Here is a 72,089-nt window from a genome sequence, read left to right as displayed (position 1 = left end):
GTGCTAGGAAAGGAAGGGCATAGGATATACAGCTTACTTCAGTAGAAAGGGTGGTTATAAATAGACACGTAGTTTCCCAGGAAAACTTGTTTATCCTCATGCTTTTATCTGCTTTTCATTTTTAAAGGAGAACAAGTGATATCTTTTTTTATTCTCTGTGTTTTCGGAAAACTTGCTGGACTGTCTCATTAAATGGGCTCTCTCTTGGTACTGTTAGATATTGTAATTGCTTTGGAAAGTCACACTGTGTAACCGCAATTGCATTTTCACAGAAAATTTCCCGTCTTTTATTTTTCCACTGTTAGTGCCCATGTGGGAACGACTGGCAGAGGTCCACTGCTGTGGTCTTCCCAACATGTTATCTATCACCGGAGTTGCTCACACGGTGGTAAAAATGCTGCTGGTGATTCTACTATAATTGTCCTTTTAGCACGCACAAATCTGTTTGCCTGCTACTTATAAGGATGTATTTCCAAGGCTAAATAAAAAACCTTTTTTATGGAATAGTGAGAGCTAGAAATGCTGATACATCCCATAGGAGAAATAAATTTGAGGTTAGTTTCCCATTTCAATTCATTTTCTCATTACAGGTTTTAAGTTCTTTTCTCTTTTGATTCAATGCCCAGATTAAACCCAGGAACAAATGTGTAGAATTAAATGAAATTGTATTATGGATGGGTTCACCAACAGTTCATCAAACGACCACAAAAAATTTAGAAACAAACTGTTCATGAATATTGTTTGATGGTCTGTGCTGTTTTCTAGGGAAAGGCTTCAAATGACAAAGATTTCTTTTTGCTTGCTTGTTAAAATGCCAAAATAGCTGTTAGTGATTTGAAAAACTGGAAAGATGCAGAAAGACAGACCCATAACCATATGCACTGACAGCAGCTCATCTGTAGGCAAATAGCATGTGTGTTTGCTGGCACTTAAGAGGCACTGAGGTCAATTCAGCACTATTGATGCAAGAAAAACACTGGTTTTCCAAAAGGTTGCAAAAGAACTCAAGTCAAGACTTACACTCAGTTTGTGCTGTAATGTCATAAGAGAGGCACAAAACTGTTTCTCAACAATCTAACAAAATGTGTCATGCAAATTCACCTTAAAGGATGCTCATTAGCCAAGTTAAAAGCTTAGACTGTAGATTGGTTTAGGTTTGCATTAGGGATACAACTAGCCCAAAGTTATTAAATATGCAGACTGATTTAAAGATAACTGTGTTGATCATTGTAATAATTTAGGCAAAAGTTTGATTCTTAGAGATATGTCAGGCTATAAGTGAGTATATTTGTACTTGGTGAATGCACCCATTCAAAGCATTTGCTTTGACAAATCTAATACATTGTTTAAAGAACGGCCCATTACGTATGAGTATTTTTTGATACTTGTTCTCTTCCTGCATACACATAAATTGAAGGTAACTTGTAGGTAGAGAAAACCAAAGACTGGCAAAATGTCACAATAGAGATGAGCCTTCATGACCAATCTGTGATTTATGTTATTTTACCATTTTAAAAGCTCTCAAGAGAATAGGGTATCAAAGCTGGTTTATGTGTGTAATATACGTTAAATGCTTCCGCCAGTGTGTTTTCCTCTGCAGAGCAATGACAGCAATACCAGACTGCATAAAGACACTTCTGTAAATTATGACCAGATACATGCCAGAAATTATGACCAGATACACACCATTGATTTTGGTCACTGTATAAGGGTCAGTTTTCCAGCTATCTTCCTTTTTGGCAGGCTGCACATCCATGTGACCATAGAAATGTACAGTGGGGTTTTGTGGATCCTTCCCCAGTTATTAACTCTTATTTAAAATACTTCTACATAGTTGGCTTGGATTTGATCAGGTCCACAAATCTGACTTTGAATCCAGCCCTAACCTACCCACAGAAATTAAGATTTTCTTTTCTTTCCAGTTGTTAGGTTCTGCAGGGACTTTATGGAACTCTCCTAACATTTTAATGTCATAAATGCTCTTGTTACTAAACTCCTGCTTTCCAGCATTGGAGAAGACAGAGCTGTGTGCTGTAATGACAAAAGCACATGTGACACTGAAACAGTGAAAATAGTCAAAAGCCACACAAACTAATTTGGGGTTTGGTTTTGCCACAGAGAGATGGCAGGAGGCCTGTAACTTGACATACAGAAATGAAATAAAATGAAGGTTTGCTGGCAGGAGGCAGCAGCTATTTCAGACTGTTTATAAAACAAGTTAAGGTGCTAAACTAATCCTGTAATGTTCTGCTGTGCGGAACCGGCCTCCACATGGGCCAAGAAGGGCTGGTTGTCTCACAGGGGAGAGAAATAAGAAGTGAAGGAATGTGTGTACTCCCTTGTGTTCACCAATGATGTTAGTCTGCATTTGCTTCTTGCTCAGCAATCAAAGGAAAAACCCCTTTTGCGAAACAGTATTTTGGCCCTAGGCAGAAAAGAAAAAGAAAAAAGTATCTCTGGTCTCCGGTCCAACAACAGGTAATCAGTTCCCCACTGTTATTGCCAAAATATACAGCAACAGTCTGTGTGAATCATAACTGCATGCCCAAGTGCACGCTAGCATTTTAATTTTAAATATAATCACTACAACTATTACATAACCTGAAACATTAAAATGTTGCTGTTCTCCAGGGTCCTTGTGCTAAGTCTCTTACAATCCTCCCCAGAAGCCTCAGAGGCAAAAGGGAATCACCATTAGTGATCTTGTTAAAATAGAAATCTAACAGCAGGAAAGAGCCCCCAACTACAGTAAGATAAGTAAACTAGAGACAAAGATTTCTCAGACATTAAATCTTGCTTTTTGCTTTCCAACAATCATTAAGAAAATGGCTTGAAGTGTTTGTCAGAAGCTCCCAAACCTAAAGTTGATGCTCAAGATAGTCCTTTCTGTTTGGCAATATTTTCCTTATAAAAGCTACCTCCTCCATATAGACGCTTTGGGGATGAACTGATGCATTAGCTATCATGCTTCATTACTCAGAAGAATGTGAAAACAAGCCGTGGTGAAAACACAGACTTTTACTTTTGCAAGCTGCTTTCCTCCAGTTAAAAGTGTCAAATTGTCCCTGCTGTGCAGAGAACATCTATTTGCATTTGGATTGTCTGTGTGGTCTCGCACGTCTGCTGGCAAGCAGTCTGAGGAGGGACTGAATTTGACAGGTATTCTGTGCCTATGGGAATATTGAGAAATTGTTATCCAGCCACCAAAAATATCATTGTCATAACACACACATGCAAATACAGAGCACTGAATCTAATAGGTAGGCCACGTGTACAGATACAATGTTTTAAATACAATGATGGGACAGGCAGCTGATGTGACCCCGGGTTTACTAAATTAACAGTGGCTCCCAGCACTGCAAGTCTATCTGCTGCCAACACCACCATTTGTATTGCTTCTTTCTTCAGATTTGGTTGAACAGAATCACTTTCCACAGCCACCCATCCCTTAAGACCCTGCAGAGGAAGGACAGAAGTGCAGTTAAACTACACAGGATGCTGCGGTGCTTAACTCTTGAACACGACAAGTGTCACATTAGAAGATGGTTTCACTTCTATCCCATCAAAGCAATACCATGGATGCTATAAGGCTTCAGAACTGAGAGAAATTGCTTAGATGGGTCCCCAGGGTTGAGAGTCCTACTTTCTAAATGGGGAGGGTGCCCACACTCAGACATTCACACTGTCAACCACAGATCTAAAATCCCGAAGAAAAGGAGGTGGACTAGATGCTGACCAGTTTGCATTGCAGAAATTGCATTATGTTCAAATTACCTTGGTGATCCTTATGAGGTTTCAGAAGTGCTCAGAGCTTTAAAGTATAACTGATACTGACTGGGCTGATTACCTTTCTGCCTTTTCACAGGGAACTGACAAAAACAAAAGCACAAACCAGAAGGGGATCAAGACTACTCTCCTCATCAAGAGCAAACCTTCAAAAATCAGTTCTTACGCCAAGCAAGTGAGAGAGCATCTTCTCTGGCTTCCCTCTCCCATGCAGGTGCAGTTTGGCACAGTGGAGCCTCTCTCTGCACATACTCCGAGGATGCCCAAAACATCTGGTTTGTTGAAGTCCATGAAAATCTCTCTTCCACCCAAAGGTCCCCAGCACAGACTGTCCCCTGGCAGCCTTGCTTTATGAAGCACACATGGCACACCTGATGCCAGACCTGGAACTCTGCTCATTACCTTAGTGGCAAAAACTCACCTGGCATGTGGAGGACAGGCCTCCGAGGAACCAGTTTTGCACTTCTCATTTCACTGAGATATAGTTCCTACCTCAATGAAATCACTTTGATGTACCACCAATGTACTGGAAGATCTCCATCTCCAATGCTGAAGAGGATGATGAGGACAGTATTGCCCTAGAGAGCAACACAGGGCTGAGATGGATGCTCTCTGAAAGTTAAGGATGAAATTCAATGTTAAAGACATCCTGCAATATGCACTTCTTTTCAGTGCTACAAAGCACAGACAACCACAAAATGCTGAGCCTATTTAAGTCTCATTTAAATTATTTAAGCCAAGAAAAAGTATACCTGAATTATTTTATCACATAAAATCTTCAGCCAACTCATAGTCAAGTTTCTGAAACAAAAAGAGTGAAAAAGAGACCAAAGAGTGAACAGCTTTACAGTTTCTACTTTATAAGTAAATTAGGGGAAGCATTTTCTAAAGAAATGTTCATACCATCAATCTGCAATGCACAAACTTCATCCCCAGGGCAAGACTTGCAAACACCAGCACACATCAATGGCCCAGGGTGCTCACCTTTCTTTTCCTTCATTTCTAGAAGGAGGGAAAAAAAAATGGATTCACTGACATATGTTGCATATTTTGCATGAATAAGGGAGAACAATCCTGACATGAGATTATTAAACAACAAATAGCTTTTGCGCTTGAATAAGATCAGTGTCGATACTGAAACACTTGATAAGCACAGAAGTCATTTAGTACTTGCAAACCTCCCTGCCATCTTGTTTTTGACAAGATAAGTGAAGATTTGAAAACCACAACATTACTGTCTAAGAAAGTGAAACAACAAAACCAAAATGCTGTGGAGGAAAACAAAAATATTATAACAAGATAAACATCCTGGGAATATTTGAAATATTTCTGTGATATTTTTGAAACAGAGATAGACTTCAATAAAAGATTACAGAATATCACAAAAATAGTTGCTTTCATAAACAAAAATAAGCATGAACAATGGCAAAGTTGGGAAAATGAATGTGAAGAGATACTTACACAGTCATCCGAAGTAGCAAAGTGCACCAAATACTAATAATTCAAACAAGAAATCAGGTCGCAGCTATGCTGTGCTGTACTCGAGGAAGGAAGAGGAGGAGCAGGTGGAACTTTGTGTTAGTGCAACACTAACACACAGACAACACAGCTAGAAAGCTAGAAAGCATTCTACACAAGCATTGGGAAAGCTTGTGTAGAAAAGGGAGTTGGTTTAATAAAGCAGTAGAAATATTTCAGGCAAGGCTAAAATAGCTCAGTGTTATGAGGAGGGGGAAAACTATTTGAAAGGATGATAAAGCTGGGGGGGGAGGGAGGAGGATATCGAAGACTCCAGTGTTCAATTTCCAGGGCCTTTTATTTGATCTCTTATTAAAGAGCAGTTGCTGCTGTATAAAAAAAAAATGTAGCATGACTATTTTTAGAAATAATGCATGACAGTCACACAGTTTCTCTTCCTTCATTCCTTAGTAGGAAGAACATTTTGTCTTTCACTTTCTCCCATCTCCTTAAGTGCCATTTAAAGAAAGTGTAGCATTCTTAGTTGGTAATTTAACGAGAAATCCAATTTGATTATTTAATTAGGATGGTTCTCTGGTAAAATATCGACTAAACTTACAAACATTTAAGAAGCAGCTCTTGAAGATGGTTTGCTGCCCTCCTTGCCATTCCTGAAGCTCATGCCTTGTGCTTTCCTCCCTGTGATGCAGCATTTGAGTTGTGTGCATGGGGAGGCATGGCAATGAAAACTGAACATTTTGCCACCAACTCAGAGAAAAACCAAGTCAGAAGTTGCCTCATTTACAAATAATATAAAGAACATTTGAGATGAAAGGCAATAAAGACGTGTATGACAGTAGGAGCCAAGTTATCAAACCGATGGTGATATCCATTGAAAGAAACATTCCCTCTAAGCAATCACCATCAAATAAGGTAACTGAGATAACTGGGTAATTACTTGACCTCCTTTAACAACATTCACTGATAAGTGGCCTGCCTTTGGTGGACACAGGCAATCAAGCCTCAGTCATCTCTTCAGCAGACAAGGTGAGACCCTTGAAGGAGGAGGATGACTTTTTCCCATTGCAGTTCCAGCAAAGCCCTGATCACATGCAGCCACCGCTGTTGTTAATGACCAGGAGCTGCCAAGATCCAGTCACAGGCAGGAGGACGAACACCCGCTCACAAGGCCTGACCGCATTTGAAGACAGTATAAGAAAAGGCATAAAATCCAATAAATCGTATAACAGCAATGAAAATGTTTGTTGGAAAGCATAGGTAAGATCTGACACTGTCTGGCAGATGACATTGTGCTGCCCAGTGATGTTTCCAGCAGTGAATTCTCAAGTAGTGTTGCAATACAAGCTGCCTTAGTGCATTTTGGTGAATGGGAGTGACTGCCCCTGCCCTTCTTGCTAAGCCTTAGAGAAAAAAAATGAGACCTTGTTTGTCAGTTCTGCTTTGCTATGTTACAGAAGGTATTAGAAAATAAAGTCTGTATTTCTTTGTGGTCTTGTTTTGCCACTGACTTTATGGCTGGTGATGAGAACTTGAACTGTAAGGATCTTCTCTTCCACCTGCTAAACAGGGACATTTTATCTCAGGTCATTGGTATATTCTGCAGTTACAAAGGGTTACTTTTAAGATAAACTTTTGGTTTAGAAGCTTAAGTCTGCATATAATAATCCAAACAGGATGTCCAAATCACTGCCACATCAAGCCATGAGAAATTTCCCCATCTCCTTTTCTTCCTCCTTTTCCCCCTGTAAGTCCCAAATCCTGCAAGGAATCCCAGCACCAAAAGCACTTGAGTGTTGCCACTTTACCATGGTATTTTAGGGGACTTCAAGGAAATAGATGGCTTTTGTTTCTTGCTTGTTGACTTGAAAACTGGAAAGGAAGAAAATATACTTCTGTTAAGATAAAGAATTTCTCCCAGGAATTAGTATTTCATTCTGTGTCCACAGAGAAGTAATTCACTACTTACCTAAGAAAATTTTCTGAGCTTGACCGCTCATTGGTTTGCAATCAGATAATCACTGGCATAAAAAGATTCTTCTTGGAAAGACAACTACATTGTCTTTTGCTTTTTTCATAGCAAAAAGGTTAATAGGAAAGAAACATGGGAGATGTAGCTAAGTACTAAACTATGTCTGCTAGTATGAAAGGCTGAGCTACTAATCTGGTTCATAACGCCCTTAAAAGACACTGAGAACCAAAATAAAAACTGCAACATACATGAAGAATATTTACTGTATTCTGACTTGCTAGGATGATATTTTACACCTATGTTGTTGTACTCAGATATGGATGAGTTTTCCTGCAAGAGACTTTGGATCCAAACTTGGGAGTGATCTGACACCAGGCCTCTGGAAAGGAAGAAAGCAGGTTGAGATACAGCAGGATGAAACTTCAAAATCCTAGACAAGCAATAGAAAGAATGAGGTATGCACATACAATCCTTTGACCAAACATACGTATAATCCTTTACCTGTTTTCCCTTACCCTCTGTGGCTCTTAGACAGGAACCATTGATCAAGTCTGGGACTAAGTTTGGATCCAGCTACATTGAGATTCCACTCTGAGAAGGAGTTTAGAAAGCAAGGGGGTCAATTCTGAACCTCATGACTCAATGGAAGGGCCTCCTTCTACCCTTTTGCATCTCCTGTTCCCATAGAAATCAATCTAAACCAACTCTCACCTGATTCTCCTTGGCATATTTCCTCCATGCAGTAAGTAATAGGGTGAACCTTGCCATTGAACTCTGTTAAATCACACTTATCTTTAAGTAATCTAAACACTGCTCTGTAGCAAGACCCTAAATAACTCATCTGTGACAATCCTAACTTTAATTTTTTCACACTGGAGTTACTCCTGAATTGCAGTAGTAGGAGTAAGATGAGAAATAGGTCTACTGAATTTAGTTATTCAGCTATTTGCTTTTTTATCACTATACTATTGAGAAACTATACTGTTGTGGAGAGAAAAGAGTGATGATTACTTTGTAGCTTATTATTTCATTGCTAATTGCTCCTTTTTTATAACCTATAACTTGGAACAAGGTTTAGAGTCCACAGTGTAAGAGGTCTTTTTTTATGGTCATTATTCCATTTATGGAGCATCATAAACACTGCCAACATTGTTTAGAAGCCTTTTAAAATGCAGTCAGCTTTATCTCCTTCATAAAAACACTTTGATGGTAGCTTATTAACTAAAAGAAAGGCTAACTTACAAGGAAAGACTAAAAAATCAACTTGAATAGTTCGGTTGAGTGCTGGCACAGACAACTCCTCTTTGTAGTGCAGTAAGTGTTTAAGCAGGAGGAAACATCAATTGTAGGAAAATAAGAGCAGAATTAAAACAAGGCATAAAGAAGAAAAAAAAAAAATCTATGTCTTTGTTTCTCTTGTCCTTTGAAAATGTAAGCTATCCTGGGCAGAGATGCTCTCCTACTTCGTGTTTCTATTAGTACATCAAGCCAGCAGCCTCAGTTGGTTACAAAGTCATGTTCAAACAAGAGTAACTTAATTTCATTAGTACTTCAGCAAAATCAGCATGCCTTCATTGTTACCTTAATTTAAAAATATTTTAAGTACAATATTAAGTTAGAGTGAGCAAATATGTAAGAAATATGCTGTTGGTATCAATATTTAATTGCAGAGAAATGATATGAGGGTTTTCAGTGCTACCTTACACACTAATAACTTTTGTTTTGCATTTATTTGCATGGCTATATTGTATTCTTCAGTTGTTTCCTACACGCTGAGATAGACACATTCAGTGGTACCGCTGGATATCCTTTATCTCAATCCATAACATGCAATACATAGAAACTTCGCATAACAAAACATTTAAAATTTAGAGATAGCATTTTTCTTAACTTCTCTATGTGGATACACTACAATACCTGTGTCTTTTGCTATTTCTCTTTATCAGAACACAAACTTTGAGTTTAGCAGGGTTTTGTTTTTGTGTTTTTTGTGGTTTTGGTTTTTTTGTTTGTTTGTTGTTGTTGTTTGTATTTCTTATGTCATAGGTCAATGTCTTAGATTACAGAAATGCACATAAGAACCAAACAACATATTCTGATGTCCCCTTTGTTCCCCACAGTGCCTTCCCTCATTAAGACTACAGGGACCAGGATAGTTTGTTTTCATATTGATATCTACTGAGAAACCGGCTGGACAAGTAGATTGCCACAACAAAAACCCACCTGAGGAGCACACACAATAACTTATGCAGGTAATTCAGCATAAGAAAATGGGGACTGAAGATAATGGCCTAATGAAATGGGCCCAGCTTTTCTGTCATGTTTAGAGCAGTACAAATGTATTTGTGTCATCCTTAGTTTCTCCACTTGCAGTAAGTCTGCTTTCATGTACCTGATCATTCACTGTTGGCATAAAGGAAAAGTTATTATTAAAAATACTGCTAGAGGCAGCACATACCTCCATTTCCAAAGCAGTAATTACATGAAGAACTCATACAGAATAATTTAACTCTGGAACATTATGGACCTAAGGAGTCCAAACTGTCCATTTAGTACCTTGTTAGTGATTTCAGCTGAATATAGATGTGTCAAAGATGTCAGATCCTTCATCAGCATGCAGCCTTCCCAGCCACATATAAACACCTTTTATCTACCTAGACTTGCTCTTTCTTAGCTGTGTAGTTATTAGAAAGACACAGCTGAGGCTTTAGGTGAATCCTGCAAGCAAAGGAGAAAAAGTGTGGGTTTTTTTCTCATAAACAGTTTTCAGAGAGCCACATTTCAAGCAAAAGAAAAAAAAAGTGTCAGCCTGAAGCAGTGTGACTGATTCCTTTTGAATTATCTCAGCATGGTGTCATTTTATCTGGAGATTTTATTCATTCCTGTGACTAGTAATTAGGCTTTAAACCAGCTAACAGATTTAGCGGGATCGAGCTCTCAAATTCAGAGCACTGTGAAAACATACAGAGAGTTTTTGATCTTTAAACTGAGAGATAAATGTTATCAAGGTGGCACGTGCCACTTTAAGTACTGAACTAAGGGGTTTACAGAGTAGGCTTTTTGGCATTTGGTGTGTTCCTTTGCTAATACTAAGATAACGTCACTCTGCTCCTGCCAATCTTGAAAACTCTCTGAATACTGATAAATCTGTGAAAAAAGAGCGACAGACCACGCTTATAAATTTATGCATCATTTGCCAACTTACTTGGCTTACCTGAAGTAACCAGCTGCAGACTACAAGAAAGAGGCTTTTATACCATTTCACTGTTTTTTATTTTTGAGTTGTAGAATAACTTACTAGGTTTAAAGGATTTAGGATGACAATAATTTATATCAACAAAGAGAAAGTATTTGGAAGACACTAATTATAATCTGTATTTTTGCATTATAATCTTATGCAACGTGTGTGAAATTAAAATTTACTGTCTTGCTCTGTTATAAAGCAAACAAGTTTCTGAACGTTTCACAGTTTGGAATCACCATATCCTCTACTTTTGATTTAGACCCAAACTTAAAGCAGGCTCTCATATTCATAGGCCACTTTGTCATTTTATCATCCCAAATTCTTACATTCAGTACTGAAAAAACCCAATAAAGAACATGCCAGAATGTTAAGTATTTGTGATGGGTGCAGACTCTAGTAATTCAAATTCAAAAGCAAACAATTGCTGTATATCTAAGTTTATGAACATATTACCATGCATTTCTGGATATAGTAGCCTCAGTTCTCTATTGATATCTATGAATATAAGTGGATTAAAAAAACTGTTGTATTGCAGACTGTGTGGTATTGAAAAAATACGTCATTTTCCTATTCTGGCCCCCTTTTTAATTTTAGTGCCAAGTCTAATTATTTTCAGAATCTTTCTTCTACATCCTGGTTTGTTAGTGGCAGGGATTGTGTCATTTAAACTTTCTTCCATGTAAATCAAATTACTGGAAGGACCTAGAGGAGCATTTATTACTGAGGTGCTCTCAGCTCCCTCTAATGAGGTCAGAGAAGCTGAAGTTTTTTTTACATTGGAACAAATAACGCTAATCAGGGTTACTGAGTACAGGTTCAAGGTGACTGGTGTGTCCCAGTAAATCTGTGCCATATTCACATGTAGGTAGATGTGAAACCACAACGCATTAAGAAAATGGAATGCATCATCTTCAATATTTTATGTTGCTGACTCAATTACCTGTCATGTCCTATAGGAACAGTTTCACAGAGTAGGCAATGTAGTACGTACAACATAGATTTCTATTAATTTAATACTCAGTAAATCTGATGCACTTGTTTTCCATTGAGGAGGGGATAAAAACACAACAAAACCACAAATAAACAAAAAACCTCAAGTAAATAAAAAAAAACCCTTAGATATGTTTGCTACTTTTTTGTGTATTTCTATTTTAACTTAATCAATGCATGAACTTATCTGTAGTTAAAGATAACATTGTATTTTCCCATTTTTCAAATCCCTTTCTCAAAACTCTTATTAGCTTCAGAAAATAAGGACTTCTGAACTGGTCTCAAAGTGTTTAAATTCCATCTACGAGTGTCAGACAACTCCAAATAAAGCTTCAAAAAATTATTTGCAGCTTTACAAACGTACAAAAGTTCATAATCAGCCAGATTCCATTATATGTCATTACTAGATCAGTGCAAAGCAACATTAGCAGACTAAAGCCTGGAAGCCAATAAACTCTGGCTGTCCATACTCTAATAACATGTATTATACATTCACTTATACCTTTCTGATGAAGCCTTTTACTTTAATTTCTGAAAAAACTTCTCTCCATCTGTCTTTCTCCCTGGTCTCTCCACATTCAAGTTATGTTTATTCACATATATTTATACCAAAATTCTGTTGCCAGACAACAGAACTGGTAACCAACCTGTGCCTGAGCTCCTGCCGCAGTCTTCACCTTCTTGATTTGTACTTATGAATCCACCTGGTCAGAATTAAAAGTGCCTTAAAATAATCACAAACAGCACCGTGCCTCCTTGTACAAAAGTTTAAGATACAGCTGACAGCACATAATGGCATATTTCTGAAATACTAACAAGATTCAAAGCTGTGCAGAACTGGCTTTTGCTTTCTTTTTGTTAATTCTGATTCATTAATTCAAAAAATGACAATATGCAGCCTATACCATATTTTGAATTTTCATTGCATTCTTACAGCTTTGAACTTGAGTCCTCCAGCTAAGTGTTCAATATATACAGCAGAAAAGCCTGGAACCACTTCTGATTGTCTTTTGTCTGATGCCTTTAACTTCTGGCACTTCCATAAATTAAAAAGAAGTATGTTCCAGTGGGCTTGCAGAAGCAGCTGCTCTTCTGCCAGAATTTTTACAGGTTGCTTTTCACTCAAATAGTAAAGAGGTTAATGAAGAGGAACTTGGAAACCAAAAGTTACCTTCTCCCACTCCATTTACCATTATTATACTGTTGTGCCAGCTTCCAAAAAACTGAGAACTATTGCAGTGGCAACTACAGAGTAAATTGAAATTAAAAGTCATTGCCTGCTAGCATTTTCCACGTTTGCATAAGAACTGCAGTCAATACAAAAAAGTTGAAGAGGCTCAGTCCAGCCAACACCCACGTACCACATTGTGAAGTGAAAGCCTGGTCATATTCCTGGGAAGCTCCATGGGTCCCCTTGCAGGATCAGCTCCCCTTGTGTGGAGGACTGCAGAAAATAGCAGGGGTGGGAGGAGAAAGAGCAGCAGTAGTAGAGAATATGGGAGGCAAAGGCCAGATTTTCTGTATTCTGCATGTACTATTAAAAAGTCCATCAAAAGAAACAGAATTTTTGCATTTAAAAGGTTTCTAATGATGCACAAGTACACAGCTGATAATGGAAGAGAGAAAGATGTCCATTCATTATTAATACAGCAAGATAGTCTGGAAAAACACACCTTAAGGGCATTTTCCTAAACATACTTCATACCATTCCAGCTAGCAAAAGTCTTTTGTGGCTTTTCTACTATTTTAACACTTAGTTTAGTTATATTGTTGCTTTCCAAGTTGCTGCAAGTCTAAGGAAGAGTTTAATAGGCTTTCTTGAAATTTAGTAGCATCTCAGAATTTTCCCTACTATCATTTAAAACACTCCAAGAGAAGACAGCATTTATTCTCAAGTCTCTAACCTTGACTCCAGTATTTGCTACATAGACATTAAATCCATTAAGTAGTTCAGAAACATGAAGTGTAATTTCATTTTACAGCTCTTACAGCTTAGAAGCTATCATCTTAAAATTCAGGAATTGGCTACAATTTTGCATATGTTAACAGCTCGGATTTGCAATTCCATTTAACAAAAGAGCAAGAAAACAGTCCTCCAAAGTTTCACCTTTACATCAACACATTTAACATTTTTAGATATGGTTTTATTTATATATATAGCCAGCAACAACAGCCTCCAAAGGCTCCTTCCTTAAATGTTGTTGATGCTTATGGACACAAACTTTATTAAGGCCAGTCTTTCATTACAGACCAGTGTATTGTGATTGACAACTGTAAGACACATGTATTCACAAGCAACAGCTAACACAGATGTCTCTGTACAGACTTCCTTGCATATCTAATAACTGAACATATTTCACTTTCAAATATTTAGCACTTAGTGCTGTGGGTCAAGTTTGTTGCTACAGATTATAACTACTTGGTTACTCTTAAAGTTATCCTGGTGGAGTTAGCTTTTACTTTTTGTGAGGAAACCACACATCCTCTGAGGATGCAACAGCTCTCACAATGCAAATGCACCACACACAGGACAGCTGCTTTTCCAAAGGAGAGCATAGAACAATAGTGAGGACAAAAGAAGCTGCTCAACTGTATTTGTTGTTTCATTTTTTCAGTCTAAAGGGCAGCAATAAGAGGTCCATGAGCTGCCTCCATGACTGATAAGAACTGAAGCCCGCCCAGACAGGAGGAGGACACTACACATGATGTCAGCATCAGCTGGCACTTGTCATTGGCATGCTTTTTAACTAGTCCTCAAGAAATCTCAGAATCACTAAGGATATGAAAAACTAATAGAAAGATGAATATTTAAAAGTACTAGGAAAAAATATGTCTCAGCATTCAGGGGTTTTTAACGTAACATAATGATGTAGCATGGTATGATCAAGCTAGCAAGGGGCTAGAACCAAAATTATCCACTACTAAGCTTTCCTGTATAGCCCAAGCAGATTCTCTGAAGAGACATTTAAAGCCTCTGTATACCTTTATTAATTATCAGGAAGGTGATTTATTCAGATTGACTCCTCATAATGCAAAGGCATATTTAACACATTAATCTACCCTATTTTAATTGAATGGATTCAGATGACACTGAAACAAAGACTGTAATGTTAAACTCGTACCTTGACAAAATGAACAAACTTGCATGCTTGATCTAGATCAGCTCTATCTTATCTCCACTCTTCACATTGCTTCAAGATCACAAAGCTGAAGTTCTTGAAGTTAAGACAGTCTATAATGTACCTTTATGGAAAAATAAGTTTTGATTTAGTTAGTACATCCAAACTCATTATGCTAAACCAAAGTCTGCTTTGCGAGTTAAAAAGCAGTTTCAAATTAGAAAACATTGTGCTGAATAAGCCTAAAATAGATTGCCACAGTTGAAAATCAAGACTGTATTTTTAATGTGCATGCTATTGTTTCCCAGTAGAGCAAAAATAAAGAAAAGTGACATTGTAAAAGGCAGTTAGGGGCTCATTCATTTAAGGATAATAACTTAAGAGAGCAGCTGGAGTTATTACAAGTATGTGTTCCATAACAAGATGCACTATCATGGATTTCACTAGAACACAAGAAATCTAGTGAGCAACAAGCCAGTACAAGCCAGAAGTCTGCATTCTGTAGTTTCACCCTGTGGAAAAATTGTAACATGCATGTTGTAGATCTCCATCCATTCTTGGAGTGGTAGAACTGGAAGTTCAAGCTATTTAAAGCTTGAGAACAGCAGCATGACACTGACCAAGGGAGTTCCCAGTTTCCAGTCAGGAATCAAACTATTATTCTACATTAGAAAACAGCACAGAAGGATGTGCTTTGCTTTTGTGAAATAGATATATAGATATTCCCTTTTTTTCCCCAGCTGCTTATTTATGAAGTCACCTTTCCTTCTGGAAGTAATCCTGCCAGGTCCCCAGAATTAGTTTCTGAGAAACCACTGCTGCTGACTTAAATTCCTTAAGCAAGTGAAAAAATAGCTATGGGAGGATATATAAACCTTCTCACCACCTTTAATAGAACTCCAGCTTTCAAATAAAAAGTTGGGTAGTTCCATCAAGTCGGACTGGAAGGGAATCTGGACAAGAAAAGCAAAATTATCTTGGGGCTGTGAGGCACAGAGAAGGTATGAAGGTGACCCAACTACTTTTACTTTATTTTTTGAAAGCTTTTAGCATACTTTAACATAATTCAACTAAACAGAAGCTTGCAAAAAAACAAAACAAAACAAAAAAATCTCACTGATTTACAGCCACATGCTATTTGGTCACCTGGCAGTAAGCTGGGCGCCTACCTGGTTTACCCCTAACAGCCAAGTAGTAGACAAGTAAAACCTGGGCATGAAAGGAAAAGAACATCTTAAATCAATAGCCTAAGCAGTAAATAAGTCTCAGCTAAGCAGGTATGTGGTGCTAATCTGATAGGCCCAGCCAAGATTCAGACACTTACCAGAATAAAGCAGCTCATAACCACATTTCTTCTGATAGGCTTGCTTATGCTTGCTTGTGAACAGAGACCTGGCACATTTCTTCTCTGTTCAGGAAATTTGAAGATTGCTCACATTTGTAAAACTGCTCCAGGCATAGCTCCAACCCAGGGCAGCTGAGCTGACTGCAGACAAAGACCATGAGGAAGTAACTGTAGAACAGCAAGAACATTTTCCCAGTACTTACCATCACATAGGAGTTACTTGGCATAGTAAAAATACACAGCAGTTACCAAAACCATCTGAAACATCTTCAGTCTTGCCCTCCTTATGCAGGTACATCTCCCTAACCAGAGACTGGCTTAGCAGTCAAGTCAGTTCACTTAGAAGTTTTTTAATGAGCATCTATAGAATCATTTTGGTTGGAAAAGACCTTTAAGATCATCAAGTCCAACCATTAACCTGGCACTGCCAAGTCCACCTCTAAACCATGTCCCTAAGAACCTCATCTACACATCTTAAACCCCTCCAGGGATGGTGACTCCACCATTTCCCTGGGCAGCCTGTTCCAATGCCTGACAACCCTTTCCATGAAGAAGTTTGTCCTGATATCCAATCTGAACCTCCCCTGGCACAACTTCTCCTTTTGTATATCGACGGATATGAATTATACAACCTGAGGTCATTTCTCCATTTTCTTTCATTGGAGAAGAGACTAACACCCTCCTTACTACAACCTCCTTTTGTATATCGACGGATATGAATTATACAACCTTTCATGCTATATTAAGTGAAGCTGGTCAAGCCTTTCAGAAAACTGTAACAAGTAAAAATGATGCTAAAATGTTCCGTTTACCACGCAGCCTTTGTGCACCCAGCAGATGGTTCTGTCAAGTTCTTTGTTTCACTGATATATTTTGGTTTTCATGTTTAGCTGACATTTTAGGTTATGTCAGATGCTATTGTTTTGTACAATAGAGCTCTTATTCAAGCACCATCAATGCAAACTCTTCATACAATGCTTGAGCATTCAAAGATGTAGCAAATGAGATCTCTGCAGCAGATAGTTTTCTAAAAGTCTTCAAGGAGTTGGGTCTGAAGCAGGCAGACTACAGAGACCTAGAGCACTGCTATTTCATTTTGCCTGCATTGTTCATTCAGGCCAAATACTCCTGGTTTTGTCACCTTAGGCAGGGTCAAGAGAGGTTACAGCTAAAGCAAGCTCTACAAGGTAACAGGTACTGATGATTTGCAAATCTGAAATTATACAACTGACCAAATCCAAATCCCGTATTTCCATTGTCTACCCAAAATGATTCACTTCCCAGCCTCCTCTACAAACCTCTTAACACACTTCCTTCTGCTTTTGGCATCCTTCACAATTCTGCCACACTGTATTTATTCAGGAAGTGTAGGACCTAATGCAGTGTCTTCAGTGGAGAACTTCAGCCAATTAAGTAATTCTCAAGCAATTAGTTACAAATGAGATAGGACAACTGCAGATGTCCTCACTTTCTTAACACACTTGATGACATTATCAGCTTCTCTACTGCCCAAATAAGACTTTTTTTTTTCTTTACACATTGTGAGAAACTAGTATTTCCTCAGTCCAGGAAGTAGATTTTTTTATTATTATTGTTATTTTTTTTTGTTAGTTTTGATGTCTTTCAAATTGAAAGGTAGAAAATAAGGAATGTAAACTCAAAAGCCAGGGAATTGTCTTTTCAGGTAAGTTACCCCATTTAGACAAGTCTGAGGTGTCAACTCAGTAACCAGAGAACTTGCTTTAAACACACAAACCCCTAGAACGAGTTACCCTGCATAACTAACTGATCTCAGAATACAGGTGACCTTCTTATTTTTAGGCATGCCAGTCTTGTCCTACACAGAGACCGCATGTTGTAGCAGAGCAGTTCTACTGTCACAGAAAGGTGAGAACCAAGCATCCCACTACCAGGTGTTTGTACAGATGCTTGGTGCTAATAAGTACTAACCTAGGCATATGGCCCAGGTCTCAGCCTGTATCCCAGCTGCAAGTACAAGTGCAAAGTTCAATGGTACCAGATTATCTCTGGCCATCAACTTCCACACCAACCCAATAGAACAAAATGAACAAGGCAGAGAAGCTTTAAAGTCGTCACAGTGAGAATAGAAAACTACTCCTAGCCCCAAGAGCCATTCACTATTAACATTAGGATTCCAGATCAAGCAACAGTGAAAACCAGATAGACAAGACATTCCTGCTTTCTGCTCCACAAGGAAGGAAGCATCACATGCCGCTTACCTACTCGTCAAGCTACAGGACTGCACCATGTTCTCAGAGCAAAGCATAATCACCTGAAATACATGCCTAGTGCTGCTCAGGGAATTCAGAAACAGTGAGCCAAATCCAGTTCAGAGGAACACACATTTAAGTTTTGGGTTGTTTTTTTAAACATGATACCAGTGGTATTGGGGTTGAATGTTTCCACAGCACAGCTTGAAGTTGAGTATCAGGCAGTAGTTACAAGGAGTGATGCTCTTCTCTCCCCACTTATGCTTACAAATTCCCAACACTCCCTTGCACTATCAGTCATAATACAGTGTGATGACCTGGCTTAGACACCCATTTTTGGACCTTGTTTTCCCCAGGAGAACAGGATTTAGCAACATCTGCCCCAAGTCAACAAGCTGTTATCAAGCCAGAGCCTAAGGAATAAAGAGTTGGATTCCCAGGAAGTAGAGTCTGTGTAGCCATGTTGCTCATGTCCCTCTACAGCCATAGAAGAGTTCCTCCCAGGTTACCTGAAGTTGCTTTTCCCTCCCAAGTCATTGTTTAATCCTTAGAGACAAAGAGCCAAACTCTCAAGCATGATTATTTATTGTCCTTTTCAGGGAGTACAAAGGTAGTTTTACAAAAAGATGGCCAGTAGTCATTATCACAGTGAAATCTGTTATAACATAACTCACTGTAAATGGAAACCTGCAGGCAGGTATAAACTCTAAGAGACAAACTGCTCTTCCAAATCACTCAGCAAGACAGATGCCTCACTACAGCTTGAACACATTCCAGTACCGGCCCATAATCTGTCACTTTGACTACTTCCAGGACATCTCCAGGAATAAGAACCTTAAACTTGGCTGGCAGTTCTGCAACTGATGTGGCTGCTTAATCAGTCAAGAGCAAACCATTCCTCCTGCTTTACAGGAAAAGTAGATGAATACAGCAAACCACAACTTTGACATGATAGAGGGGACAAAGATGCAGTTCAGAACTGCTGGCCAGATAAAGAGTAGTCTGTGTCATTTGAAGTAAGCATTTAGAGAAATATTTTTGGTATACAGTGTTCTTTGTCCAGTGGAACTGCATGCTTCCCTCTCCCCCACCAAAGCAGTGGAGTGTTGGTAGAAGAGTGAAGCCATGCAAGACTTAGTAATTTATGACATTTTGTAAGAAAATTCAGACTTCTTGATCCGTGAACCAGGAAGTAAGGTGTCTAACTTAGTCCTTCAGCTGGGAAACTTCATAGAGGTATGCACCAAGCATCTTCATCCCCTGGATGTAGTTGTACCTGGAAAGAATATAGTTTCCATTAGCATTGTCTTAGAGCTGTATTCCTGTAGCACATGTGCATCTTGCAATATCAGTCCTATGCAGGCAAGAGATGCTACAGGCACAGCTGTTGCAAACAACAGGTTCTACTCCCAACATCCCCGGCATCTCCTTTGGCAAGAGGTTACTCTCTGGGAGAGTAACCAAGCATTGAGACCAAAGTATAAAAACTGCTGCTGGTTTCAACTACATAAAACCAGAAGCAGGACTGGGATCAAGGTTCAGCTACAGAGCAGTTACCTAAGCAGTCATCCACTGCTGGGGAAAAATGGCACTTTGCCTTCCAGAGATGTAAAAAAAAGCAAAAGCATAATTCTTCTTGGACCTTTTTTATAATACATGCCAAGATCCACAGACAATTAAGCCTGGCCCAGAGATAAATATTCTCTTACCTATTTAGTTTCTCATTTTGAGAATGGGCACCATCATCTGCAGCTCCAACAGGAAGCAGCATGACATTCTTGCCTGTTGCTTCTTGAAAAGTAAGGGTAACAGGAATGCTTCCTCCCTCCCTCGTCAGATCTGGTTCCACTCCAAAAACTAGAACAAAGTGATACTCTAGTCAGTTTGGAACTGTATTTGTTTCTCTAACACAGATTCTTACTGCTGCTTAAGCAATCAAGTACCAACCACTCCTGTACCATGTGCTGGACAAATCTTGCTGTTTTAATCAGCCAGACTGCAGAGGTTGCAGAAATGTGGCATTTCCCTCCCCTGATGTAATGCTGGGGTACTGTCACTTTCAGAATTCAGTTCAAGCATTTATACAAATAATATTTCATCTGAAAGCCTGTTTGTCCTCCAACACAGAAGTTAAAGTTACTCTAGTTGCCCCAGCATAACTGATCAAGAAGGATGCTAGGATGACTGAGCTTTGAGGGCTTTGGCTAAGCCAGTGATCTGAACTACTGACAGTCTCAACCTTACATAAAAGCAGCACTGTACCAATGGACTTGTTCCAATATGGTCAGAATAAGCTTGATAAAGTTCCTTTCCTTCCTCTACCTCAGAACTAAGTTTAAGGATTGCACAACATGGTTCATTACTTAGAGAGCCAAGCTTATTATGTAATAAGTGCAAAAACTGTAAATATTCTGCAAACACCATCTCTTCAGTATTTCTTGAGGTACTGGAATAAGAGCTCTTCAGTCCTCCCAAAGTCAAGTGGAAAAGCCACTGACCTGTCTTCATGGCCCTCCTCCCAGCCATGTAGTGGGGATGGTCAAAGTCTGACACCCAGGGCTTTCCACCATGGCCTAAGTATACTCTGAATTTGTTGGGGCTCTGCAGCTCTGCAAATTTTTTGCTCAAGTAGTCTTCAACCTATAAAAAAGATTGAAGAGTCTTATCCACAGTTAGCATTTGTATGAACACTGATAAAGACAGTATATAAGAGCATCTTAGAGACTTGAAGGTCACTACTACTGTGATAATTTTCCTATTACAATTACTCCATATTATTCCTATGTACCTCTGCTCTGAAGTCAGAATATCTTTTACATGCAAACTGACAGTATACTGTAGAACTGTTAGCCAAAATGTCAAAATCTTAGTTTTGAACATGCACTTCTGGCAATCCAAATGGCCTACCATTAAATTAGCATTTACACCTGAGCCCTTTCTTTGAGTTAGTTGAGAGAAATTGAACAGCCAGGCCACAACAGGGCAGTGTGGGACCATAAAGCAACTCCCTTGATTATCTGAGTTGAGGTGCAGAACAGGGAAGATGGTATTATAGCAAACTAAATAAGAGGAACTGCTTTAGAAACCAGAAATACTCTCCCCCCAGGCGTGGAAAACAGAAATTTCAATACACAACTTATTTTGATACCATCATTCCATCTCAACATACATGCTTTGTGACTTCTTCAGGAGTCATGTTTGGGACAAGTCTGATTGAGAACTTGCCAATCACTTTCCTAGGAATCACAGTCTTGGCTCCAGAGCCTGAGAAGGCTCCTTCAATTCCATGGAGAGACAAGGAAGGGTATCTCCACCTGTGCATAAGGATATCTTTCTGCAGAGGCAAAGGGAAAAATGCAAGGTTACATATAGTTTGACAAAGCTCCCCAAAGTAATAATTTCTTCAATCTAATAAAGCCTTTGCAAGAAACAGTGCTTTCTCCCATGGAGAAATGCAGCTCATTCAAGACCAATCAGTTGCAAGCAGAAGTTGTTACTCCCATGAAGCACACATTTTGATACAACAGCTGAGTTTTTAGCACCTTTAGAAATTCAGTTGCTCTAGTTTGACTCTCTCCAAGTTCTATGGAACTTACAGGACACGACCAGTCTGCTTTTGACAAGGACAAATACACCATTTACAAGATGCTGAAGCACAGTGTGTAGGAAGTACCTTGGAAGCTCTGGTCCCCACTGACTCAAGTCAGGTAGGTGCTTTCATCACTGAATTACATGCTTATGATCACAAGTTTTCTGAAAGCCTCACCACTGTGCAGACTGAGGCATAGTGTGCTCCTGCTATTTATATCAGTTGTATTAAACCAACTGAACTCTGGGTTGATTAGAGTCAGCACTAATGCCTTTTTCAGATACACTTCTTCATTTCCCTGTTTTCACCACAGTTGTTCAGTACACTGGATACTGAATTCAGCACATTTGTGTCCTGTGAGCTACAGTATCTCAAATTTGAACTTCACTGCAGAGATTCAGGAGACTTAGAAATTTTGTGGCCTTTATGTTACAGTTTAGTTTGTTCCAGGTACAACCTGCCTCTAATCTCCTCTCAAACATAATTAAACTATCGCTGTTCAAATCTTTCAAGCACATTGTTTCTCACCTAGAGATTACAGACTTCTCTCTCATCTCTCCTTAGCCCTGACGCCCTTCTTGCATGCATGCAGCTTAGTTAGAACTCTTGGTAAGTTAAGCTAGGATTTCAGTCTAGCTAAGACTGAACAGCTTTAGGTCAGTATCATATATGAAGAGCATCTTGCCAGCTCTTCCTTACATACAAGCTATATTTCATCCATTACTTCACAGGACAAGGCTAAACAAGGAAGGCCGTGTGCCCCCAGTTGATATAAACCTGAGCATGTGAAGACAAGGTTGAAGATATAATATTTATACCTATTTAAGCTTGAAGTCTCCATCTGACAGTACTAGGACAGAAGACAGACCTGCACAAGTAAACTTGTCTTTTACAACACTTGTTTCTGCTTTTTATGATGGGAGATGTATTTACATTCAGGGTTTAATGCTTCAAAATTATAATGTAATACCTATACCTTCCAAGATTCAATGCTGTTAAAAGCATTAATTTGGAGAGGTCCCAGGATGAAGGTTTGAGAAGTTCAGGCATGAGTTTATTGAACTTGAGCCTGTTCAAAGATTTGGATGACTGCCTAGTTCATGGCTACTAAACAGTCCTTGCTTGCTAGGTCTAGGCATATGTTCAGTATGTCAATCCTTAAGTTCATTACTGCTAGATTGATCTCAAGCTGTTTTCTCGCCTAATGAGAAGTCATTGCTATGAACAACTACTTTATTTCTGACAACTCATTGAACTTCTACAGATTTAGAAATCAGATGCTTCATGTAGATGTGGTATCTGAGCTTTGGAAAAGTGCTAGCAGCTCTTATCTAGCATTAGGAGAACAGCACTAGATAAAGTAACTTCTGTCCAAGTTTGGAATGCTACTTCTACATAGACTTAGGAGCCAATTTAAAGTTACCTAGACTGCTTGTCTTAAACATGGGTTAATCCAGACTAAGTTTCCAAGCACCTAACACTTTGCAGAGGAACTGCTAATGCTAAGTACACAATCAACTGTACAGCAGGTAAAATTATCTTCAAGACAATCTCAGCATTTTAAAGACAGACAAATTCTCTGCCTCCTGAATTGACTTGCTAACTACACAAGTATCCAGAGAAGCTTGTTTCTGCCTTCTACCAATACAGATGGCTTGAACTAACACAGCTGACCAGGGTAAAGAGTGAGTAGGACAGTGTACCTTTGCATCATGCAATAGTTTTGTTGCTCCTACATCTTTTGCATATTCTGCCAGGTCAAAATCAATCTTCTCATACAGTGCCAGCTCCTCATCAGTAACAGGTGCTACTGCTTCATTAATGCCTGGGATGAGGATTTTCCCTTTCTTGTCTATAAGTGATCCTGTAAACAAGAAGCACCTAATATCAGGATTCAATCAGAAGAAACAAGATGTCATTGCTGGGAACACTTTCCATGGGAAATAAAAGTCATTGCTTATTGAAAACTCTTTGTAAATGTAATTAAATTCTGACCTCTACCTCCCAGAGTCTGTTCCATTAAGTCTGGAAGGCACTTCTGAAATTTGCAGCTATCCAAAATGTGCACTTCCTTGCAACTACATTTCATTCTACTGCTACATATTTGACTGGCTGCTTAAAGGCAGGATTCCCAAGGAGTTCAATATGTCATCTGTAGAAGAATATCCAGAAAAGAGCTGATTTAATTAACATATGAGCCTGTAGGAAGATTTTAGGGGAAGCTAAAGTGGACAGACAACCTCCTGGCAAGAACTTCACATTTCTGTATCCAAGGCATCAGCCAGTTTCATGCATACCTGGCAAGCACCATTTAATTGGTCATTGTTTTATTAGTGTAAGCAGCCCTTAGGGATGCTCCTCACTGCAAACTCACTCATGCTTTAATGGCTCCCACTCCCATTTTAGATGCATTCAGTGAAACCTGCTTTTTCTTACCCATTAAAGTAATGAGATCTGTCATGGCCTCATGTACTGAACCACCATAAACTCCAGAGTGAAGGTCTTTGTCACTACATTCCACCTGGTTTGAAGTGAATTAAGATTCAGGTTAATTTTAGCATGAATATACTGTCAAATACACAGAACAGACTTCTACAGCTTTTTGCTGCACATACTTTGAGAACACGTCTGCTTATGAAACCAGACCACTCAGTTGTGGTACGTTAAAGCAGATCTGCTTTTTATTGCTCTGTGAAGTATAAGCCCTTAGTACTGACTGTCCCAGCCTTGGGGACTTCAGGTGACATCTCTTCCTGCACTCAAAGAAATATATGGATTAAGATATCTATGCTATGAGATAATCCTCCAGTGAAGGTACTGGCTTATCTTGCTTCATATATCTAACAGCTATCCCTCCCACCCAATTATCATATAGGATAGTAAAAGGAAAATAGTAAAAGGAAGATATTTAGAGAGTTAGTAGAAACTGTTCTATTTAAGCAGCCAGTTTCAGCTTTTCTGATGAAAAGCTATTGGCATGGGAAAGTCAGAGCTACCACTCTACTCCAGTAGAAAATTTAGTTCAGTAACACTGGTTTTGGAGGCTATTTCAACACTTACCTCTATGAAGTAGTAGCAGATACCCCTCAAGCCATAGGTGATACAAGGCTTATTCTTGCCCAGCCAGTAGTTGTCAGAAATGCAAACAAAATCCACATCTTTGAAGAAAGTGTCTCGCTGAGCAAAAATCAGTTCATCAAGGCCTTCAGATCCTGATTCTTCCATACCTTCTAGGCAGAACTTAACATTTACTGGAAACTCCTTTGAAAATTAAAAATAAGAACAGATTAAGTATGTGAAAACACTAGACTCCTTCAGCAATCAGTAATTTTTATGTCATGTCCAAAGCAGAAAATTGAACATGGGTAAATTAGTCCTATGACAGCAGAATTTGTTAACTATACACAGAGTATTACAAAGTTTGGACTGTGCTTATGTTGAGGACACTTGTGCCACCCTTCATTTGATGGAATTCAAACTCCCCAAAAAATTTTAACTAAGCTCTAGAACAACTTGTTCACAATCCTCTTAACTGTGGGAATGCAACAGAAATCTCTTGCCAAAGGTAAGTCACAGGGCTAGAAAAATTAGTATCAACCATAGAAATTGCATGCCACAGCAGGAGACTCAGAGCTACTCTATCCAGTCTACCATATTCTATGCCTAGGTAGCACTTGAGAACAGGTAATTCTTCTCACAAGTAATAACTTGTCTGGCAAGATGGAGACATTCTGAGCTATTTCTGACTGTACTTTTTCTTGAACAGAAACAGCAAGTCTCACAGTTTAGTGTCGCTAAATTAATCTCTTAGAGTTCAGTGACAGTGAGACATTAAGCTTCATTAAAGGTGAAGCTAATTTGACATCCTTACATGAAAGTAATCGCATTTGATTATTCCTCCTGCTCCAGATACTTGCATATGTGTTTTCTTTCCCATAAACTGCATTAAAGCAAAAATGTTCAAAGTGCAATCCAAGCATCTACAGGACTAGCAAATCAACTCAACCCTACTGACGCTTCAGGGACTTTACGGGACTATTGCATCATTCCTCCCATCAGCTGAATAAGCAGTCTTGCCTCACAAGGGTTTGTGGCTTGGGTAACATTTATTGCCAGACTCAGCTGTATGTAAAAAAGCAGGATTCATTTTGGGCACATACTTGGTTAGTTTGTTGATAAGCCTCCAAGGCATTCAGCCAGGCAAGCACTGGACCTTTGTCATCTGTTGATCCTCGCCCATACAGCTTTCCTGTAGAAACAAAATACAAATTAACCAGTGTAGAGAAAAATTAGGACAAAGCTTCAGTCATCTCTTGCCTGCAGAAGAAAACATCCTTTTGGATAAACTTTTTATTCCTGCTTATATAACTTTCCTTTCCAATTCTTCTGAAGTAGCAGTTTTACATTCTGCTCCATACACTCATGCAGGTAGGTGCAGGACTGCGATAGTTCTCTCACTTTGGAGCTACCCCACCTCTTCCCCCAGCTGCTCCCTGGATAGGAGTTGAACATAAGCCTGGAAAAGAGGTGACTGCCTTGGGCCGAGTCATTCTCATATCCTTCACAACAATATTTTCTACAAACATAGCAATAAGGGTGTAGAAACAAGATACCATATCTGAACAGAAACTTATCCAGTATTAGCCTCAGTTGAATAATTGTTTGAATAGTATAACTTCAGTAGCTAGTGACCAACCACTTCTCTGGATGCTCTAGATAAAAGAGAATCTCACCAGAAAAGGCTTTAGTTAAACACCAATTTTACAGGCTACAAGGAAGTCCCAGGAAACGTAGCACATGGGATTACAGTAAAGGCAGATATTGCTGCAACTCAGCTGTGGCTACAACCCCTAAGCACAGGGTGTAACCAGAGTGACAGAACAGCCTAGACAGTCTGCAAGGTAAGGAGCCATTGGTAAATATGTCTCCTACACTGCCAGGCTGCACAGAGATAAGCCACAGCCTAAGGCAAGTCTAGCTCTTGCTATCAGATGAGATAATCCTACTTAGTAACTTGGACTCTGCTGCCTATGACCAAGTTCCCAGGTAGAAATACTAGTTACCACAGACACTTATTTTCTTGGCAATGATTAACACTTACGCAACAAGAATGTTTAATGCCATACAGCTTTGAACCTTTGAATGACCTTTGAACACGCAACACTGAGCAAATGAAACAAAGAGGCTGCTGGTAGCACCAGCTTTAAATAAAGAAAGTTTTACTCTCCTCTTAACTACTGGCAATGTGTTGTTTCAACAGGACTCTTACTGTATGATTTCTTCATCCCCATTTACAGGAGAGGGACACTTGTCTGGGCACCAGCTCTCTCAAACACAGCTTCTGCAGTGCTCAGTGCAGCTCAGTATGCACACACAAGGAAACCCAGGCAGGCTGTTGTACTACTCCTGTCTCCAGGCACAAAGAAACTGTGTTGGGTGTTCATTCCCTGCAGTGGTTCAGAGTCCCTGCAGTCTGACATGACCTTACACACTGCCAGTTGTGAACAGGTCAAGAAACTAGCTCTAGAAAGCCTTCTGACAACAAATTGTATCATGGAAGGCAGCATTTAAGACTTTGCTGTAGCTACAAGGAAGATAACACACTCCGATAGTCTGGACTATCAGAAAAGGAAACAAGTCCTTGGAGCAGCTGAGATTTTGCAGCCCTACTTGTTTACCATTTCCCCTCCTGCATCTTATCTCAACTGCATTAAATAAACACCCACATCTGTTCCTACTCTTCTTCCCTCTTTCAATCAAGGGTACAACTTTAGAACAGTTGAGAAATACCACACTTTTTAAAGAAGTGCTCATCAGTTTGGGAAGTCCACCAGTCTTACCTTCTCTTTCTACCAGTGTGAAGGGCTCACTATCCCAGCCATCCTCCAGTGCTGCTGGCTGAACATCCAGGTGACCATATACACACACCGTCTTTTTGTGTGGATCCGAGCCCAGTGTTCCCAGAATAATTGGTGGTAGAGGGATCTCTGATCCATCAGGCAGCTAGAAATAGGAGGCAAGAAGTTTTATGCGAATGTGGAACGTCAGAGCAGCACATTTTTATCAGATGAATTAATTACTTTAACATTATGGTGGTTATGAGATTAGGGGCACAGAAAGCTAAACAAAATTAAGCTACTTAAACTGATTGCCAGAAGCAATGTGCCAATGAAGGCATGATGGCACTACGCCAGCAAAAGTTCCCTGACAATTCCCAGTGATAGTCAAAATGCTTCAAGCCGCTCAGAACCGTTAGCTTTAAACTAACAATCCCACATCAGATTTTAGCAGAACAAGCTGGTTGCCTGCCAAAATGCCATATCTAATGCTGACTTAACTGCAAGTGACAAACTCCCTTCAATATTGCATTCTGCATTGCTTGTCACTGCACCTTCATCCTGTCCACAGTGCCTCTCTCTAAACAGAAATTTCCTGACAGGGCTATCAGAAAGTATAACATGTGCCTACACCCAAATAAAGTGTAAGTTATATTTCACTATACCAGCCTATGCTGTTAAGCAAAGGGCAGGACAGTGCTGATGAACTCAGATCAAGAGTTCAAGAGTTGAATTTGGCTTAATCCCTTGAAATACCCTGTAAGCAATTATCATATGCCATTCCCAGTCAGCATGTATTTCCCTTCCAGTGAACACATACTCCTAGACACTGTTCAACAGATCAAGATCAGCTTTAACTTTTTGCTCATATGGGCTCCAAGCTCTGATTTTTATTTTCTTTTAAATCAACAAGTTACATTTCTCTTGGCCAGCTGCAGCTCTAAGTGATCAAAGTATTATTGCAAGAGTTTGCACTTACAGTAATCAGTACGCAGCACAAACTGCAGCGCAGCAGTAAAAGTTTAATCAAACAAGTTCACCAGTTGCTTTACATTGCCCTTTATTGATATACCAGCAATGTCTGTAATACACTGACTAGTTTTGTCTAGACTTAATATAAAACTTAACACTAACGGTAACTTTAATCCAGGTGCCTGAGTTTTCTACATAGAAATAGTACTTTTCATAAACTCTGTAAAATCAGTTCTTGCCCTCAGAAGTTACATTGATGAAAGGAACGAGTTTGTCTCTGAATTAATTGGAAGACTTTTGACAGGATTTTAGGCAGTAGGTAGCAGCAGAGCTAGAATTATCCTACACATTGCCTCTCAAGAGGGCACGTGAAGTCAACGGCTTCCCTGCTGGAACCTGCAGTGCTACAAACAAGTGTATTCCAGTTGCTAAAAGCAATAACTGCTCAGAGGGTCTTGATACACACAGATTTCACCCAACGGTCATTAGCACCAATGACAATGACAATCATCTAAAACTAGTAAACACTCCAGTACAACAGGATTTTGAATGCCACTATACAAATGCTAGTCTAACCATTTTGGTACAAGTCTTATTCTGTGACATGCAGTGACTACGTACTAGCAACATATTAAGTAGATGGTTCCCTATTATGAGATTATCATTGTTGTTCTCATAAGGACATTTCTCAGGTGAAGGAAAGCAGTCCAGCTAGCTAAAAAAAAGGAGGGAACTCATCCTATTAAGGATCCTTCTGTATCTGGTATGGGAGCTGTGCAATAGTGTGACAATTGCAACACTTCTGGAAGAGCTTAAAAGTCTTTGGAAGATTTACCGAAACTTCAGTCAGTATATTTACAGTCTACGGGTCTAAGGTCCAACACCAGCCTGCTATTAAAAATGTGTAACATTTTTGTTTGCAGGTGGTCTTTTCATGTTCAGTTAGAAAATTATTTAAAATACATTTAATACACAGTCCAAAATGTAATACAACATGCTTAACTGATCTGAATCCCAAGGTTTACTATAAACAAAAGTTTTAATTGGAAGTTTATCAGACTGTGTGGCAGGAAAGGCATTATCCAACACCCCAACAGGCTATTGCCTTTCTAGGCCACTGCCCACAGGACCCTTGTGTAGTAATCCTGACCAGAAGACCATCAGACATTAAGGAATTAGTGACCCCCATTAGCCTGAGTGCACCCCAGCCTGTGTTGTGCTGCACACTCAGCTTTGCCTCCTGCCTTGTGTTGTGCTGTGGGTGTCCTTGGGCTGCAGGATAAACTTGGCCAGCGACTGTAGAACACAGGCAGTTCCCACTTGGTACCAGCAATTACACCACCTGCATGTCCTTGCCTTTATCTAAAAATGCAGCAAGAAGTTCTCATGTGAATATCCCCTTTGTTTGGCAGTGGAATCAAATAACTTGAATAAATAAAATGTGGTAACATTTCCATGAATGGGATCTACACAGTGTGCTGCACACTGATTAGATGCTTCATAGATGCTGCACAGCCTGAAGTTCCCAGTATCTGAAGGGACATAAGATTATCTATAATATCCTCTCCCTTTATAGTAGTAGCTCTAATAAACAGCATTTTAAATTTTACTTTCTGGAGTCTAAACATCTTTCTTACCAGGATCATAAGAAGCCAGCACCTCATAGTGCAAAACACCTTGTCTTCTAAAGAGACTTTTTCTACTAAGCTGACATGGAGTTGCTCACATACCTTTTGTTTCCCAATATCCACAAGTTGGGTTGTGCCTCCCAGTCGCTCAATATCCCTCGCAGCAACTTCCATCATGCGCCTGATTTCAGCCCTCTTATCCGGCCATGCTGACACACTCTGGATTGCCACCCATTGGGCCAGCCGCTACAGAAAGACAGAAAAGCTGAAGGTTTTACTACACATGAATTATGGCACAGGAGGCACTACACAAATACAGCACCTCGCAATTCAACTAATACTGTTTTAGACAAGCTTAAACTTGAGGCAAATCAGCTGTCTTCTACTCAAAAGAGTACTCTAGCAATTAATATTAGGTTCAAAAGCTCTCTGAAACCTCACTTCCTACAGCTGCCCCTGTAGAGTAACAAATTCTGCAGATAAATATGATACGTTTAAGGGTATGACAGCTTGTGCATATTGTGCCTTTCTAGTCACCATTCTTTAAGTATCCAGAACTAGATAATGTCTTTCAGGCTTCTCAGAAAGGCCACCTTAGCTTTTCCCCTGCCACGTGAGAGCTGTGAGAGTAACTGGCAAAAGTCAAGTTGAACACTCAGCATATATCTTGCCTGGCAGTTTACAGTGCTATGCCACTGATGCCTTCATCGGCAAAAGGGATCGCAATACAAGGTGCAATTAAACAGCAGGTTAAACAACAAAGTAGAGAAACACTCTCCCTCTGTACCCCAACACGAACAGTTTCATATGTGAAAGCTTTATTCCAGCCTTGCTTATATTTTGCTTCTTTCATCTCAAAAGGGAAGTGACAGTATAAACCCAGTTTGGCATTCAGGAACCAGTGTCAAACTTCTTGTACCTCTCAATAAGTCACTGCTTGCACTATACAGTAATACAGCATTTCCTAATAAATCTACCATAGAGATTTAGATCTTTGAACAGAACTATGCTTAAACTTAAGAAACAAAGTTTTCTGGCTTGACTCGAATCAGCCACACCTGCTGCTTGCTCTCCCCACTCCCCAGTTACTTGGCATTACTCTACTATTGGCCATATACATAAGGAGTAACAATAAACTTGAAGCTGACCACCTAACTTTTAATATCCCATAGCTGTCTGTGCTGCAGGATAACACTCAAAAAACCTTACCTGAATATAGAGGTCCTGGTGTTCATCAATGTATTTGAAGAGGGTTTCAAGAGCAGACATTTTCTGACCAGAACAGTGCTGCTGAAGAATCTGTAACAGAAAAAGAACGTAGCCTTTACAGTTTTCAAATACAATAGTCAGTACTCAAGCAGCCACAGAAGACTTTCACCCTTCAGTTGCTAACACCACACACCAAGCCACGTGAATATAACACTTAGGGCGACTCCCTCTCAGAAAATCAGAGTCAAGTGACTGCACAAAAGCATATTTAATCTCAACACCAATCTTTCTGCCTCTTCCCCCAAAATAACTCTGGAAGTTAAACTGAACAAGCTTGTCTGTAGAGATACTTCAATCAAGTCATGTACTTGACCACAGGATTATAGGCAGAATTCAAGTGAAATCTACTCTTTGAAGTTGCATTTTTTTATTAGAGCTCAACTAATAGTGTGCCATAGGCTTGAATGCTAGTAGCTAGTTCCAAGAAAGCGCACTTTTACTTTGTGCTCTACAAAGGATGTTAAAAGCAGGCAGCTTAAGAACTATGTTTTCTTCAGCTTTAAAGTCCCAACCTGCCACTCAGACTCCCCAGAGGAGGTCAGCGAAGCCATGGGAACAGAAACCAGCCCCAGCAGGGCATGAGCAAGTAATTGGTGACTAGTTCCTTGCTACCACTTCCTTGTTTGGTTTTAGTTTCAAGTGAAGTTCATGTGAGAAAAATCCAAGACCTTACCCCTCCTCAGTTTTCTGCCTTCCTTACTAGTCCAAATTTCACATTAAAAAGACACACTTGGCCAGTCAACCAACAGAACAAACAAGCTTAAGCTTAGTTCTCATTATAACTCAAGACACAGCACCTCCTCTAAGCCAAGTAAATAATGAGCTTTACAAACACACCTCTGAAAGTGCCAGAACCATGAGAAAAACTCCAGTGTCCATGGAATATACAGAATATGCATGTTCAGCAGCACCAACTGCTGTGATTCAGTATTCAGTCAGCTTTATGCCAGATGCTTTAAACCTTTCTTCCACTTCTATGTGGAAGTCACAAGACAAGTATGACAGTTGTTCAAACACTTGACTTTTTGTCTTAGAATTTCTTAAGCAGCTGACTAGTCTGCATAGCTAAAATGAATACCTTCAGGCTGCAGGTTGCCCCACAGAATATACTGCGATATAAGCACATCCCACCACCTCAAATCTATAAAAGACTTGCAGAATGCATTTTCTTTCAAGCAGGGTTGTACTTACACAGATTACTGATGTTTGACATACAAAAAGGCTTTCACTCACTGCAGATGGCCTCTAATTTACAGCATCCATCAAGTTTAAGTTTGGATAAGTTTTAAGCACCAATTAGAACAACCCCAAACTACCAGACAGCTCAAGTATTCTCTTCAATAGCCATGAATAGTGAAAACTGAGCACCTTGAAAAGTACTACACAGACATAACTAACTTAAAGCAACACTTCTCACTAAAGCCTGGTTTCCCTACCAAAGCAAGCATCCTCATATGCACACAGAGCTCAGGCATGATTCATCTCGAGCTTTTCAGAGAAACCAGCACACAGGCATCAGTCCTGCATATCTGACCCTTCCCTTCACTCAACCAGTTCCTACAGCAACACCGGTGATTTAGCTTCACAGCACAAAGTGCAACATATTTCATGGAAGACTGATGATATTCTGTTCAACATAAACAAGATCTGAACTACTGGCCAAGTCAGGGGCTACTTTATGCACTGCCTTAAACATGGTTAAATATTCTTAAAAATCAGCAAGGCATTGAGTCAGTCAAGTCTCACTGTAGACCTGCAAAATAGTCTTCCCCAGAAAGCTTCACACTTGGAAAAGTAAATGCTGCTTACTGCACAGCACAAGGCTGGACGTTATTTCTCCTCCTCTCTTAAAAACCAGGGCTAGAATTTGTTGTAGGTCCCTTAGACCAGATAAATGAATCCGCTCTACCTGCATGGAAGAGGCTCCACGGTTCTACCTGTTCACAGCACTATAACAGTCGCATTATCAGATAACCCAAGGGACTATCAGTGCACAAGGACAACATTGCCCTCCTTCCCCACAGGCAAGGTGAGCACCGCAGATGAGAGCGTTCAACCAGGTTAGGGGAGGTCTGCGGGCACCACAGAGCACTCAACGCCTCCACAAGCCACTGAAAGCAGCAGGGTACAACCCCACGTCCACATCACAGGCCCTGCTTTCCGGGCTGAAGTTGACTTAAAAGTCACGTTTGGGAGTAAATGCGGTTTTGCAGCAAAAGGAAAAGTCTGCCGTGGCCCCCAGCCCTGTGACCGCAGGGAGCTAACCCTCGGGGCGGGGGGGAACACGCCGCAGGTCTCCTAAGGACAGGGGAGGAACAGGGGGAGAGAGAACCAGACGGGGACAGGGGAGCAGCCGCAGCCTCCCTACGAGGAGCAGCCAGGCGCTGCTGTGGCCCGGGGGAGCCGGCCGGGCCGAGACACGAGGCCGGGCAGGCGCTTCCTCCCGCGGGACACCGGGCAAGGCCCGGCAGGGCCGCCGCGCACCCGGCACCCGCCCCCCCGCAAGGCCGCGGAACGGCCAGGCGCGGCCCCGCGCGCCGGGACACGGCGCCGCTACGCGAAGGAGCCAAGCCCGGCCCGGAACCCCCAGTCCCGCCTGCGCCCCCACTCACCCTCCCCACGCCGGCCCAGCCCCCAGTCGCAACTCCCCGCCGTCGCCACGGCGCTTTAACTGCCCCCGCCAGCCCCGCCCGCTCCGCAGGCGGCGGTGGCCAATCCGCGGGCGAAGAGAGGCCTCGAGGCGGGACTTGCTGCAAGACGGGGCGGGGCCTTCCCGCCGGGGAGGGGCGGCGGTCTCCAGCGCCCCCAGCGGCCGCGCCCGTGTACTGCGGGGCCACGGTGGGGACAGGGGGGTCACCGGTGATGACATGGCCGGGAGGTCTGGGCTCTGCCGCGGGAGTGAAGGGTGCCTGCCCTGAGGAAGAGTTTCTTCTTATGGTTCACCACTCGGTTTAGCACAGTGTAGATTTCATGCCCGTGCAGAATATTCTCTTCCAGATCTTTTTCAATCCTTTGTGCATCACCCCATTCACATATACATCTCTAATAGCATCAGATATATCCTTGTAAAGATGCACCTGGTTAAACTCAATGCCATGAGTTATGAAGTAATCAATGACTGAAGAGAGCAGTGTCATTTCAGGAAGAGAAAAAACGTCCATAAACTGCTTATAGTAAAGGACCCTTGCCGTAGAAGTCACTCGTCTGGTACAGGGGGATGTGCTGCACACCACCGTAGAGTTCAATTACCTCTCCATCAGGCACTTGTTTGAGCCCTCTATATACTGTCCCCAGCTGGGCATAATGGAAAGCATCAGTCTTCATCAGAAGACTCTTTCATACATCATAGTGAAGTGCATGTATGGCAAACTCTGGAATGCAGTCATACTTCCCAAGCCCTTCTGGATACTTCAATTGTTCTATGAGGATCTCTCTGGAAGTGTTGAAAATCATAGAGTGTAGTAAATTAGAATAGTGGGCTAACATGTAATTGTAGTCAAAGACATATATCTCAGTATCTCCCAGACTGATCTCATTGTTAGCGTAGATAGTGTCCAGGTTGAGGAGGCTGCAGACTCCTGGTGGAAGGAGATCATAGACCAGCTTTTTCATCTTGTGGTATGTGTGTGTCCAGAGTGTCACAGCAAGCCACCTGCATCTTGCCAAAAAAGTACATCAACTGCAGGTCATAGCTGTGGAAAGAAATACACCATGTCTGATTGGCTTCAACACCCTTGCCTCAAAACAACAGGGATATAAATAATATGAGAGAAATCTGAGAAATAATAGGGGAGACAATAAGGGGGGATGTAATATGGGCAAACATAATATTGACAAATACAATATGGGAGAAATTTGGGAGATCTTGACCAAAGTCTGACAGAACAACTGAATTATTCTGGCCAAAGATGGGAACATCCTTATGACCTTCCTACATCTGTGGCTTAGATTAGATAGATTTAGATAGATTTACATGTGTTTTTATAGATTAGATAAGGAAAGTGTAGTATGAACAGTAAGATGCAAAAATGAAGTAAGATCACCTGGTAAAGAGTTTTCTCAGCTCCTAGTAATGGCAGAAAGACATAAAGTCATTCCACACACAGAAAAATAAAAGTTCAGGTGAGACTTGCTATTACCCTGCACCTGACTTAAATGAAGTAAGACCTTATAAGATGAGCACTGCTGAAGCTGCCTCTGCTCATGAGTACTGATTCTATAGCTCTGAGCTCTGATACTATAGCTGTTAACCATGTTTGTATATAATAATTTGGTAACTAATATTTTTTATGGACATTATTAAAAGAGCTGTAAAAATGGTGGTTGGTCCCAGGCTGAAGTAAAAGTATTTTCTTACCTGAATTGCTGAGGGAGGTTCACCATTCAGTCAAATCTATTGGGCAATGTGGTCCTCCGTGCCACAAATATTAGGAAATGTGCTGGTAATGCTCTGGGAACAGAGTACGCTACTATTTGTATTGGACTCAGCAGAAGAGGATAAAGTTTATGGGCCAAATCCAATGATGGAGTCAAACCCACTTCTGCCAGGTTTGCCTTTGTTGACTAAATGTGAACAGAACTGCTTACATCTGGAAATCGCCTTGCCATTGACATTCCAGATATGCAAACGTCAACTATTACCTCTGGCTTTTCCAAATCAAGTGGTATGAAGAATGTGGCTTCAGAGGCCAAACTCATTTATAGGAATAGCAATAAACTAAAACATCAAGGTATCATTTGCTGTCTCTCTTTTCCAGTCAGCACTATGGCTCCAGAAGTAACCCTGCTCTGACCTCCAAAATAAGCAGGGCTGCTTACGTGACACATGTGATTTCAGGGTGCTGAATATTTAGGTATGCTCACAGCCTTCCTGATCTACATGTATGCCATATAATAATTAATGAGTTTGATCCTCACAAGCATCCTCCAGCAAAAGATAATCTGTTTTATTTTTTTTAATAGGTAATTAATCTAAGTACAGGGCAGATTACACTTAACCTGGGTAGCAAGTGTTGATGTTTACGTGAGAGAGCACAGTGTGGGGTGCTTGTGTCCCTGGTCAGAATCCTGTTGGAGTGTGCCATGTCCCTACATTGGACTATGCACCCAGCTTTTGCTGTTGTGGACAAAGGTGTGGAGCCAGGGGAACGCTGCAGTTGAAACAAGAACTGAATCTTAGTCTAGAGTCCTGTTCCTATGATCCTTCTTCCCATCCTTGCACAACGGAGCACCAGTAGCAAATGGGGCCCATGTGGCTCAGCAGCCCACAAAATAATAAACACTAATAAACACTAAAGGACCCTTATCCCTCCCCCTGCTCCTTCCCTTCCTCTGCCTCACCACTTGTCATCTCTATTGTCCTCTCACTATACTGATCCTGGCAAGTGAAGGTTTATACTCCCAGGGCACGTATCACACTGTGCCTCCACACAATCCAGCTCAGAACAGACCTCTGAATTGACCTCCCATGAGTCCTGCAGGTCAGGCCACTGTGCAGCACAGCACAGTGCTGCTGCAGGCTGGCTCTGGGCTGCTGTGCCAGGTTGACTTTCTGGCTTGGTTGGCACAAGCTTGAGGAGCTCTGCTCTGTGCCCTGCAAGGGTGGCTTGGATGCTCAGGATGGTCAGGGTTCCCAGGGCTCTTATCCTTCTTCACTGATCCTACAAACCTCTTCCTGTCTCCAGCCTCTTGGCTCAGTGGTTGATGCATTGAACCTTCCTGCAACTCCAGTAGCCTCTATATCAATAAGGGTGTAACTTTCCTGTTAAAAATCACACTCTGAAGCTTGCTGTGACTTCAAATCCTCCAGTGTCTTCATAAAGTACCAAAACTTAATTACTTCAGTAGTCAGTAGCTGCTTAACTAAGCCAATTCTGGCCACCATAGATCTTGAAGTCTCTTCTCTTAGGCACTAGATTTATCTGCAAACCATGAAAACACAAAGTAGAATACAAGGGTCTTGCTGTGCACTGCTGGATAACTCTTCACTTCTTTTTCCCTCTCTATACAAGGTGGTTTGCTTTGCCCTTCCCTGTACGTGCTATTTTGCTGAGTCGGCACATTATATTGCAATCTGTGTTTTCTGTGTCCTCTTGACAGGATGCAGCAGTGACACGTTGGAAATGTCACTGTCAGGAACCTAAAATAAACCTGAAGACTGGCTAACCTGTATAGAGGGCTGGAGAGACTGGCTCTAATTAGAGCGAGTGGCAGAGAGCCAGACAAAAAGAAACTCTTGAAAATTTAATGTGCAGATAGCCCAAATATTAATGTGCTTTTGGCAGCATGCTCCCCATTGCACTGCCCTAACATTGCCCAGGAACAGGCAATCTTTCTATTTCGGGGATCCGAGGCTCAGAGAGGGCAAGTGCTGTTCCCTCTTCTGCTTTTGAGGCACAGACAGAAGGGAGAGACTGCTAGTAAATTGTTCTTTCCCAGTACCTTGGAGGACTGGCTTGCAAACCATGGAGCCAAAACCTCTTGGAAAGTCATGGAATGGGAATACCAATTGATTCCTTGTTTGCTGAAGTCTTAGGCCAGCTGTGCCAGTGCTCTAAAAGGAGTGAAAAATGCACCTACATCTCTTTCTTCAGTATCTGCTCCCCTGCCTGAGAGTCACGGAAGCACTCTGTGCTTCTGCCAGCTCGTCCTGATACTTTGCATTAATACAACAAGGCAATGGCTAAAATGGGAAGAGTGAGACGTGTCATGTAGCAAGCAGGTGTAATAGACAGGCAAGCAAAGGGTCAACAGCCCGGCTGGATGCAGCCTGGCTGCAAGTGAGAAACACAGCCCTTGGAAACTGCTTCAATCCAGCACTTTTCTTTGGAATGACCACAGAGCCCAAATGCCAAAGCCTTTACCCTTTTGCAACTTAATCTCAACTACTCTGTATTTCATCCCAGCTTTTCATCCCAACACCATGCACACTTTGTCCATGCTGAAAGCACATGGAAGGTGTTGTGTGCGTGAATAGATGTCATTTCCAGTTTCTCCTTGAATATATTTTGGAGAGTTTGGAGACTTTATTTCAGTCTTTTATAAGTTGTTGATTTGCCAAAGTGAAAGAGAAATATTAAAGAGACTTGGCCAGCTCTGTATGATCTCCTGGAGGAAATAGAGATTAAGTGTTTCCCCAGCTGGAATTTTCCTCCAGGGTTGCAGCTCTGCAGGACAGCTTTTCAGTGTCCACTGTGGTTCCAACATGGTTCCTTTCCCCATCCTTTTGTGGATCTCTCCTCTTGCCAGATCGAGGACCATGTCCAGAATAACGCAATCCATGTTTTTAATTTTGAGAGACTTGCTCTGAGTTTGTTTGCTAAGAGTATATGTGTGTGCGTCTCTACAGCAAGAGCTGAAAACACTGTTTAGTGATATGCAGGAAACAGGAAGTCGCAAAAGCAAGGAGTATTGAATATTGTCTGGCAATGGCATCTCTGTGTGTTCCTCCTTTTGTAGACAACAGTGTAAATCAAAAGTAATTCCACTGATATTGAGTCAGAATTAGACCTCTCCTTGTCTGAAGAAGCCACTTGCTAAGGATGTAGGACTTCCTTCTGCAACACACCAAGTCCTCTGAGCAGAAAGATGGCTAACAAATGCTGTTAGTGGTGGATAACTAAGGGCTAAGTAGGACAGAAAGGGTAAATAAATGGAGAATAAAGAGAACTGAAAAAATGGAAGTGAGGAGGATAATGGTATCGTACTGAAGAAAAATGAAAGTCAGACAGAAGGATGACAACATGTCACATCAGAAAAAAACTAAGAATAGCAATGCCAATTTAGTCATAAGAAGTTCTGTAACAGAAGCTTCATTACACAAGGGCGTTTTCAAGCTTCCGTGAACTTTTGCTTTAAAGAAAAAAGGCAAAAGTTTTATTATGCATTGCACAAGTTCAGATAAGGACAACTGGGTAGCTAACTTAAATGGGAATTTTTGTTATCACATATTCTTAAAGCTGAAAGATACTTACACTGCCACAGCCAACTGAAAATCATGGGATGACTCTCACTAACTGCAGTGGCCATTGGCTCCAGCTTATATCAAATTAAGTTGGTTCAAAAGATACGTTATTGCCTTATAAAGTATTTCTCAGTCAATTTAGTTTCTCATCAAAAGACAGCTCACAAAAACCAATGTGGCCCGGCAGGAAGAGTTGACTCAATGCCAGATTTTAAAACAGAATAGGGAGCAAACGGAGAGGTATGTTACATCTCCTGAAAGACACATCCGTGAGTAAACCATACACACCAGCTTGACTTTGGTGAGGACCAAATTTTTCCCTCTGTCTGTTCTTTTTGTGTGAGGAAGAGCATTGCAAGTAGGGTACAAAGATTGTGCCTGAGGAAGAAGCTATGGAAATCAGCTTCTAAGGTTTCCCAGCTACAGACAACTCTGCTTGAAGCAGGAGGCAGCGCCGTGGCACTCCTGGTTTATTATACTGGCTTTGGATGCCTGTGTGGCAATGACTCCCTCAGAAACAGGCCTGACCACTAGAACTACTCAGATTCCTGGAGGATGCTTCTATGTAACAGGAGGGTCTGCTGTGCGTCTGCTGCTGCTCAGGCAACTGAACAGGATCACACACGCAGATTCCTTGCTCAGGAGTAACACAGAGGAGTCACTCACATTAATGGATATTTAACTTTGGTGTAATTATGAGCTGTGTGTTGGAAGCAGTACAGCAACTAAGTTGTCTACTCTTCCCTAAACGAATGTCATACAACATTGGATGCGTGCAAACTAACAATACATTACCTAAAGAAAAGCTAATTACTTGCAAAGACTGATGGAAAATTGAATTCCACTAATGGATTGTTTTGCAGTTTGCTCCATGCCCAGCCATTCATCATTCACAAAGAAACTGCAAATAACAGCTTCAAGGAAATAACTGAAAGTAATTCAGTTTTTCGGAATCGACACAGAAAGTCATCCGTGGTCTAGCTAAATACTCTTTTTTTTTCTTTTTTTTCTATTTCAGGTTTGGATTTTTAGAACAGAAATCAAGAAATGGACATACCCACTTGTAAATGGGCTATGATCTATCATACGCAATGGCTACATTTAATTTGTTTTTTCAACATAGAGTACCATAGTACACAGCACTTTAGCCAAAAGAACAAAGCAAAACAATCACAGAAATACTATAAATTCAGATTTGCTTATGTAAATGGAGAAAAGCAGGACATTCTCTCTAGAATGTCTATTTACAGTTTACAAAACCTTTCATGTGCAATATCAAAACTATCCACTTGGTGGTCACTTGTGCCTACAATGGAGATGCCCTTTTCCATCTCCAAGAATCAGTTATTTGCTTTCCACTTCTCTTCTAGCAATAGAGAGCATGCAGACCTCTGGAAACAGCTGGGCTGCATTTTAAACATTATGACATAACAAGATGCAAGATCAGGCTGCCAGTGAAAGAAATTTAAAATCAGCCTGGTGAAAATTCCTAACACAAATTAATTTCAGAGAGTCCACAACCATTAGAGCCAGAACAATTTTAATCTATATGACAACATGGTAACTTTTCTGACAGTATCAGCCATAGAAACATCTTCTTAGTCAACACACTGGAATGTATAATCTAATAATTGAACCAGAAAATATGACACTTAACTCTCTTACACTTTTGAGCTATCATGTCTAAAGAATCACAGCCCTGTGAAAGCCATATGTATGTTGCATAAAATAATCTGCCTGTTTAAATGACTTCAGATCACTCATGTAAATAAAAGCTCAATGCAAGAGGCCACAGGAACTTAGCTTATGAGATGGTGGGGTTTTTTTTCTTTCTACATAACCTTAGTGCAACTTCAAAATATTTCTGGAATTGCTTCAGACTCTCATAAAGGGAGGCTACAAAGAGCCAGATTCAGTATTGGTATAATGACATCACTTGGCCTGAACTTGGTGCACAGAATAGAAACGGCACATAGAAAGACTGGAAAAGAATTGCAGCATTTTCCCTTCTTTGTTCTCCCTTTCACACACTGTGGACAGACATACAACATGCCACACAGTAGCAAATTCCAGTGGAGAGCATCCTCTTAGGCTAGAAAACATGTTCTGAAGTCACTGACTCCAACCCGAGGCAAAGATAATTTCACTTATAATTCCACTTACGAACTTATTAAGCTTCATCTTACAGGTAATTAAGCTATTTTTCCTTGTAGGTGTCTGGTAGCATGAATAGACAAATAATGCAGCAGAGAAGCAATATAGGTGTTGGGCATCACTTTTTATATGTGAACAAAATTTCCAGAATATTTTTACATTTTGATTGTTCCATCTCATGTGAAGAAATACAAGTAAATTGCAATCTGCCACAGTCATTGCCAAGGTATTTCACTGGCTTCTCCAGATGATACTGCTTCCAACTGAGAGGGAAAAGTTGGCATGATGTTAACAGAGAGATTAATTGGGAGGGGATATATGAGAAGAGCAGGACAATTAAAATTTGCAGTGTGGAATCTAGAAAGTTGTAAAATGGAAGAAGAAAACAAGTGGTACCTTTGGCTTTCATGGGCAACTATGCCTAAGAAATATCTGCTGAAAGTAAAAGAGCAAACAGTACAAAATATATTACATATTCTTTATTCTATATATACATGGGAAAGCTTTTTTTCTGTCTAAACACTTTCTCTTATTTAAATCAGTGAATTACTTTAGGCTTTTCCCTTGTCCACAAAGCTCTATTCTGTATTTTGTATTATGCCATTTTTGTGCTTCTGGTTTGCAACCTGACCCAATAAACTCACTACACACTAATGCAGTAAAACTTCTGTGGGCAGTTTGCAACATATTCTTTTTGATTAATGGCATAAATGAGGAAATACATTTGGATTCCTCTGGTAGACTCAGTACTCTGCAGGGGAATTTTGCAGCCTAAAGGACATGTTCAAACATGTCAAACCTTGTGATGTTTTTTAGTAATTCAACTTTGCTACAGGAAATCAGAAAGAAATATTTATACATTAAAATGTATTTTCAAGGTAGCTTTGAGCAGCACTTGAAAGTTTCCTGAACTTCTAGAAGGAAAATAGATTCATTTGTGCCCTGTGAATCATTAGCAGAAACATATCCTGTTTCCATAGACAACCTTGTGCTAATGACAGAAGGCAATGAAATCAATCAAATAGAATAACTCCTAATGAACCAGTTTTACATTTCATTAACTTGAGTGCCAAGCTAGTTCTTAATGACTGATTTATTTTGTTTCTTTTAAACTCTCGTGAAGAATTAAGTAATTAGGAAAATATGGACTAACAGCTTAATACAACTGGGGCCTGTGCGACGCACTTTGTGTCTGAAGGCAATGAGCAACATGTGGGCTCAGCAGTTCCTTGAGACGAGGTCTCCTCATGGTCCTGGCTCCAGGAGCTGCTGAGCCCACACGTAGGTGGACAGCAGAGGCAGAGCCCCTTCCAGGCTCCAGCAGCTGCCTCTGCCAAGGCGTCTCGCTCCTGGCTGCCGAAGCCTGGGCTCATTCCAGATCCAAGCTGTCACCAGCGATGCGCAATTTTGTGATGTGCCCAGCACAGCGATAAAGAGGAGACCCCAACTCAATGTTGGCACCATGCATTAAGCAGTAATTCAAACCTTGCGGCAATATAATTGGGTAGGAACTAATACATCTAGTCCAGGATTATTTTTACTGCCCTTGATGCCACTTGCTTTAATTCAACTTCTACCAGCTAATTTCCACTAAGCTTAATTCTCGGTTAAAATGAGAATAGGGGTATAGGTTCCTTTAGGAACATAGTAAGGCAACATGAAATAGTCACATTTTTATATATACAGGAAGCAAATTTTGTTTGATGCAGAGGGTTTTTTTTCTGGGAAAAAATGCTATGGGACAGAGAGACACTTAGATACATATTTCACAGTGGATGGGCTGGAATTAAGTATGTAAGTCTGAAGATCCTTGAAGTTTAGGGAAATGTAAGACTAGCTTTGAATTTTGCAGCTGGCAACAGATTGTTGTTAAACACTAAACCCCCTGATCCTAAAACACTCAGGCTTTTATCTTTTACTGAATCCCAGCTTTCTGGGTCAATTCTTGATCTGTTCTGAACATGTCTATTGGTACATGCATATGGAGACAGGTACGTACGTGAGGCTATGTGTACACACACACATATATTTACCAGAATTGTCCAACTTTTCACTCTCACTAACATCAGTGAGATATTTGAAAGTTCAGAGACTGAATAACTAGATACAAATCCTTTCCCCTGTCTGCATGATATATAAAAATCTCCTGGGAAGACAGTGTTTTACTCCCTGCAAATGCCTCTTGAGGACTTTACCATAAAATGAAACTTTTAAACCTGGTCTGTCAGGCAACTTGCATTTGCTTCATCAAATTCCTTTCACTTTGTACTCTCATTTTTCATTAAAACTATTAAAAACTTCATTAAAATGATATTAAAAACTTTTATTTTTTCTTAGTCTATTTCTTCTTATTCCATAATTTCAAAGCATCAGACACCTGTATGTTAAAGGTAGAATTGTACTTGCTATGTGTAGCAGCTGTTCCCAAACCAAAGGAAAGCATTTGGGCTCCTTACACACCTCGAAACCCAGCAAATTTTAGCTAGTACCTTGGGAGGAAATTAAAAGCACACTCAGAAACCTACAGGTGCTGCTGGCAATGCCAGCTACCCTGATCCCACTGCCAAGGAAGCAGCAGAAGCATATGGCTGGAGTGAAAATGGGAACAGGATTGGCCTTTTCAACAACTGTCTACATTTAGATTGCCTTGCCTGTAGTCTCACAATTACATTCTTCATGTGCAGAGATATGACACCACTGAGCCAGCGTGACAGCTCTGTCCCCAGCATCCCACAGCACCTGGACCTGCAGCAGCACCGCCAGAGCACCTGGCAGCATCCGCGGGACTTTCTTACCTCTCTGAAAATAATCTCAGCAAAGAACAGCATTACACTTTTCTGCTCTGTTAGTGAGTTGAGTAAACTTACTGGGCAGTGAGACAGATCCTTCACTGGGGGAAGTGACCATCTACTCAGTCAAGAACAGGAAGAAAACAGGGAAGGAATGGTGGAGGATGAAGAGGAGGGAACATGCTTCTTTCAGTAGCAATTAGAGCAGCTCAGCTATGACACCTAACCAGACTTGAAGTCTCCGTACTTTGTTCCTAGCTCAAAGTCAGCAGTAATTAAGATTTGTTTTCAGAAGTGTAGTTAAAACACAAATTATACATATAGAGAATCTCAGGGACATGAAATAATAATACATAATATCCTTTGGGGAATGCTGACACTTCAAAAAAATATAGTGTAAAATATATATAGTTTTGGTAGTGCCTAAACTATGACTCAGATAGCTTAGGACGAAGCAGTAGGAAGATCTTCTGATACCTGAGTTTCCTACACCATCTGTGTCCCTCTTCCATGTGGGACATATCTCCACCTCAGAATTGTTCCAGACATTGTTACGGCAGATGTGCAGTTTTTCCTCCCAGGTGGCAGAAGCAGCTGGCGATGGTTGGCTGTGTTCAAGCCTGGCTGGTTACTGACTGAGTAACTGCCCCTGTTGCCCTTCCTCACTCATTGTCCAAGGAATTTCAAGATGAATAGCCAAAGCTAATCAGAGACAGAATCTGAAAGCATTTTGCATCTGACTGAGAAATGGGATGGAAATTTTCAGTTACTAGTTGTCCAGTCAGTCTTTCCTGCTTGCTACATTCCCAAGAAACAGACTGTATCCCCCAGTGCCTCAAAAGCAAGCTTCCTCTGGGAAAAAAAGGATCCAGGGTGAGGAATAAAAATACAAAAAGGATGGTCATAGACAGCCTCTGCATGTGAAGAAAGGAGATGGAAGAGAGAGAGGGTAAAACACGCAAACAAAAGAAGAGGGGGCTACTGATCATGATGCTGTCTCTTAGACTCTTCGGGGATGAAAGTGGTTTTGCTCTTCTTGCATGCCCCTCCTGAGTCTCTAGAAAGCCGTAGTATTTTCAGCGATGTTTTTATCTTCCATTTTCTTTTCTGCCGTAGTCTACTGTCAACTTAGAAGCTGTATTTCAAGCCCTGCTCTGCCATGTAGGAGACAACTCTACTGACCATGCAAAAGGTGTGGATAGCAGCAAGTTTGCTGCACTTGTGCTCATCTTCTTGCTGTTCTGAGGGGTAAAATTGTGTCATGTCAATAGACACATCTTTCTTTTTAATGACTTGTACAGGAAGATATTTTTCATTAAGTTGGACAAAATGGTACAGAACATGTATGCCTGAACCCAGCTCTCCAACAGTGAATTTTCTGCTTATCTCATTACATTAATTTACTAATAAAATGTGCATCAGAGCAACTTAAACAAGATGCTCATTAAAATAAGTCTACTGAATTATTCTGCAGTTCTTCATCTACAGGCCAGATTCTGCTATTCTTAGACATTTGGGTAAATAATTTACCCTATGAGTGGTTTCATTAACTGCAATTCATCTCTGTGCTATGGGATTGCAATTAGCCTTAGGTAACCATCCATACAAAGGAAAGAAAAAGAATCTGGTCCTTTTTCATCACATCTGATGGCAAAACTGGATCAGATACCCTTATTGCACTGGGCTGTACTTCAGAATACGAATTTTCCCATTGAAAACTGTGATGGTGAGATGCTGTCAAATGGGAGTCAAGGGAGAAAAAAGTGAATGCATTGGTCTAAACAGAGACAGTGAACATCTGCACCTGGGCTGAAGAAAGGATGCCAGGATCTTGCTTGCTGTACAGGAACAAACATCTGGGTCTTCCACCTCTTAGAAACGTTAACAAAGGCAAATATATTAGAGTCTGTGGCATGGAGCTGACCCCTCCTCAAAGAGGGACATAGCCAGAGGGCGGGGAGACAAGTTATCGTCCCCAGCACCCTTGGACACAGCGCACCCTGCCCTGTTTTGGCAATGTGTTCAATAGGGCGGCTTCGCTGCCTTTCTCCTCCGGCTGCCGAGTGAGACAAGACACGGGGTGCCGGGCAGGGGCCAGCGCACACCCCCGCGGCCGGGACGGGGGCGGGCAGGGGAGGCTGTGGAAGCTGCTGGTGAGTCAAGGGCTGACCCACCTTTGGGGGTCTGGGAAGACGCGTTAGTGAATGGGCACCTGAGTCGCTTCCCTCTCGTTTTGCTTTAGCCCCAGGTGGATAAAACTCGCGAAGTTACTCCGGAATAAAGAACCTTTTTTTTTTTTTTTTTTTTTTTTTCCCCTCCTCCCCCATTTGACGGGATGCGAAGCTTTCGAGCTTTCACCAGAAGCAAACGGCCGTCTCCAGGATGCCTATTTCAAAGTGTCGGGCAGTCGCCTGGATGGGAAAGGGTTCCCACAGCAGCCTCCATCACCCTTCAAAACCTCTTTTATTCTCGGGTGAGAAACTCAAAAGGAGAAAGGAGGAGCGGAGGGGGGTGTGCGGGCAGAACCCGCCAAGTGCGTGCCGGGGCAGGGGCCGGTTGGCACAGGGGAGAGCAGACAAAAGCCGGCGGAACTACGTGGCTTAAATTCAAAAGGAGCGCTCCGGGCTCCGTGAGGACAGCACCGGCCAGTGGAGGGGGGCGGGAGCGGGGCCGGTGCCGCGGGCAGCCCGGCGGAGGCGGGAGTCCCCACGCCCCGGGGGCCAGGGGGGGAAGGCGGCGGCGGGGCGGGGGGTGTTTGGCGATGGGCGCCGGCGAGGAGCGGGACAAGCGTGCGGAGGGGGGAGCGCGGCGCCCACCGCCGCTCGCTTGGAGCTGAAGCGGCCGCCTGAACCCAGCCCGGGCGCGACGATGAGGGGCATCCCAGGCTTAAAGAGGCTACGGCTCAAAATCTGGCGGCGATGCACCCTGGTGCTCCTCCTCCTCTGGGCTGCTTGCTGGCTGGTGGTGAGCGCCTCGCTGTTCCTCCTCCACAGAAGCGTCTTCTCCGAGCGCTGCACGGACGAGAAAAGCCATCGGATCCTGGCGAGGCTGGTACGTGCCCCGGCGGGACGCGAGGCATCCCCCGGGGGCTGCCCGGCAGCCGGAGGCGCCGGGAGTCCGTCAGGGCTGCGATGAGCCCGACACCCGCTTTCGGGCGCTGCTGCCCGGCTCCGTCCCGCCGGAGCTGCCGCATCACCGGCGCTTCCCCGCTGCGCCCGGGCGGGCGGCTGCCGGCGGCACCGGCGGTGCCTGGGCGGGCGGGGGGCTGCTCCCCTGCCACCCTCCCCGGGCCAGGGCAGGTGCAGGCGGGCCGGCTGCCGGCGTGGCGGGCGGGTCCGCTTCCCAGGCGCTTTGGACAGGGCAGCTCGGCATCCCGCACGCTGCCAAGCGGGAGGAAACCTCCCTCCGTGGTTTGTTCGTCTTTTTTGTTTATTTATTCAGTCGAAGAGGTGCTTGTACAAAAGTCGCCTTTCGGAAATGCCGCACAGCTTGTAACGCCTCCTTTACGTCTGGCAGGGTCTGGCATTTAAGATGTAGTTATTCAACATTGTAGAAAGGATTTGCGAATATCCATAGAACTATCTCTCTCTCTCTCAAAAAGAAAAAAGAAAAAGCAGATGTAGAATTTTGTAGGAAACACTTCGAGAAAAGGAGCAGCGTGCATTAATGCTTTGAGTTTAATTTCGCTTCTTAATTAAGGTATTCTTAGTGCCAATGGTTGGGTGGAAATGGAGGAATCCTAATGGAAATTAAGTAATCTATTACTGCAGCAAGCAAAACCCGATCATAGATATTCCCTAAATTCTGTAAAATAAAGAGAGAAAAACCATAGGCATTCGTCCTGACAGCGTGTTTATAATGGCAGTGAGATTCAGTTTCTTTACCCCAACAGTCAGGTTGAAGTACAGCTGAGCTTGGGATTGTAGCTGAAGGAATGAATCCTGCCCTCTCCTTGCTTGGCTGGTGAGGGAGCAGCACAGAGGTACAGGGAGCTACCAATCTCAGGGAGCTCCAGGCCCTCGCCATCAGACTTCCCAGAAAACAGATGGACAGAGATGGACTTTTCTTCAGCTGGGAGAGCATTAGGCTTGACTTCAAAAGCCCTGGCAAGGATCAGATTGCAGGTGCAACCTCAGGAAGCTCTGTCACCTGTGATGGTTCAATTTCAGACCCTCCTTCCACAGGAAGAGTAGCTGAGATTGCTGTGCTCATCTGTTTCTGTAGGTGAGTCTTCAAAAGTTTGTAAGTGACAGTTTTCACAGATGATGTTAGAAAAGGGTCTTCCTTGCAGTGGAATGATTAGAAAATGAGCTCATCTTCATAACCCCCAAAATAAGTCTTTATACATCTTCTGACCACGGCATGAGTTTTGCAGTTATAGAAAGTGCAATTGATCTACGAAACAAATAATCTGATAATTTGAGTCTCATGCCTTTCATTAAGTGAAATTCAACTTGCAAGAAAAACTATTTTACTAGTCATCTGTCGTATTTTCAGTAGGAGATAAGATGAGCTATTTCAAGCAAGTGGGTGAAAATGGCACAGATGTATATCCTTGCAAGGTATTTCTGAAGGTTTGTTTCCTTTTTCTGAGTAAAATTTACATCTGTGCAGATGTGGACTGCACTGGGAAGGTTGAAGTAGCACTGGGCATTTTGCAGAGACCAGAGTCTGCAAAAAACCACTTACTTTTTCCTAATACTAGTCTCATCTTCATTTACACTGAACACACTAAATCATAGCAATCAATTTCTGTTTTCTCTGGAAAAATCAATTAAATTTGGTGCCTTCCAAAATCCTTTTCAATATTGCATATTCATAGGATACTTCACAAAAAGACAGGACTTAGTCTCAGGCCTGATCTATACAAAAGTGATGGTGGTATCGTAAGTTATTTAAATTTATACAAAAGCTTAGTGGGATTTACATTAATTTAAACTTTTACATGAATTTAAACCCAGCCTTTTTAACTTATCTTGATAAGCATAATAAGGATATAAAAATTATGTAGCCAATTTTAAACAGAAACAGATGAGTGAGTCCAAACCATGCTTGTGTTTGCATTTTTGTGTAGTATATCTGCTTTTCTATAAGGCTTTTGGCTGAGTATCACTTTAATATTTAATTTAAAAAACCTGGCACTTAGTGACATTCAAAGGTGCTCATTAGGTAGATTTAAAACTGTCTCATCGACAGACCTCAAAATGCAGTCATTAAGAGAGGGATGGAAGTGTGGAGGACCATTTCTGGAAGATTTCTTTGGGGAATTGATTCTTATTTTTCTCAGCAGTCATCATGATGATATAAAATCTTGCATGGTGAAGTTTGCAGTTAGTGCAAAGGTTCTTGGGTTGGTAAATAATGAACAGACCATCTTTTCATTGCAGGGTAATCTGAATCACCTAGTTAAATGTTTCAGTCCACCAAAATGTTTTTTAATATAGTAAAATGCAAGCTAGTACACTGGGGAGCAAAAGAGTACAAGCTATGCCAATTGGATGGACAACTGTCTTGTAAAAAAATGTATGAATTTGGAAAGGACGTAGGGGTCAAATAATTGCTTCAACATGAACTACCAGTGCAGACTGTGCATAAAAGGCTGATATAATCTCTTAAAGTCTCCAAAAAGGAGAATTAGGGAAGGGCCGTTGTCTGTCTTTGTGGCACTGGACAACACAGTGTTCTGTTGTGATATCTGTCCTTCTAAGGCTGGTGGGGTGAAAATGGAGAGAAGAAATAGGGAGGTGAAAAAATACAAAACTCATCTGAGGGCTGAAAAATTGATTATAGTGGGAGAGGTGAGGAGCTGAGCTTACTCAGTGTACCATGCTTATGGGGAAACATAAAACAATAACATTTGGAATAATGTGGGGATAGCGAGGATGTGAAGGTGCAGTCAGACTTTGCTGACCTTCTGGGTTATAATGAACAGGAAACTTAAGAGATTTTTAAAGCCACTGAGTGACTCACAACTCACTACATTCTGTGATTAGAGAGAGACACATTGAAAGTTGTTCAAACTTCTTGATTGCTTATTTGAGGAAGCCTTTTTGAAATTCTCGCTTGCATTGGTGACCAGCAGAGAATGTTATTTCTGGAAGGCTGATCTGTGTTTCATCACTGTGAGACCAGGAAATCCTTGGTTAAGTTCTGTTCCACAGATCTCAGTTTGCAAAACACTGCACAAGTTCAGTGTAAGAAGAATCTGATTCGGAGACTGTTTGTCAGATACTAGGTTAATAATAAAAGATTTATGGATTAAACTGGAATAGCAGACAAGTCTTAAAGAGCAGCCAGGTTCAAAAATGACTCATCTCCTATGTCTGGGAAATGTGAGACTCCTTTTTCCACAACTACTTTTTCTCATTAGTGCCATTAAGAATGATGCGGTGGCAACACAAGAAAACAAGCTGCATGTTCACATTTTTGACTGAAGGTTTTCTGGGCATGTGTTGTTCCAGATGCAAGAGATCCAGGCACATGGACCATCTGAGTGTGAACTTGAAGGACTACAGTCAAACGGTCCACAGGGGTGAGCGTTCACCCACATGGACCCAATTACAGGACTGAGTCCTGTATTCTCTTACTGTAGCAGAGGAAGAGTTAGGTTGTGGTCTTCTCAACAGGAGAGAAATTATTTTAAATGTGATTATATTTATGCTCCAGAGAAACCCCCCCTAAATTCCTTCTGTTTGTAATTTTCTTCCTAAAATTCCTTCGAGTTCCAGATGGTAAGAACAACTAAACTATTTCTGTTAATGAAAATTACATTTCCTACTTTAAAAGGGAAAATAAATTTGTATTACATTCATAGGGGTAGATTTGCAAAAGCAAGAACATTGATCTGTGTGCTCTGAAGTCTGCGGACAGCCCAGTGAGTCTGCTTGGCCATCCAGATGTGGATGCAGATGTGTGTTTCATACATATACATCACCCTGGACTCCAGGTCAGGGCTTTCAGGCTAGAGTTGGCTTACCTAGCTGGCATGGAATGTTCCCATTTGGGCTGTGAGAACATCAGAGTACAAATTTTTAGGCCTGTCTGAACTAAACCTCAGCTAGCTGTTTTAGTGAGTTTATCACCATTCCTGGATTTTGGACTTAATCCTCCACCCATTCCCCAATGTGTTGTTTAAGGTTTGACTCTAAATGTTGCCTGGCATCAGAATATATTCCTCTGGTGCACAACTCAGAGACTGCTCTAAAAAAATACATCGCTTGAATCTTACAATCATGTTTCTTGTGTATGTAACAGCATATAGTCACAGATGAAGTGGGGGTCAGGCAGCCATTGCAAGTACTCTACATGCAGGGGGAGCTGCCAACTTGTTTAAATGAAGGCTCAAATGCCAGAAAGCCATGAAGAATGCTGACACTGTCAAGCCGCCTCCCAGATGTTTGGCTTTCTACACCACTGCAGGCTATTCCCCTTTCACCAGAGACCTCTGATCATCTCCTCTACTGATTCGCCCAAAGCAGTCCCTGCAGCTGCGCTTCTGAATGCCCGCAGGAATATATTGACTGCCTGCACTTTTGGAAATTATGGTATGGAAACAATTATGGGTTGAGGGAAGGACTGGTGAGGGAATCCTTGCAGTTCTTGCAATGAAATTGCAGTGACCGCTTAACTATCGATCAGCAGTTCCCATTTTTCCACAGGCTGATTTTTTTTTTCCAATTAAAAAAAAATAAAGTATTTAAGCAATTAATATCAAAATTTATCTTCTGATAATTACATATAAAAACTGGAGAAGTAATTTTGTCCTATGGTATTTACATATTTTAAAAGTCTGAAAGTTCTTGGTCCAGGAGGCACTGAGCGCAGCCTCTGTGTTCCCTGGTAGTGCAGAAGGACGTTCTCACAGCTTCATTCAGAGCATGCTGAGTGCAAGGCTGAAACATGCAGAGCTGTGGAAGGTCCCAGCAATCCAGCTACCCATGGATTTTCCTGTAGTTTAAATGCCGATGTCTAAGATATGCTGCCCTGAACTTTCCAGAGAAGTCCTGCATACACTGGGAGTTATTTCGTGTGCCCTAGAGTGTTACAGCCCAGAATCTCACATAGCACAGCCAAGTGAGTTCAGAGCTGGTCTCACTGAATTCATACGTGGCAAGAACTTGAGAGTAACAGGTCGCCCCATCCTCAAGAGAATGGGACCAGACTTTTCAGTGGTGCCCAACAATAGGATGAGGGGCAACGGGCAGAGACTGAAGCACAGGAGGTTCCTTCTGAATATGAGGAGAAACTTCATTACTTTGAGGGTGCCAGAGCACTGGAACAGGCTGCCCAGAGATGTTGTCGGTTCTCCTCTGGAGACATTTAAAACCCACCTGGACACATTCCTGTGTGATCTGCTCTGGGTGAACCTGCTTCAGCAGGTGGGTTGGACTAGATGATCTCCAGAGGTCCCTTCCAACCCCAACCATTCTGTGATTCTGTGATCTAGTCCATTTCTTTGCCCTGACCCCAACAGCCTGTCCTTTACCATCCCAACAATCCCTGTTTTGAAGCAAGACTTCTCCTAGTAAAAAGTCTCTAGAGACTTCTGAAAAACCATTGCATCACTCAACAGTTATCAGAAGTGTGTGCTTGTGGTACCATGACTGCTGCAAGCCTCTTGTGCTTAGGACCATTGGTGATTCTTTGCCTTTCTTCTGTGTGGTCCATGTGCATATGTTCCTGCTATGAATATTCTGCTCTTTCCCTCCAGTGCCTTGACTACAGCAGCGGAGCCCTGACTGGTGACCTCTGTGAAGACCTATGCGTGGCACAGAAGCTGGTGTACAAACATTGTCTTTATTATGACAGAGGTAAGAAGGTCATCCAGGCTGACTGGAGAGGCCAGCCCATCATCCTGAAATCCAAAAAGGAAATCTTCTCCAGCTACCAGCATCTCAGTATGCTAGAGGAGGTGGAAACACAGGATATTCCTGAAACAGAGCTTCTGCTGATGGTCGCACTGGAGGTCAAAAATGTCCTGGGGCTAGAACTGTCTAACAGTACCATGGGGCCCTTGTGGACAAGGAAGAAGGGACCACGTTGGAAAGCACAGGTGGCTAGCATGTGGTCCCTGCTCCAGCAGGAAGAATATATCTACTTCAGTTTGCTGCAAGACTTCAGCAAACACGTGCTGCGAATTATTGGCTCTTGTGGACACTTTTATGCTGTGGAGTATCTCACAGCTGGACATGCCTGGCACAAAACTCTTTTTCCCTTGGAAAATGTGGTTGGTCCCTCCCTTGCTGGCCGCAGAAGCAGGGTGAGAGCCATCATTGACATTGCACTCAGCTTTCTGGACATGGTGCAGCATTTTGATAATGATTTCTCTTACCGACTTCACCTGTGTGACATTAAACCAGAAAACTTTGCTATCAGGCACGATCTCACGGTAAGCTGGGTCTTTGGGGTGATGTTGCAGCAACTTGAGGTCTAGTCTGAAAGTGGCTGTGTAAAAGGGACATTTCCCTCCTCTTACAGCTTTTGTCCATATTTTTGTAAAACTAATGCATTTACAAGTGACAGGGGAAATTCTCTACTGCTTTTTCTCTTTGTAATATGTAATAGCCACGTTTCAGAGCACTAGATCCTGCTGCTTGCTTTGAGAGCTTCTTGCTCAGTTCTCATTTGTATTACGTCCTCAAAGGCATTGGCACCAACAGGATCCCTTGGCTGTGGTGAGGGACACCTCCCGGAGGCAAGGAGACCTCAAAAGCTGTAAATGAAGCTGTAATTTGAGTCATGGCAACTTTATCTGCTAGGGATGCTGAAAGGAAGAACTATTTGAGTTTGAAAGGTAAGGCTGAGTTCTCTGAGCTGGCACAAGGGGAATTCCCTGCATCCGAACACACACATCTTTGTACGTTAGTGTTCAGCTTATCTGATCTGGAAATTACCCAATGATGGTGACATGCAACTTCCTGGTGCTGTTACTGTTTGCCTTTTCTTTGTACAGCTGTAATTCAGACCTGAATAGCTATCCACGTTTTCTAAGTGGTGATGTAGCTCAGCACCACATTGCTGACTGTATCTTCCATTCATTCTGCTGACAGAAATTCCACTGTTTTCGGTGGCAATGGTGTGTACGGACTGGAGGCATTGTGCACTAAGTAAATGTTTGGACCACACTCACAAATTGCAGCAACATCAAGGGAGTTTCTGCACTCTGAGTGAACATAAAGCATTTTCAGGGACTTGAATGCTGTTTTCAGTACTCACCAAGTGTTAATATAACTTTCACATTTTCAGAGTACTAGGCAAACATTGCCTAAACATATAGCCATTAAGAGCAATTAGAGTGCTTCCCCTTCAACCTTCCGTTGTTTATTCAGGTGCAATACAGCAGTTGAACAGGGAATGGGTGAGGAGCTACAGCAAGAAACTAAAACAAGCATACCAATATTTAGGCAAAGTGAGGTACGGCGGGGATTCCTCAAGGAGGGCTTTGCCCACCTTTTTTAGCTATGCAGGGCTGTGACTGCCTGTGGCTGAGCATGCACCAGAGCATCTGTTTTACAGCCTGCTTACAGGAAAGGATATTTAATTTAGGAAAAGATAAAGGATATTGAAGGTGTCTTCCCTTAGGAGTCCTTTCGGGTGAGGCTTGCTTCTCCAGGATCCTCCCATGACTTCTGGGATCCAAAGAGACAACAGTCACCTTCTGGTATAGGAAAATACTCTAATTTAGTATTTTTTAGGAGAAATAATTTTTTTTTTAAAGTGAGTTGTCACGCACACATGGCTCTCACAGTTGTATGTTACTTTCAGCCTGTTATAATCATCTGTTATGTCCCACCTGGCCTCGGAGACAGGAGATGCACAAGGTCAGAAAGCTGAAGGGGTGAACAGAGAACTGATGGGTGAAGAAGGAATGAGAGTGAGAAGCAGAAAATCTAGGTGGTTTTATCAACCAGTTCTAGAAGAGGGACACAGACAGGCAGCCTCTTTTTTGTCCCTTATGTTTGTTTTAAGCATTTTTTACACTTCCTTGTTTCTTGTGCTCTGCAGACGATACTACCAAATACCCATAATAGTACCACTATTCCTCATCCCAGTAATGACACTGCTAATGCCCACAGAAATGTTCCTGGAGTGCAATAGTTTTACTTTAGAGATTATTTTCAAATGGTGAGGATAAGCCTCCAGCCCTCTATCCAGCCATCACATGCTGTTCCTGCAGCACGGAGCGGAGAGATCACTGCCTGGTAGATCACCCAGGGGAATTTTAAGCTGCCATGAAGCTATGTAAGTGGCAGAGTGAGAAGGAGGTCTGGGTGAATATACAGTGCCCCAGGAGAGCTTCCTCTTTTACCAGCACCTCAAAGAGAACTAGAAAGATTACAGCACCTTAAATATGACTTTAAATCAGGTCAGGTGCCATGTTGGGTCCTTCCTGCATTTCCTTGAGTACCTTCATCATCAATTATAACCATAACAAACCCCACCAAAATGTAGAATCATAGAATCATAGAAATATTTTGGTTGGAAGACATCCATCCTTATGATCATCGAGTCCAACTGTAACCTGACTCCAGCACTAAGCCATGTCCCTAAGAGCCTCATCTATACATCTTTTAAACACCTCCAGGGATGGTGACTCCATGGCTTCCCTGGGCAGCCTGTTTCAATGCTTCACAACCCTTTCCATTAAGAAATGTTTCCTAATGTCCAATCTAAACCTCCTCTGGCACAACTTTAGGCCATTTTCTCTTGTCCTATCACTTGCTACTTGGGAGAAGAGACCAACCCCCTCCATGCTACAACCTCCTTTCAGGTAGTTGCAGACAGCGATCAGGTCTCCCCTCAGCCTCCTTTTCTCCAGGCCAAACAGCCCCAGTTTCCTCAGCCGCTCCTCATCAGACTTGTGCTCCAGGCCCCTCACCAGCTTCGTTGCCCTTCTCTGAACTCTCTCCAGCACCTCAATGTCTTTCTTGTAGTGAGGGACCCAAAACTGAGCACAGGATTCAAGGTGGGGCCTCACCAGTGCTGAGTACAGTGGCGCAATCACTTCTCTAGTTCTGCTGGCCACACTATTCCTGATACAAGCCAGGATGCTGTTGGACTTTTTGTCTACCTGGGCACACTGCTGGCTCATATTTAGCCAGCTGTCAATCAACACCCCCAGATCCTTTTCCTCCAGCTGTTGATAGGGAGCATGTCACCCAGATCTACCCTCACAGGGTCTGGCTGGATGCCCACACATTTTTGTAGCAGAGAAATTTCACTGAAACCACTGAGCCCTTTGGCAACCGCACATTTGGAAGTCAGGGATGTTTTTCGTAGAAGAGCAATTGATCACATTGTCAGAGGTGCTCAGTGTTGGCAAAACCCCACCAAGGAGATGATGCAGCCATCCTAGGACTGAGGAAACCCTGCACAGCTTTTACTGTCTCTTCTCCACAGAAGTTAACAGCAAAACTGCAGAAAGCTTAAGGAAGTAAAGGAGAAAAGAAAAGAAAAAAAAGCTTGCCTGTCCAAATGTGTGAAATTCCTTAGGCTACATCATCATTATCAACCTCTCCAAAAAACTTAAAAATACTTGCGTCTTTAAGCTATACCTCATCTCTTTCAGATTTTCCCTGGGGAAAAAGGAGTAGAATAAAATGAAGATTAGACCTTGTTCTTTCTTTTGCCTGTGGAAGGTCTATTTGGCCTTCTACCAGACCAGACATCTTTAGTTCCGGGGCTTGATCCAGCTGCTGCTCCAGCCATGCAGTTCAGCTTCTCCTCTTATTTGGGAGGTTGAATCTTAAAAATTAGCCTATCATTTGAGCCCAAGTTACTCTGCCCAGGTCCCAGACATTTCTTTTCCTCCATGAAAATGTGTATCAGCCCCTGCAAGGGAGAGTCTTTGACCTTGACTGTCAAGTGTTAAGCACAGCTCTTAAGGTGCGCTGATTGCTGCATCCATCATGCAGCGGACAGGTTGCGGTCATTGTGGTCACCCACAGTTTGTCTCATGTCAAGCAGCTGCCATTCCATTACTAGCTTTCCTTTTTTTCACCGCTTGTTGCTGTGATATTTTTAAGTGAAGTATTCACGAGTGCAGTGGTGCTGGCAGAAATGGAGAATACCAAACGGTCTCAAACCTAGCACGAGTAGCAGCTCTGCAGACCTCTTTGTGCTGCGTATTCACTATTTTGCAAGTCTTGTGTCAGGGTGAGAAAATTGATTGATCCCTTCAGTCCTTGCTTTTTCTGCTGAGACCAGCTGCTGGCTGGACTCTGTTATAGACCATATTTCTGGACAAGCAGAACTAGAATCATGCACAATAAATGAGTCAAACCATAGCAAACAGGACAAGGCAAAGCCAGTCCCAAGTTTCAACAACCTCAGGGATTTCTCTTTTGACAGCTGAGCAGACTCAAACCCACTGAATACAATGGCAGGTTTGCTGGAGCTATATCAGGTGCAGGTACATCTGCTGCACATCCCATGGCTGCTCTCCACAATGGTAAAGGCAGGGGCTTAGTCTGAATGGTGAATTTGAAATTATACTGTCTGGCCTGTGGATAATTTTGCACCATCATGTAATTAAAAGGTGGAGGTGCCATCTGCATAAGCTGCAACAGTGGGTAGATCAATCTTCAAGTTGCATAGTCCCAGTTTAAGGCAAATCAATCTAGTTGACCCCAGGCATGCATATTGTCCACAGATAATTTTCCCTTTCCTGGTGTTGTAAGCATTGGCTGTTTTTATTTTAAAAGTGGTATTTACGAGACTACTGCAGCTCAGTTAATCAAAATAAAGCCTTTTCATCGTGATCCCAGTTCCCCACTGGCAGGTGATCTCAGCATAGCATTTCCAAAAGCAAGCAGCAAAGAACACTTGCTCAGCTCTGTCCCACAGGCTGTGCTGTGCCAGATCTGATGAGTTGTTTTGATCCACAGGTGGTGGCCATTGATGTGGATATGGCCTTTTTTGAACCCAAAATGAGGGACATTCTCGAGCAGAACTGCACAGGAGATGAAGACTGTAATTTTTTTGATTGCTTTTCAAAATGCAATCTGAAAATCAGAAAATGCGGAGCACAGAGAGCCAATAACAACTTGCAAGTGAGTAGACCCAGCTGCTTTATGCATCCATTTCTTTTAAAATCACACTGACTATAAAATGCATGGTATGTACTAGGAGACTGTGAGATGAAGGCAGTCATCTTTTTAAATGTGGCCACACAATGTTCCAGTCCTTTTCAGAAATGCTGTCTCGGGGCATGCAGACAAATCTTTATATTCCCTAGTGTTTGCCCTGTTTTTGTGTAGCTGTTAGCCCAGTGTCTCAGATAGGAAAGTGGAGGAAGTAGGGGCAGGGGATTAGCATTACTATCTTAGAATCATAGAACAGTTTGGGTTGGAAGGGACCTTCAAAGGTCATCTAGTCCAACCCCCTGCAATGAGCAGGGACATCTTCAACTGGATCAGGTTGCTCAGAGCCCCGTCCAGCCTGGCCTTGAATGTCTCCAGGGATGGGGCATCTATCACCTCTCTGGGCAACCTGGGACAGTGTTTCACCACCCTCATTGTAAAAAATTTCTTCCTCATGTCTATCCTGAATCTCCACTGCTTCAGTTTAAAACCATTACGCCTTGTCCTATTGCAACAGCCCCTGCTAAAAGGTCTGTCCCCAACTTTCTTAGAGGCCCCTTTTAAGTACTGAAAGGCCACAGTCTCCACTAATGGTAAAGTCATGGCTGTCCGCTTGTAAATAGTGAGGCGTTATGGCTGTGATTCTCCACACTTCAGATGTAGTATGAGGATGCAGTGGAGAGAGGAGCTTTGGCTCTGGGATGAGGTGTCTTATAGCTCACCCAGCTTAGGCTGGTGGGAGACACTGGCACAGCAAGGAGGCTGGGGGAACACAGCTGGGTGGCCTTTTGGTTGCTTCTCCCACCCCCTCACCATCACCACTGGTTATGCAGAAGTGCAAGAGCAGTCTGAGAAGAAACGGTGGGATCTTCAGCTAGAACTCAGCTTTTGTGGATGCTCCTGTTCTGTGCTTTCCTCTTTGAATGGCTGGAGGCATTTAAGATTCAGATGACATTTTGCTACAGTCCCAGAGAAGCAGCAGGACATTAGTTGTGGTTCCTGGAAGAAAACAATCTGCTTTTTTCCCTTTCCTCAGGTAATCTGTGACAAAATATTCCGTCGCTGGTTCTCCCCAGATCTCCGAGGACCGCTGGCCTCCCTCCCCCTGTGGCTGCAGCTGCAGAAGGCTGTGCAGGAGTGTGCCCAGCCGGGGCACCTGGACGCTGCCGGGCACCAGAGGACTCTGACATCTCTCTCCCAGTTGTACCATCTGCTTCGGGTCACTCAGCGAGAACTGCAAAGGGTGGAGTAGATACAAAAGGCAGAACCACAAAGGCCACAACCCAGACGCTGCTAAGGGACACTGTGTGCCAGGCAGCCTGTGTTTTCTTTGCTTCATCTCTCCTACCCCTCGTATTACGTTTACAGCGTAGGGATTGTTTTTCTCCTATGCAAATGAAATTCATGGCTGCAGGTGCAGCACGTCCTGTTAATATCCTTTGAAGTGTGAAATTGTTTTACATTACTTGGATTCTGTTCTCGCTTATTTTCCCGAGCTAGTGCTACCCCTCTCCATCAGCATTCAGCACATGGTTTGCTTACCAAGAGCTGTAGCCACTGCTCGGATAGCATTTGTCCGAGTGCTGTGCTCAGAGTGAGGATTTGTTTACGTACAGATGGTGCTTTGAAGAAGAAAAGTCGAAGTCAGCAAAATTAATATCAATAATTAAAATAATCAGTGGGTGGATGTGGATATGTGCACGATGTTTAATTTTTCTGTAGAATGAGTTTTTTCTTTTTTAAGTCAAGACAGAGTGTTTTGTGTGAAAAAAACCTCAAATAGGGAAATGTATTGTCGCATGAGTGAAGAGCTGCTTTTGTACAAAGCAGTCCTGCCTGATGTCCCCAAATGCATTTTCTCTGGTGCATTGCATTATTGTGCTGTAGCTAACTTTCTGGGAGAAATTATGCGAAGGTACTTAGGACTTTTCTAGAGCAAAATAATTATACCCTTGTTGAGTTCCCATGTGGGTACTCACATTCTGCAGTGGAGAGGTATGAATAATGCCACTGAATTTCCCCATGTGAACAGGCCCTCAGGCACTTGAACATCAGAGCACTTGATAAGAAGCAGCCTTTGCCAGAGAGCAGAGTTACCCAGGAATGCCAACAATCTGTCCTTTACACTGAACAGAACAATATCCAGACTAGGAGTTTTCTTACACAGTATTTTTTAAAGAACAAAAGGGAATTTTTCATGGAAATAATCTTGCAATCAGTTACATAAATAAAGATTGCTAGATTAATTTAAAAATCATTAACTTTGCCTTTCAAATGTGTGTAGCTTGGCTGGAGAGTTTAACACAAGGGTTCAGAAGATGTTGCATGCCTTTAGGTCCAACAATAGGTAACATACCCATGAGCTGGTTTTGGCATGGAGACGTTAAAAGCCCTGCAAACTAAAGTAACAACTGTCAGCTCAGAAGGACTCTTCAGTATGAAGACTGTCAATACTGGTTTGTGGATGTGAGCCGCATAACAGCACCTAATCTTTTTTCTGTTTATGTCCCTCAGCCTTATGACAGCCCTGAAGTCTGTCAGTGCTAATTATGCTTAAACTTTCCATTTCTGGAGTGGTTCTTTAAAGTGACACTAAAGATTGCCTGTGACCAGGAAAACTTGAGATGCTTAGGAGACCCTGACTCTTATTCAAAACTAGCTCAAATATTCAGACTAGGTTATTTTTCTATTTCTTTCAATAAACCACCATAATTTTAAAAATCACTCAGATCCTCAAGAAGATTAAAGCGAGAGCAAGGTTGGCTGCCTTGCCTGGGGCTGTACTGAAGACAAGCTGCTGCTAAGCCAGAGCTACAGCTTAGGAGCTCCTGACTGGCAAAGTTGCCCTCAGTCCACGCTTCTCCTCTAATCAGCGAGACAGACAATGTTTTAATATTTTAAGATCATCCTTTGCAAAAGCAGGAAGGCAAAATAGAATAAGAAGAAACCCAAATTCCAGAACAAGCCCCTCATAGCCTTTTATGAGAATGTAACAAGGTGGATGGATGATGGCAGAGCGGTGGATGTGGTCTACTTTGACTTCAGTAAAGCCTTTGACACAGTCTCCCACAGCATCCTCACAGCTAAGTTGAGGAGGTGTGGTCTAGACAATAGAGTAGTGAGGTGTGTTGCAAACTGGCTTAAGGAGAGAAGCCAGAGAGTGGTAGTCAATGGTGCGGAGCCTAGTTGGAGGCCAGTATCCAGTGGAGTGCCTCAGGGGTCAGTACTGGGGCCAATATTATTCAATATATTCATTAACGATTTAGACGAGGGACTAGAGTGTACTATCAGCAAGTTTGCTGATGACACTAAGCTGGGAGGAGTGGCTGACAAGCCAGAAGGCTGTGCTGCCATCCAGTGGGACCTGGACAGGCTGGAGAGTTGGGCGGGGAATAACCTGATGAAATTTAACAAGGGAAAGTGTAGAGTCCTGCATCTGGGCAGGAACAACCCCAGGTTCCAGTAAAGGTTGGAAATTACATATTACAGAGCAGTGTAGGGGAAAGGGACCTGGGGGTCCTGGTGGACAACAGGATGACCGTGAGCCAGCACTGTGCCCTTGTGGCCAGGAAGGCCAATGGCATCCTGGGGTGTATTAGAAGGGGGTTAGTAGATCGAGAGAGGTTCTCCTTCCCCTCTACTCTGCCCTGGTGAGACCCCATCTGGAATATTGTGTCCAGTTCTGGGCCCCTCAGTTCAAGAAGGACAGGGAACTGCTGGAGAGAGTCCAGCATAGGGCAACAAAGATGATTAAGGGAGTGGAGCACCTCCCTTGTGAAGAAAGGCTGAGGGAGCTGGGTCTTTTTAGTTTGGAGGAGACTGAAGGGTGACCTTATTAATGCTTATAAATATATAAAGGGTGAGTGCCACGAGGATGGAGCCAGGCTTTTCTCGGTGGCAAACAATGATAGGACAAGGGGTAATGGGATCAAGCTAGAACACAAGAGGTTCCACTTAAATTTGAGAAAAAACTTCTTCTCAGTGAGGGTGCCAGAGCACTGGAACAGGCTGCCTAGGGAGATTGTGGAGTCTCCTTCTCTGGAGACATTCAAAACCCGCCTGGACATGTTCCTGTGCGACCTCACCTAGGTGTTCCTGCTCCAGCAGGGGGATTGGACTAGATGATCTTTTGAGGTCCCTTCCAATCCCAAACATACTGTGATACTGTGATACTGTGATACTGTGATACTGTGATACTGTTACGACGTTGTGGAATTGATAGAGACAAAAATAACCAAGGATATAATCAGATTATGGAAAAGGCTTGGGGACAGATAAAGTATCAGGTAGAGAGAAGATAAGGAAAAAGAGATGAAGGAGAAATAGGAAAAAATGTAGTAAATATATGGCCCACTTTGTGAAAACATGATTTAAGATGTCAGATTAAATAAACAGGCATTTAGTCTGTGGAAGAAGAGACTGAAGAGAAGCATGGTAACACTCTCCAGAAACAGAAAGAAGCTGATAAAAAGAGAATAGGAGTGAACTGCCCTGTCCAGGTTTCCTTGGTGGATATGATGAGCAATGAGCTGAAATTGAACCAAGGAAAGTTCAGGCTAGATGTTTGTTACAGGCTTTCTAATAGTAAGGAACAGTGGAAATATGGCACAGATCATTCAGGAAAACGTCAGTCTTCTTAAGTTGTGATTTTTAACTACAGGTAAGAGTGAGTGCCTGTCAGGAATGGTTTATGTGCATTTACATCGATGATCCTGCCTTGAGGTAGCCAGGTGAGTCTGTTATTAGCAGATTATATTTGTGTTTTGCCACTCCCTTGCAAAAAAATCCAACCTTCTGAGGCATGGGAGGTAGGTAACTCTTTTTCACCTTACATGTTCAAATCCATGGGCTGCCTTGGAAAGGGAAGACACAGGGATCTCCGACTGTGCAAATGATGCTACAGAGCCTGGTGGTGTGATCAGGGTTTGTGTGCTTCCCACATAACCTCTCTGCTGAAGGCAGTGATCCTCGTTTGTTCAGGAGTGACTCGGTGTATACCTAAAACAATTCTGGGGAACCTGACAATCTCATACATTATCGCTTTTCTGTTTCCGTGGTCCCATTAGTTCTCTTCTCCTTCCCAAGCCCAGAGGGCACCATCAGGGAAAAGCAAGCATCATGCAGACTTTCAGTGCTTTGCAGCAGTGTTACACCTCAGCATGGCAGGGCTCCCTTTCCCATTTTCGGGTTTGCATTTCAAACAGGATAAATATCTATTGGATGTGAGGTTTCACTTTCAAAACAGGTGGAAAAAAACATGGAGAAAGAAGCTTGGTCACAGTCAAGCACTGCTCAGAAGGTCCTTCTCCTTGGCAGGATTGAGGAAGGGAAGCTGCCTTTGACAGATTTCTCCAAACCCCCCAGGGCCTGGCTGCAGCCACCTCCACCTGGCAGGAGCCTCCTTCCCCCACACCACACACTTTCTCAGGTCATTAAGTTTCACTTCTTCAAGATACAGAGAATAATCCTCAGAAACTTCTCAAGAGCGACACAAATGGGCGATTTGTACTTGGCTGGGCTGTGAGATTGTATATCACTGGTGCAGCCAGCGCTGTCTGGCTTTAGTAACACCTTCAGCGGTGAGTGGAAAGACAAGGGGAATCTGAGAGGCTGTGTGAACACAGGGCTTGATTCTTCCCTGCCCCCTCTGCACCTTGTAAAGTCACTCAAACCTGGGAAATGGGAGAGAAAAATACTACCAGTGAAGTCAAATAAATATTCCAACTTATTTAGCACAGGTACTGATGACCAAAACAGAAATAAAACAGTAGTTGTGCCTTTACATCCCTGAGACAGAAAGAAGACAAAATGAAGACTGGTTTAGTTGCCATTTACCTTAAGGAGGCAAGCGCAAACCGCATTAGTTTACACCTGTGTTTTACGGTGGAAATATCTATACAGGTGTTTGACAGTGAAGAACCAGGCTTACATGTCCCTTTCCAACAAAGCGCTTTTCAAACTGCCCCAACAGCGCTGCCCACCAAAAATAGCCATAAAGAGAGACGGAGCTGGCACATCCTTCAGAGGCCATGGCCAGGTCAGGTGGGTATTGAAACAGAGTCCTGTGAGCTGCTGAACCCTGCTATTGGCACTATTTGTTGCAATATGACGTCCAGCAGTGATAGCTGGGAAATTCTGCAGTGAAACAGTCCTGGGGTATGGTCAGAAAATGAAAAGTTGTCAAAAATTATGCCATGCACTACAAGAGTCTAATTAAAAAGAACTTCAAGACAGCAAAACTCTCAATTTAAAATGCTTTTAAATCACTTTTGAAAATGCCTAACATACTCAATTTTGACAGTTTCTCTATGGAAAAATCTGCAAGTTATTTCTCCAATTTTATTTAATTTATACTGATAAGGTTTGCAAAATAAAAAGATGAAGATTGAAGTTAATCACAGTTTTAAAAACAGTGTTTTGTCTGGTCTATGAAGTGAAGCTTGTTAGGACCCTTATCACTTTCTGATGTTCACTCTTTAGACCAGTTCAGATAAGAAATTTCATGAAAGCTCATAATCTTTTGCAGGGACATTGTCACCTAGCCCCGGTGGCCAGATCCAGAAAAGAGGATGCCCACATATAGTTTTTGAGGTCACCTTTGCTTCTCACTCCATTTCTGCATACTGGTTGTGATCTTAACTTGGGCTGCAATGATTTCTGCTTGATTTCTCTCACTTTCAGGTATCTCCAAAACCTCTGCCTGCTTGCATTCACGTTTGTTATCTAGTTCACCGCAGCTTTGCGACATCATAGACTATGTAAGATTCTTCACACTGTTCATCCCCTCCATATAAGAGATGACTCCTCTTATGTAGGTTCACTAATAGCATTTGGCTGCACTGGGAATGGCCAATTAATCCAAGAAGGCCTTTCCCATTCAATTGATCTCAGTCCCATCTCTTTGCTCAATCAGTCTGTTCTTGAATCCTTTTTGCCCTATAAAAGTGGCATTATCTCTTGATTCATTTCTATCACTTGCTTCATTAGTGCCTTACTCAGCAATTTTCTGCCCATATTTATGGCTCTCTGTGGAACAAGAGTGGCATTAAGTCATTGTTTATTCCTTTGCATCTCGGTTAGCAGCATGTGCTTCAACTCCACAGTAATCTAAGTATACTTTCTGTTCCCACATTTTACAAGAGGTGAGTCCAATTGGAGGTCCACTTCATAATCTTTAAGAAAGATAAATTCAACCCTTTGCTTACAACCACTTCTTAAATGCAGGTTTTTGTCCAATTGGCATTGTATGGTCTGCTAAAACATCTGCAAGCAATAGTCCTGCTTTAGGGTAATGTGAAACAGAGCAAAATTCCCTGCCCCAAAGGATTTACATGGCCTCCCTTGTGTTCTGAGTTTGACTTAATGGTGACTAACGCAGAACAGCAGGTCATTGCTATAGCCACTGTTATTTATATAGATCCTACTAGTCCCTAGTGTGAATTCACTGACCCCGCTGTCCACAGAGAGCATTCAGATACATTCTTCAAGTCAGCAATAGATAAATAAGAGATATTTGGGACAGGGGGAGGAGAAAGAGAAAGGCTTCTTTTCTTCTGATTAGAACCATTGACTGAAGAAAACACTTCCCACAGGTGAAAAATGGGATAAGGAACTTGAAGGACTTAGGGACATCTCATTGGTTGTTTTTTTTGTTTTCCTTAGTTAAAAAGTGTAAACCCAAGCTGCCCCATTTATTTTTTTAAGTACATTAAAAAAAAAAAAATTAAAGAAGCCACATACCATACTGTCTGTCTTTCAGCAGATTATACTGTTGTTTGTAATGAGCAGGACGGTATTAAATTGCAGCTTTTAATGAGTATCAGACTGTAGCATCAGTCTTGTAGTTGTAATACCGGTTTAGACATCTGGGCAAACAACTGATCACCACAGTAGAAAAAAAAGATATAAAGCTACTGGAGAGTGTCCAGAAGAGGGCTATGAAGTTGGTGAAGGGTTTGGAGGGGAAGCCGTATGAGGAGCAGCTAAAGTCACTTGGTTTGTTCAGCCTGCAGAAGAGGAGACTGAGGGGAGACCTCATGGTGGCTACAGCTTCCTCACAAGGGGAGGAGGAGGGGCAGGCGCTGAGCTCTTCTCTCTGGTGACCAGTGACAGAACCTGAGGGAATGACAAAAAGATGTTCCAGGGGAGGCCTAGGTTGGACATTAGGAAAATATTCCTCACCCAGAGGGTGGTGGAGCACTTGAACAGGCTCCCCAGGGAGGTGTCACAGCCCCAAGCCTGACAGTGTTCAAGGAGAGACTGGACAACACCCTCAGACACATGGTGTGAACTGGGGGGTTGTCACATGCAGGGCAAGAGTTGGACTCGATGATCCTTGTGGGTCCTTTCCAACTCAGGACATTCTATGATTCTAACTGTAACAAAACCCATAACCAGTATCGATGGAAGCAATCAGATCAGGCATCTTGGCAGATGCTCTCGGAAGTCTTGTACAGATGAACTATTAAATCCCTCTGTTGGGACTGACCTGCAGTGAGTCCAAGCAACAAGCGGAGTCGCTCTGCAGGAGCCTCAGTCACTACCACTTTCCTGGATCCTCAGTGAAATCAGGAAAAGGCTACTGGGCTTTCAGCAGCAGAAAAAGGCAGCAACACATAGAGAGGGAAAGAATGAGTTGCTTGGAAGAATGAAAGTCCAGGACAACTGAACTCAGAATGGAAGATAAGAGACCCCTTACTGAAAAATCAGAGAACATCAATAAATGGCTTGGGAAAAAGAAAAATCTAGACACTTCTATTATAGTTCTTTAAAATAAAAAAGAACAACAGCACAGGGGACATAGTACAGTCATCTCCAAAGCCATTTGTTGTGTGTGTCTAAAGATCCATCAAGTAGAGTGCAGAGCTGTATAATGCTGTCTGCAGTCTAAAGGCTAGACAGAGTAAAATAACTTAGCAAAAGCTTTTAGAACTACTATTTACACAAATACAGAAAACGACCCTGATTAGTAACAGCCTGTGTTGGCCAAAAAAGAAGAAAAGAGTGTTTTTCTCAATAGAAGCATTATTATGTCTGTCAATTAAAGTATGGCGAAATCTTGAAATCCCTGAAAGACTACGATCCATAATCCTGTGGTTTGTTTCAAGTTTTGATCGTGCAGGCTTTGTCCCCTGAGCAGCAGAGTGATTGCTGAGCTCCTCTAAACTCTGTGATTATTGGTGCCTTCTGCAATATACTTCAAGCTCCTTTTTTCAGTAAACTGGGGGGGCTTTTTCGTATGGTAAGAATGTGCCTAAGTGGTGATGGCAGCGAGAAGGGTGTGCATATCACCCAGTGCATAATCACTTCCACAAGCATCTGCTGCTCGTGCTTTCAAGAGACACGTAATCCAAGCTGGAGACTATTGTGAATACCTCTCATTTTCCCTTGCTGGTTCCTCAGCAGTTTGCTTGTAGCTAGTTAGAAACAGAGTCCCTCATTCTGCTTAAATTGGTTATGATTTCTCAGAAGTTCGTACTGCAAAGGGGAAAGACCAATCTCTATCAAGTTCAAGATGGTTTCATTCTCTTAGAGGTACAATGTGCAAAGCTGCAAGAAAGAGCAGAGGTTAATTTTTATTTCTAAAGAAGAGAGCCTTTGTCTAAATATAAATAGCTGAAAAAATAGATGTTTCAACCAACATTCTGTGTACATTTATGAATTAACATTTGTTTGTACGTGCATAATGTAAAGCCCTCTGCTTCTTTCACATTAAAAAGAAAATTTAAAAAACAGAACGTGTTTACTACTCCAAATTCCACAGCTATGCCAATTACTTCTTTTGCATTTCTATTCAGACATTTCAGGCTGCATCTTTGCCCTTAGGAAATGGATTTTTTTCCATTATCCCAAGAAAGTTAATACCTGGAAAAATACAGTTTCCAAAGATTATTTTTTTCTCTCATCCAAGGGTTATTAAGCACCATTCTAATCTTGCAAAGAGTTATCAGTAGCTAAATATTTATTACATGAAACCAGTGCCTGATTAATGGACTCGGTGTCCAACAATAACCAAATAAATAGCCATGTAATTACCTCAGTACCCAGAATTTTGCTTTTAATGGAATGATACCAGTATTATTCTATCCGATTCTAGATTACATATGTACAAGTAAATGCTTCTCCAATGTTATATTCAGAAATGCTTTCACATGGATTAAGACTACAACTGACTCTTGGCAAAACTGTGTATAGAGGAACTGGAGCATAGAGGAACAAAAAAATCACCTTTGCAAACTTATATCTGTGGTCTTTCTTTTAGTCACCATATTCAATTGTTTGTGGAGTAAAGGCAGCATGTGTGCACAGATACTCATGGATCTGCTTGTTGAACTTGTAACTTCATAGAATAAATGCTCAGTGAATGGTCTGCAAATGCTTGGTATTTTTATTTTTCCTATTGCATTCCATATGAATTGGGAAAATGCAAGAGTAATTAGCAACATGAAAACACAATGTAGAGAAATAATTAAAAATAATAGAATGCTTAATCAAATTCTGCATTTTTACCCATCGATTTCACTGAGCTTTCTTAAATGATTAAAGACTTAAATTTGTTGGACCACATTCTAGTCTCCAACTCTTAGAAAATATCAGATGAACAGTATTACATTAGCCATAGCCATATCACTGAAGAAACTTTAGATAATGCAAGTGTACAACATGAATTTCCATTGCCATTTCATTAGGTATCTCTCAAATGTGAAGAAATGAAGCCAAGAGCTGGACAGGACAGTGATAAGCACTGCTGAAATGCCTGCAAATGGACTCTGTGTTAAATAGCAGGGACAGATCTTCAGCCCCACCTCATTCATTTTGCTTTTGTTTTCCCTTGCATATGCACTTACATGAGCTCACATGTGACACTAGCATGTTTTAAGGCTCAAGTTGGATTTACACCAGCATAGCTCACTGGCATTTCAGTGTGTGCTCTTGATTCATGTCAGCAGGAGAGCAGGAGCTCCTTGCATTTGAAATGGGCAGAGGCAGGATAATAGGAGCAATAAGCTCATTCAATAAATGTGAGAATATAGAAGTTTTGCTATAGCCCAGAGCTTTTTCCTTCCCCTAGCTGAAACCTCTGTGGGAAGGGCAATGTATGGCTGCACTATCTCAGAAGTCATCTAGGGATGCTCCTTAAGGATCACGGCACTTTCCATCACTATGATTCCACAGATGATGGCTCAGCAATGGCATGTGGCACCCTGGTGATGGGGTTGTGGCTCTGCTCCCACCTCAGCCACCTCCTCTCAGCTTCAGGGCAAGGCTCAGGGCCATGGGTTCTTATTCTTTTCTGCACGTGGACAATGAGCAGATAGATCAGAACAACCTGCTGGTTGAAGGCTGTAGCTCAGCCCCTCTCCTCCGACAGTGCTGATCATTAGGTAATGAGTTATGAGTGTCCACTGTCCCAGTCCTTGAGTGCAAGCTTACTGGGAAAGAAAAACCACTTGCCTAATGGATCTTCATAGAGTGCTGGAGGGCGAGTCTCTAGCACCGTTCCCAGTACAGATGTGTCTCCTCAAGGAAAGTCTCTCCTAAGTCTCCTGTGAGGACAGGCTGAGAGAGCTGGGGTTGTTCAGCCTGGAGAAGAGAAGGTTCCAGGGAGATGTTATTGCAGCCTTTCAGCACTTAAAAGGGGCCTCTAAGAAAGACGGGACAGACTTTTTAGCAGTGCCTGTTGCAATAAGACAAAGTGACATTCAGGCTGGTCATGAGGAAGAAATTGTTTACAACAAGGGTGGTAAAACACTGGCCCAGGTTGCCCAGAGAAGTGGTAGATGCCCCATCCCTGGAGACATTCCAGGCCAGGCTGGATGGGGCTCTGAGCAACCTGACCTAGTTGAAGATGTTGCTGCTCATTGCAGGGGGTTGGACTAGATGACCTTTGAGGGTCCCTTCCAACCCAAACTGTTCTATGGTTCTATGATTTTGTGATAACTGGGGCTCTTCCCAGTCCCAGCACAAGGGTGGATGCTGCATGGGGAGCTGCTCTACTCGCTGTCCTGCTTCTCCAGCATGGGCTGCAACAGCCTTTCCCATGCCAAGACTGGTGTCTCAGAGTAACACTGCATTCATATCAAGAAGGGCAGCGAAAGAAAACAAAACAAAAACATGGCAGCATTGGAAGTTTCTTGTCTTTTGATTTCACCCCATTCCCACAGCTCCAGGATTTTGACAGCCTCACACAAACTTTGGTGAGAGAGACTTACTCTCATAACATAGCCTGCTGCCAAAAAAAATGCAGGGCCAAATTTAATACTATCTGCTTTTCCATGTGGGAAACAGATAAGAATTGTCTGAATAATCGCTATGAAATAAGGCACTTTTTCTGGAACCCTTAAAAGAAGAGAATGAATTTGTTGGGCTCAATCTTCTCATAATACAGACAGCAAAGCAGAGCAAGGCTGTGTCTAATTTGTAGTCCAGGAGTTCACAAAGCTGCCAGTCAGGTCAGATGCCGTCTCTGGAAGCAACGGGGATTTCAGTGCAGGCACACACACCTGCTAGGGCATTTGGATAGAAGTCTGGTAGCTGGAGCATGCAACTACACAGCTATAAATATTTAAACGAGCTGCTCTGAGTACATATTCTCAAGCTGCAATGATGCTGGAGTGCAGAGCAGAGCTGGAGCAATGCCAAATCAATAGATATGGGCTTTTAAATGGTGCTCATATGTACCTCTGTAGACACTTCTGGTACTGTGAAGCTCTATTAAAATAAGATGATAATGGTATCTTTTCATTAGAAGAAGAAAGCCACACAAAAAAATTACAGCCTCTCTGTTGCATAGGAATAGGAAAGACTATCAGAAGAGGCTGGTAAAACTGGGTACATATAGCCATAAGAAGTGACTGCTGTCTATAGTAAACAGGACTGTGTAAAGAAAATGGGGCCAAAACTCTCTCAGAAGCTCGTGGTGGCAGGACAAGAGGCAACAGCTGCAAGTTGGAACATGGGAAATTCTAACTCAGTATCAAGAAAAAGTTTTTTAATGTGATGATAGTCTAACACTGGAACAGGGTCCCAGAGATGTTGTGAAGTCTCCATCCTTGTACAAATTCAAGCTTGACAGGAAAAAGCCACAAGAAATCTGGTCTAATTTGGCCTCCTTTGAGCAGAGGGTTGAACAAGGTGACCTCCATATGTTAGAGAAGTTTAAAAATCAGAGAAACATAATGGTCTTTCTTAACGATTATTACTCAAAATGCCCAAATGTTTGGGTTTTTTTTCTTTTTTTAATTGAATATTCTTCATATGAAGGATCAAAAAGCATCTATTTGGTCTCTGCCTAACAAGTACCCCATCCAGTTGTTTGCAGCTATATTCTCCTCTAAACTGAAGCACAGATTTCACACTCTGTCCTAGTCAAAGCCAACTCAGGCTCGAGGAAGCTGGGGAATGGTGAGAACAGGAGTTTCATGAATGCCAAGGAACTGCAGAGTTGCACTGTCAGCAGGATGGATCTTCTGCAAAATTCTTAAATCCAAAGACTTAATCTCCATCTGAACACCCAGGACAATATGAACATGGTTTAAACATTGTGTTGTCTCTCTCAGGCTAAGTGGATCAGGGCCTCATTGTGCCCAGAGCTGGACAGGACCTGAGTTTGTATTCACATGTGGACCACTCTGGCCTGCTCTG

General features: G+C 42.0%; 2 protein-coding genes and 1 pseudogene across 4 annotated transcripts in view; 1 reads left to right on the top strand and 2 right to left on the bottom strand.

Annotated features, from left to right (window-relative positions):
• LOC309435823 (beta-Ala-His dipeptidase-like) overlaps positions 1-4,786 on the bottom strand; it is a 9,795-nt pseudogene extending 5,009 nt beyond the window's left edge. Inside the window, exons 1-4 of the transcript in view lie at positions 4,771-4,786; positions 4,279-4,398; positions 3,282-3,456; positions 1,676-1,800 (exon numbers count right to left, since the gene is read on the bottom strand). The product of the transcript in view is annotated as a beta-Ala-His dipeptidase-like (transcript). The remainder of the gene's footprint in view (positions 1-1,675; positions 1,801-3,281; positions 3,457-4,278; positions 4,399-4,770) is intronic.
• A 13,946-nt stretch (positions 4,787-18,732) lies between these two features.
• CNDP2 (carnosine dipeptidase 2) lies at positions 18,733-34,126 on the bottom strand. The gene is made up of 12 exons (XM_082044654.1): positions 34,071-34,126; positions 31,399-31,488; positions 30,292-30,435; positions 27,593-27,755; positions 25,913-26,001; positions 24,813-25,013; positions 24,189-24,273; positions 23,456-23,616; positions 21,333-21,497; positions 20,662-20,803; positions 19,873-20,020; positions 18,733-19,439 (listed from the first exon to the last, which is right to left on the bottom strand). The coding sequence occupies exons 2-12, from the start codon at positions 31,456-31,458 to the stop codon at positions 19,370-19,372; spliced, it is 1,428 nt and encodes a 475-aa protein (XP_081900780.1). The 5' UTR covers positions 31,459-31,488; positions 34,071-34,126; the 3' UTR covers positions 18,733-19,369.
• Positions 34,127-47,232: 13,106 nt separating this feature from the next.
• DIPK1C (divergent protein kinase domain 1C) lies at positions 47,233-59,910 on the top strand (the record flags this gene model as incomplete). 2 transcript variants are annotated; one of them, XM_082045536.1, is made up of 4 exons in its annotated part: positions 47,233-47,415; positions 53,075-53,752; positions 58,251-58,415; positions 59,482-59,910. In XM_082045536.1, 4 exons carry the CDS (start codon positions 47,233-47,235, stop codon positions 59,695-59,697), a joined length of 1,242 nt encoding a protein of 413 aa, XP_081901662.1. In that variant the 3' UTR covers positions 59,698-59,910. The 2 variants fall into 2 exon arrangements, with proteins under 2 accessions (XP_081901662.1, XP_081901663.1); XM_082045537.1 differs by lacking the exon at positions 47,233-47,415 and adding an exon at positions 51,785-51,908.
• Positions 59,911-72,089: the final 12,179 nt, after the last annotated feature.

This window comes from Streptopelia decaocto (assembly GCF_964273445.1).
Source record: "Streptopelia decaocto genome assembly, chromosome: 2".
NCBI lineage: Eukaryota > Metazoa > Chordata > Aves > Columbiformes > Columbidae > Streptopelia > Streptopelia decaocto.
This window is presented reverse-complemented; position numbering and strand designations above follow the sequence as displayed.

Excerpts from the sequence above, each read along its gene's own strand:
- CNDP2 (XM_082044654.1), bottom strand. The coding sequence starts at position 31,458 with ATGTCTGCTCTTGAAACCCTCTTCAAATACATTGATGAACACCAGGAC. Across the intron at positions 24,274-24,812 it reads TCTGCTACTACTTCATAGAG|GTGGAATGTAGTGACAAAGA; the intron begins GTAAGTGTTGAA and ends ACTTCAAACCAG. Across the intron at positions 23,617-24,188 it reads AGATCTCATTACTTTAATGG|GATCACTTATAGACAAGAAA; the intron begins GTAAGAAAAAGC and ends TCTTGTTTACAG.